Source organism: Triticum urartu, chromosome 3 (genome assembly GCF_003073215.2).
Source record: "Triticum urartu cultivar G1812 chromosome 3, Tu2.1, whole genome shotgun sequence".
In the NCBI taxonomy this organism is placed as follows: Eukaryota; Viridiplantae; Streptophyta; class Magnoliopsida; order Poales; family Poaceae; genus Triticum; species Triticum urartu.
The window spans coordinates 670,553,181-670,625,269 of record NC_053024.1 but is presented as its reverse complement, the minus strand read 5'-3'; the positions used below and the strand labels follow the sequence as shown (position 1 = coordinate 670,625,269).

Genomic DNA, 72,089 nt, shown 5'->3' with positions numbered 1-72,089 from the left:
ACTTGTTTGAGATTTGACCCTTGCAAAAAATTCGGGATCTAACCATTTTTTTACCATCAAGGTCCATGGCGATAGGGTATAATAGCTTACCGCCAAGGTCCCTGGCGGTAGGGTTGCACGCCCTACCAGACAAATTTCCTAAGTATGAAACCTAGTGCATGCTCGCACCTACCGCCACGCACCTTGGCGGTAGGGGTGCACAGGCTACCGTCAGCCTATTTGGCGGTAGGGGTGTTTCCTACCGCCAAGGTCCCTGGCCGTCATGGATCCTGGCGGTAGCAAAAGGGTCAGATCCCGAAATTTTCACAAACTAGGGTCAGATCTCGATTAACTTTTAGAAAAGGGTCAAAACATGAAATTGAGCCTGGGCAAGCCCAATAGGCTGACGCAGATGCACACAATGTCCGTACATATTCTCTCACACACACACTGATACGTCTCCAACGTATCTATAATTTTTGATTGTTCCATGCTATTATATTATCAATCTTGGATGTTTTATAACCATTTTATTGCCATTTATATCATATTTTGGTACTAACCTATTGACATAGTGTCAAGTGCCAGTTGTTGTTTTTTTCATGTTTTTTACATTGCAGAAAATCAATATCGAACGGAGTCCAAATGCCACGAAACTTTATGGGGAATTTTTATGGGTCAAAAGGAACACAACGGCCGGTCATGCCAGCGGCCATGTCTCACCATGCCGGCACCATGCCAGCGCGGGCATGAACTTGATGACACAAAAGAGGACGGCTTGCTAGCATACCATGTCTTGCATGCCGATGCTGCTCACGGGGCGGGCCTTGATGCTCTGAAGAATGGCGCAAAACTTGTTGCACTCTTGTTGGATCGCCCTCCATCGCTTGGAAATGGACAGCCACCCGCGCGTGCTCACAAGTTGGTAAGGCGGAAACTTCTTGCGCTCACGAAACTCTCGGTGGACATGAATCCAAAAGGTTGAATGCTTTTGTTCGGCGCCCGTCTTGGGGTCTTATCCAATGTCTCGCCAACACTCGCAAAGAAGCTTGTCCTCGGCCGCCGTGTATTCCTTCGTGCGCTTGCTCTTGCGCTTTGGCTTAGGACCAGCGGCTTGGTTGGCGAGATCGTCCTCGAACAAGGGCTCCACTTCAATGTCACACTCGTCCTCTTCCTCTAGTCCGTAGTCGTCCAGAAACTCGTGGTCGAGTGGGAAGCCGTCCAGGTCGATGCCGACCTGATCATGCATGAAGGCCGCCTGATCGGGATCATAGCCAGCGGCCGGCGTGAACGGCGCACGGCCGTCCTGGCTTTTGTGTATCGTCGGGATCGTAGCCAGCGGCCGGCACACCACCCTCGAAGATGAGGTTCTGCATGTAGTCCTCGTCGACGGCGGACGACATTTCCTCGAACAGGTTGCGGGCCTCCGGGAGCACGCCGGCCGGCGTCTGCCGCGCGCGTTTCCTCGCCCCACCAGATGACGAGCCACCGGCCACCGGGGTGGCGTTGAGGTCGATGGGCGCGGGCACTGGCGTGGAAGGCATGACCACGCTCACGTCGGGCGAGCACTCCCCGGAGAGGCGGGAGGCCTGCGGGTACATGTGGAAGCCGGGCACCGGGTTGCAAGCCGACGCGCGGGGCGAGTCTGGCAGCACCATCCGAGGAAACACCGATGAGCCGGTGTTGGCCGCGGCAACATCGGCCTTGAGGAGGCCGTGCTGGCCAGGGTTTAACCCTAGCATGTAGAGCGCCTTCTGTCGGTGTCAAAACCGGCGGATCTCGGGTAGGGGGTCCCGAACTGTGCGTCTAGGATCGATGGTAACAGGAGACAGGGGACACGATGTTTACCCAGGTTTGGGCCCTCTCTATGGAGGTAATATCCTACGTCCTGCTTGATTGATATTGATGAATATGAGTGTTACAAGAGTTGATCTACCACGAGATCGAGATGGCTAAACCCTAGAAGCCTAGCCTATATGACTATGGTAATGAATATATCCTTTCCGGACCAACCCCTCTGATTTATATAAACACCGGGGGGATCTAGGGTTTACATAGAGTCGGTTACATGAGAAGAAATCTCCATAGTCGGTTACCAAGCTTGCCTTCCACACCAAGGAGAGTCCAATCCGGACACAGGAATGGTCTTCGGTCTTCATATCATCATAGCCCAACAGTCCGGCCCATGGATAACAGGCTGGACGCCCGAGGACCCCTTAGTCCAGGACTCCCTCAGTAGCCCCTGAACCTAGCTTCAATGACGAGGAGTCCGGCGCGTAGATTGTTTTCGGCATTGCAAGGCGGGTTCCCCCTTCCGAACTCCTAGTTGATCTTCAGATGTAATGGTTGTATCCGGGCTTGTATGCACAACCATAGAGGATATAATATTTCATGGGTTCAACCCACCGACCAATTTTTGGTAATATGACACCACGCCTGCCCGGCCTTTGCTTGCGAACCGTTTTAGCCGGCCCGTCGCCCACGGCCCAGTACGTGACCATATGGGCGCATCTTATCTAAACGGAGATCGTTCCTCCCTTTTTAAGGGATTCCTGTCGACCCGCACGTGGGTAACCCAACCGTCGCTTGGGTACAACTCCTTGGAGCAAGTTTTTGAGGCCTGAGAGGAGACGTTTGATATTTTCAGCCTTTATATAGGGGTACATACCTGTCTTTTTCTTCCACACTTGCCTCTTCCTCAACCCCTGCTACCCCAAGTTCCAACACCCGGGTTCCGGTCGCCACCAGCCGCAATCATGTCCGGATCTAGCCGTCAAGGTCGGTGGGTAGCTTCTTCTGTTACGGAGGAAGATATCGCAATGCTTCGGGCGGCGAGGTACCTGACCGCTGAACTCCATCATGGGCTTCCTGCTGAGGGGCAGGTTATTCCCACCCCTAGATCCGGCGAGAGGGTCGTGTTCGTGTCCCACTTCCTCCGCGGGTTGGGTTTGCACTTAACCCCTTCGTCCGAGGGCTCATGTTCTATTACGGGCTAGACTTCCATGATTTGGCCCCGGACTCTATTCTTCTTATCTCGACGTTTATCGTTACGTGTGAAGCCCTCCTCCGAACTCCTCTGCACTTCGGCTTGTGGCTCAAGACCTTTGATGTAAAGCCGCGAGTGGTAGAGGGGGAGCAGGCCGAGTGCGGCGGCGCTACAGTGAGCAAGCTTGCTAGCGCCGTTTGGCTAAAAGGATCCTTGGCCAAATCTTCCGATCTGTGGCAGCAGGGGTGGTTCTATATCACCGAGCCCCGCAGCTCCAAGTGGGCGACCGCGCCCGCATTTTGACCCAGCCCTCCAACTCAACTTGCATCGTGGATTAATAAGGGGCTAGATTGGGGATCAATGAATGATGTGTGAACTCTGCAAAGTCGCATCCGAAGCCTCATTGAGAGGGACATCGACATAGCCAGCGTTGTTCATATAATGCTAGTTCGTCGGACCCTATCGTGCCAGCGACGGCCTCTCCGCCTATGGGAGTTCAATCCAGAAGGGCCACGGACTCTTCAGAACTTCTTTGGCACAATGCACGAAGGAATGTGGAGATTAGTCTTCGGGAAACGAAGGCAATGGCCGGACACCACCGAAGATGTTGGCCTTAACTGCAACCATCCGGACACCCCAATAAGTACTCGTTTACTGAATACTTCATAATCAGATACCCAGTGGCAAGATACAAACAGTATCAACCTTTTCAGGGCTGGATAAAGAAGGTGGAATTGATTAGGTGTCCGGCTCCCCTTCCCGAGGACTCAGCTACTCCTGTGTTGACAAGGATGCTGGCCTCGGTGCCACACCAGGCACCAGTAGGGGAGGGCGAAAAGATCCAAGATGACCTTGGTTCCGGAGGTAAGTCGGACACTGAATCCGGCGAAATCGACCTTTCCTCGCCCGAAGACGGAGGCGGAAAAGGACCCAGTATCCCTTCTTCGAACAGGAGGAAAAGGGCCGCCTCCGAAGATGGGGAGGGGCGGTCTCCCAAGAAGGGCAAGATGCCACTGTCGACGAGCTTGGGTTTGGAAAGTGATGCCGTTGAGCAGCTCCAACAAGGGGACAAGCCCTCGGCCGAACCATAAGAGAATCCGGAGTACTTTGATAGCGTTCCGCTCCCTTATTGTTACCGAAGATACATGTAACGCATTTATGAATTTTTACAGGTCGGCACATGATTTTTCGGGGCGATCCTCTTCTTCGGGGAGTCTCCTCCCAGAGATGATGGAGAGCGAGGCGCCTCCTCCGGCCTCCTCGCCCAATAAGGCGGATGACTCTGAAGTGTCATCGCGGAGGGCCCCTTTAAAACGGGGGCAGAAGAGGTAGTGCCCAAAGGTGGATCTCCGACCATCCGGGATTCCGGGGCTGATGATAACCGAAGCCCCGACCTGTCTGGTTCACAGCCGCCAGCGATTTTGAAGACGGGTGAGCCGATTCCTTCAAAGGATGATTGTGCTTTTGGGGCAGCCTCGGGGAACTCGGAGACTCCGGATATATTGCGGGACATGTTGCGGAAAGCATCTGTCTCGGGGGAATAGCGTACCTTGATGGGTACAGTGATTGAGAAGATTTCGTCCACGAAGAGCAGATTAAATGAAGCCTTCATGAGCCTACTGAAGGGCTTCGAGGTTGCAACCTAATGTTTCCAGCTATGTTTCATTTGCAAAGATGCGCCTGTGTATAGGTAGTAGCCCCTGATACTCGGGTTGGCTTCCGCTGGGAAGCAAAATGGAGGATCGAAAAGGACCGTCTGAGGACTAACCTGATCAACTCTTAACACAGGCTTCTTCTCCCTTGGCCGCTTCCCAGACTATGGAAATTGCCGATTTGCAGCGGAAGCTTGATGTAGCAGGGGATGTTCTTGCTTTAATCAATATGCGTCTTGACGAGTCGCAAGGTATGTATTCGGGGCAATCCTCATACATTTTTTTGGGTATAAGCATGATGCTGACATTTTGGCTGCAGATGGTGCTGCCGCTGTTGAAGTTCTGCGAGCGGAGCTGGCCCGGGCCAAGGAGCAGGCCCGGCGTACCAATGCTGCTGTCAGAAAGGCATCAGCTGAATTAAAAGCTGAACGAGCTACACGGCACCAAGATGAGGAGAAGATATCCACGATGACGCTCGAGCTGGAGAATGCTACCGGCCGCTGTGAATTTCTGGAGAAGGAGAGTGAAGCCTTAACGGCTGATCTGGAGAAGTCCTTACAAGAGGCGAGAGGAGTGCGGTCGGAATGCAGAGCGGCCCGTGAGGAGGTTCGACATGCGAGGGAGTTTGCGGCCGGAAAGCCCTTTCTGCTGCAAACTAAGTTCGGCGACCCGAACTATGCCGGCTCAACCAAGTATGGAGTTCTCCGGACGAGTTCTTGGACTTGCCGAAGAGTTCTGCCGATGCGGCGCAATATTACCAAGCGCGAGATGGATATGCAACGGAGAATCTTTTTTGGTCGCAGTTTGGCGCATCCAAGCACCCTTTGTTGCTCAATGAACAGATGTCCCAATGGGACGAACTTCATAGGATGTCCGGCGCCGCCATGAAGGACGTTATAGTCCGGTTGTGGCCAACCGAGCCTGTTCCGAATAGCTATTTCGGTTTAGTGCAAAGGCTTGTTGACGCCGTGCCGCGTATCGACGCTGTGAAGCGGTCAACGTACATTGAGGGTGCACGGATGGCTTTTGCCCGAGTCAAGACATTCTGGGGGAAGATGAAGGCCATCGATGTTACGACAAAGGGTCCATCCAAAGGCAAGGGCCGTCCGGAACCGGAGCATTATTTTGAAGACATCCTAGAGGCCGCCCGCTTTGTAGAGGGTCAGTGCTCAAAAGACATAATGTTCGAGTGAGGTGTATGAAAATTGTAACAAACAATTTTATAGTTAATCTATTTATGTTTTGCTTGAAAGCTTGAATTCCTCCTGTGCGGCCGTTTTGATATAATCTGAAAGTTTTCCAGTCGTCGGCTTCAGCCCCCTCGTAGGAAGTACGGGGGTGTTCGGAAAAGCATTTAATCACTCTTTATCCAACTTCTTGGTCAATTAAGGAGGTGATAATGCGGCGAACCAGGCAATCGGACTATAAGGCGTTAACACTTTCACCTAGCCATAGGAGTTTTATGATGGGGCTACGACATAGCCGCTGGTATGTATGCGGCGTATGGTGCCTTACATTTTTGATCTGAAAAAGATCCCTCGTGTGACATGGAGAATCACGAAAGATTCCAATAAGTCGTCAAGTGGTTGACCAGCTCACGCCGCATCATGACAGTCAGTTTTCGGCTTTCTCTACTGAGGTGCTCGTCCGGTTCAGACCAGGGCACAATCGCAGTAGTTCTCCCTTTACTACCCTAGCCGATAGAGCGGAACGTAGGGTAGCAAGCACAGGAGCTGGGCAACCCAACTATTGACCCAAGACAATGATTCGGAGCTGATGCATATAAGGCCAAACTTGAGACGCCAAAGTATGCTATGGAGCTGTTCGGACTTTTACTAGCAACTCATTTGTTCCCACACCGAGCCCCTGGCAGGTTAGGCCAAGGTATTTCTTCGAAATAACTGTAGGAGCCATATTTGTCAGGAAAACCATACAAATGATTAGTTCGGATATTGTTTACTGGTAACTGAGCGATATGCCGATGATTATTTATGATATATGTATATAAAAGCCATCCCCCCCGGCGATTTGACATGCTCGGGGTTGGAGGCGGAGGAACAGGCATAGTACAGACTCGAAAAATAGAGAGTGCGGTCTACAAAAATTTATTTTGGACCTCCTGTCGCACATCTGCGTCGCCAGTCCTCGGTGGGGGGAATCCTTGATGGACATAGCCCCTTAGGTGAGTGTACGGATCCGGACTCCGATGGAGCCAGTTTCCGATTTTTATCCTGTTCGTCACCTATTTTTTAAAGGGTATCAAAAGAAGAAATAAAAAGAAAATAAATAATTATATGTAGAAAAAAGTTATTGGAGTGCTCGCAGGCTTGTCTGTATTGTGCTTCCGCCAATGCCCATGGTATCTTGAGTGTGTAATGATGCACGCGCGACACAAACTTTGTAGGTGTACGGAGTGGGCGACAGAGGCCGGTTTGCTATTTCCGTTCTAGGGGTAGTTGATCCGTGGGTGGAGGCTGCTTCAGATCCCCGGTTTTTCATTGGTGAACCTTTCCGTCATCCATGTCGCTTGGCGTCTTCCTTCCCCTGTATTCGGCGTTGAGCTTGCCGACCTATTTAAAGACCCAACAGTTTCTGTTGGTATGATTAGCTGGTTTATCAGGGTGGCCATGAATCTGGCAGGGTCGGTCCAATATCCTGTCCAGGTTGGATGGTTCATCTCGATTCGCCTTGGATGGCTTCTTCCGCTGACCGGGCTTGGGGTTACTGAATCCGGTGTTGACCACTGTGTCGCCTGATCTTTCATTGTCATTGTGACTGTTGTTTTTGCTTTCTTGTGGCTTGTTGTTGGCGTCTCGGATTTCGGAGGTGCCCTGGTTGCTGGCGCTATTGCTTCTACAAGCGAACCAGCTGTCTTCTCCCGCGCAAAAGCGAGTCATCAGAGCAATGAGAGCTGTCATGGATTTAGGTCCTTCTTGGCCGAGGTGGCGTGCAATTGCTAACATGATTCGGACAGACTTAAGCATAGATACGCGTGAGAAACTCTCATCGTAGTCAACACCTTGAATTGTCGAAAACCTTTTGCGACAATTCTAGCTTTGTAGATAGTAACACTACTATCAGCATCCGTCTTCCTCTTGAAGATCAATTTAATCTCAATGGCTCGCCGATCTTTGGGCAAGTAAATCAAAGTCCATACTTTGTTCTTATACATGGACATGGCCTCAAGCCATTTCGCGGAATCTGGGCTCATCATCGCTTCCTCATAGTTCGTAGGTTTGTCATGGTCAAGTAACATGACCTCCAGAATAGGATTACCGTACCACTCTGGCGCGGATCTCACTCTGGTTTACCTACGAGGTTCGGTAGTAACTTGACCTGAAGTTACATGATCATCATCATTAACTTCCTCACTAATTGGTGTAGTAGTCACAGGAACAGATTTCTGTGATGAACTACTTTCCAATAAGGGAGCAGGTATAATTACCTCATCAAGTTCAACTTTCCTCCCACTCACTTCTTTCGAGAGAAACTCCTTCTCTAAAAAGGATCCATTCTCAGCAATGAATATCTTGCCTTCGGATCTGTGATAGAAGGTGTACCCAACATTTTCTTTTTGGGTATCCTATGAAGACGCACTTCTCCGATTTGGGTTTGAGCTTATCAGGTTGAAGCTTTTTCACATAAGCATTGCAACCTCAAACTTTAAGAAACGACAGCTTAGGTTTCTTGCCAAACCATAGTTCATACGGTGTCGTCTCAACGGATTTAGATGGTGCCCTATTTAACGTGAATGTAGTTGTCTCTAATGCATAACCCCAAAACGATAGTGGTAAATTGGTAAGAGAAATCATAGATCGCACCATATCTAATAAAGTACGGTTACGACGTTCGGACACACCATTAAATTGTGGTGTTCCAGGTGGCGTGAGTAGCGAAACTATTTCACATTGTTTTAACTGAAGGCCAAACTCGTAACTCAAATATTTTACTTCTGCGATCATATCGTAGAAACTTTTATTTTTGTTACAATGATTCTCCACTTCACTCTGAAATTCTTTGAACTTTTCAAATATTTCAGACTTGTGTTTCATCAAGTAGATATAATCATATCTGCTCAAATCATCTGTGAAGATCAGAAAATAATGATACCTGCCGCGAGCCTCAATATTCATCGGACCACATACATCAGTATGTATGATTTCCACAGTCATCTTGCCCATGAGGCATGGTTCGCAAGCATCAACTGATTCATAATCAAGTGATTCCAAAAGCCCATCAGCATGGATTTTCTTCATGCGCTTTACACCAATATAACCTAAACGGCAGTGCAACAAATAAGTTGCACTATCATTATTAACTTTGCATCTTTTGGATTCAATATTATGAAAATGTGTATCACCACGATCGAGATCCAACAAACCATTTTCATTGGGTGTATGGCCATAGAAGGTTTTATTCATGTAAGCAGAACAACAATTACTCTCTAACTTACATGAATAACTGTATTGCAATAAACATGATCCAATCATATTCATGCTCAACGCAAACACTAAATAACATTTATTTTAGGTTTAACACTAATCCCGAAAGTATAGGGAGTGTGCGATGATGATCATATCAATCTTGGAACCATTTCCAATACACATCGTCACTTTACCCTTAACTAGTCCCTGTTCATTTTGCAACTCCCGTTTCAAGCTACTATTCTTAGCAACTGAACTAGTATCAAATACTGAGGGGTTGCTATAAACACTAGTAAAGTACACATCAATAACATGTATATCAAATATACATATGTTCACTTTGCCATCCTTCTTATCCGCCAATTACTTGGGGTAGTTCCACTTCCAGCGACCAATCCCTTTGCAGTAGAAGCACTCAGTTTCAGGCTTAGGTCCAGACTTGGTTTTTTTTCACTTGAGCAGCAACTTGCTTGCCGTTCTTCTTGAAGTTCCCCTTTCTTCCCTTTGTCCCTTTACTTGAAACTAGTAGTTTTGTTTACCATCAACACTTGATGCTTTTCTTGATTTCTACCTTCGTCGATTTCAGCATCACGAAGAGCTTGGGAATCGTTTCCGTTATCCCTTGCATATTATAGTTCATCACGAAGTTCTACTAACTTGGTGATGGTGACTAGAGAATTCTGTCAATCACTATTTTATCTGGAAGATTAACTCCCACTTGATTCAAGCGATTGTAGTACCCAGACAATCTGAGCACATGCTCACTGCTTGAGCTATTCTCCTCCATCTTTTAGCTATAGAACTTGTTGGAGACTTCATATCTCTCAACTTGGGTATTTGCTTGAAATATTAGCTTCAACTCCTGGAACATCTCATATGGTCCATGACGTTCAAAGCGTCTTTGAAGTCCCGATTCTAAGCCGTTTAAGCATGGTGCACTAAACTATCAAGTAGTCATCATATTGAGCTAGTCAAACGTTCATAACAATCCCTCTAATCCTCTAAGTGGTCACATGATCCATATCAACTAAACCATGTCCGATCATCACATGAGATGGAGTAGTTTCAATGGTGAACATCACTATGTTGATCATATCTACTATATGATTCACGCTCGACCTTTCGGTCTCAGTGTTCCGAGGCCATATCTGTTATATGCTAGGCTCGTCAAGTTTAACCTGAGTATTCCGCGTGTGCAACTGTTTTGCACCCGTTGTATTTGAACATAGAGCCTATCACACCTGATCATCACATGGTGTCTCAGCACAAAGAACTTTTGCAACGACGCATACTCAGGGAGAACACTTGTACCTTGATAATTAGTGAGAGATCATCTTATAAAGCTACCATCGAACTAAGCAAAATAAGATGTATAAAATATAAACATCACATGCAATCAAAATATGTGACATGATATGGCCATCATCATCTTGTGCCTTTGATCTCCATCTCCGAAGCATCGTCATGATTTCCATCGTCACCGGCATGACACCATGATCTCCATCATCTTGATCTATATCAATGTGTCGTCACATGGTCGTCTCGCCAACTATTGCTCTTGCAACTATTGCTATCACATAGTGATAAATTAAGGAATTATTTGGCGCTTGCATCTTATGCAATAAAGAGACAACCATAAGGCTTCTGCCAGTTGCCGATAACTTCAACAAAACATGATCAACTTATACAACAACTTATATCTCATCACGTCTTGACCATATCACATCACAACATGCCCTACAAAAACAAGTTAAACGTCATCTACTTTGTTGTTGCAAGTTTTACGTGGCTGCTACGGGCTGAGCAAGAACCGTTCTTACCTACGCATCAAAACCACAACGATAGTTTGTCAAGTTAGTGTTGTTTTAACCTTCTCAAGGACGGGGCATAGCCACACTCGGTTCAACTAAAATTGGAGAAACTGACACCCGCTAGTCACCTGTGTGCATAGCACGACGGTAAAACCAGTCTCGCGTAAGCGTACGCGTAATGTCGGTCCGGGCCGCTTCATCCAACAATACCGCCGAACCAAAGTGTGACATGCTGGTAAGCAGTATGACTTATATTGCCCACAACTCACTTGTGTTCTACTCGTGCATATTACATCAACGCATAAAACCTGGCTCGGATGCCACTGTTGGGGAACGTAGTAATTTCAAAAAAATTCCTACGCATATGCAAGATCATGGTGATGCATAGCAACGAGAGGGGAGAGTGCGTCCACGTACCCTTGTAGACCGAAAGCGAAAGCGTTAGCACAACGCGGTTGATGTAGTGGTACGTCTTCACGATCCGACCGATCAAGTACCGAACGCACGACACCTCCGAGTTCTGCACACGTTCAACTCGATGACGTCCCTCGAACTCCGATCTAGCCGAGTGTTGAGGGAGAGTTTCGTCAGCACGATAGCGTGGTGACGATGATGATGTTCTACTGACGCAGGGCTTCGCCTAAGCACCGCTACGATATGATCGAGGTGGATTATGGTGGAGGGGGGCACCGCACATGGCTAAGAGATCAAGAGATCAATTGTTGTCTCTATGGGGTGCCCCCTGGCCACGTATATAAAGGAGTGGAGGAGGGGAGGGGCCGGCCCTCTCTATGGCGCGCCCTAGGGGAGTCCTACTCCCACCGGGAGTAGGATTCCCCCTTTCCTAGTAGAACTAGGAGCCCTTCCAAGTAGTAGGAGTAGGAGAGAAGGAAAGGGAAAAGAGAAGAGAAGGAAGGAGGGGGCGCAGCCCTTCCCCCTAGTCCAATTCGGACTAGGCCTGGGGGGGGGGTGCCTCTCTCTCTTTCCCCTAAAGCCCAATAAGGCCCATATACTCCCCGGCGAATTCCCGTAACTCCCTGGTACTCTGATAAATATCCGAATCACTCGGAACCTTTCTGATGTCTGAATATAGTCGTCCAATATATCGATCTTTACGTCTCGACCATTTCGAGACTCCTCGTCATGTCCTCGATCTCATCTGGGACTCCGAACTACCTTCGGTATATCAAAACACATAAACTCACAATATAACCGTCATCGAACTTTAAGCGTGCGAACCCTACGGGTTCGAGAACTATGTAGACATGACCGAGACACGTCTCCGGTCAATAACCAATAGCGGAACCTGGATGCTCATATTGGCTCCTACATATTCTACGAAGATCTTTATCGGTCAAACCGCATAACAACATACGTTGTTCCCTTTGTCATCGGTATGTTACTTGCCCGAGATTCGATCATCGGTATCTCAATACCTAGTTCAATCTCATTACCGGCAAGTCTCTTTACTCGTTCCGTAATACATCATCCCGCAACTAACTCATTAGTTGCAATGCTTGCAAGGCTTATAGTGATGTGCATTACCGAGTGGGCCCAGAGATACCTCTCTGACAATCGGAGTGACAAATCCTAATCTCGAAATATGCTAACCCAACAAGTACCTTCGGAGACACCTGTAGAGCACCTTTATAATCACCCAATTACGTTATGACGTTTGGTGGCACACAAAGTGTTCCTCCGGTAAACGGGAGTTGCATAATCTCATAGTCATTGGAACATGTATAAGTCATGAAGAAAGCAATAGCAACAAACTAAACGATCAAGTGCTAAGCTAACGGAATGGGTCAAGTCAATCATATCATTCTCCTAATGATGTGATCCCGTTAATCAAATGACAACTCATGTCTATGGTTAGGAAACATAACCATCTTTGATCGACGAGCCAGTCAAGTAGAGGCATACTAGTGACACTCTGTTTGTCTATATATTCACACATGTATTATGTTTCCGGTTAATACAATTTTAGCATGAATAATAAACATTTATCATGATATAAGGAAATAAATAATAACTTTATTATTGCCTCTAGGGCATATTTCCTTCACGAATAGGTAGCCATCGTCGCGTGTCGAAGCATGTTTTCGTGATCCGTAGATCGGTCTTGCGTTTCCTACTTTATTGTCCCAGTCCCTCTGCAAGTTGTCTGGGTAATCGTGGTCTGTGTTGTTCTTGCCTTTACGGCGAGGTGGGGCGATCTGGTGTTTGGCTTGAGTTGCCTCTTTATCCGGACATAGTTGCCGGCGACCTGCCGCGTTGTGTGAGGATGGTATGGGCTCCAACGCCCCGTCATCAGACTGGTAGAGCGATCTGTGCTTTGGGTAGCTTTTGGATGGGCCACTGAGGCCGTATTCTTCGGCGACCAGTACTTCGGTCCATCTGTCATTGAGTAGGTCTTGGTCAGCTTGAAGCTCCTGCTGCTTCTTTTTCAGGCTCCTTCCCGTAGCTATCAGCCTGCGCTTGAAGGGCTCCTGTTCGAGGGGCTCTTTGGTACGATGAAGTCTTCGTCGCCGAGGCTTACCTCATCTTCGAAGAGCGGAAGGTAGTTGTCGTCCTCCGAACCGTCGCTGGGCAGGGCCTTTTCGTCGGGGCTGGCTTGCCCGTTTTCCTGTTCCTCCTGCTTGAATGTTGCTCCCTCAGGGTCTTCATTGCTTTCGGTGCCATCCGGAGTACTATTTTCTCCAGTGCCATTGTTGCTGCGGTGTGACTGGGTCAGCGTTTGGGGCGCCGGAACTTGGACTGTGACTCGGGAGTTTTAACTGGATCTCCCTTGTCTTTGCCGCGAGGCTTTTTAAGTGTATCGATCATGTACACGTCATGTGAAGGGGTGGCCGTCTTGCGCCTGATGACTAGCGGGTCTTGGCCTTGCTCCTTATCTGCATCGTCGTCTGTACCGTCAATGTCCGCGGAGCCAGGAGTGGGCATGTTGGTTAAGTCCTCGATAGTGGCTATGAAGTGGGTGGCGGGTGGGAAACAAAATTCTCCGTCGTCAGCCCCTAGTTCGAACCGGACATAGTTCGGCTGCGAGTCTCCCGTGAATGGCAGGTTCTTTAAAACGTTTAGCACATCGCCCAAAGGGGAGTGCTAAAAAAGTCTGCGGCACTGAATTCGTAGATCGATAACCGATCTAGCTCGGTGTCCGCAAGCGTATATGGTCCAGAATTTATAGCCGGAGACGAATCCAGAGTTCCATTGACGCAGATATTGCGAGGTGCCGAGTCCGTGTGCGGCTCCAACGCCGCAGACTCTGTGGCTTCGGATGGCACGATCTGCTCCGGTTCTAAGGCCGTTGCAACAGCAGGGACCATCTCTTGGATGTGATCCGATGACAGATTTAAGTCATGTTCCTCGGAGTGAGGGGGAGCGATCGCTGCGGTCTCAAATCCATTGAAGATCAATTCTCCACGAATATCCGCGACGTAGTTCAAGCTTCCAAATCTGACCTGGTGGCCAGGGGCGTAGCTATCGACCTGCTCCAGATGGCCAAGCGAGTTGGCCCGCAGTACGAAGCCACCGAACACGAAAATCTGTCCGGGGAGGAAGGTTTCTCCTTGGACAGCGTCGCTATAGACGATTGAAGGGGCCATCGAACCTTTCGTCGACGGCATAGTGGAACTCTCAATGAAAGCACCAATGTCGCTGTCAAAACTGGTGGATCTCGGGTAGGGGTCCCGAACTGTGCGTCTAGGATCGATGGCAACAGGAGACATGGGACACGATGTTTACCCAGGTTCGGGCCCTCTCTATGGAGATAATACCCTACGTCCTGCTTGATTGATATTGATGAATATGAGTGTTACAAGAGTTGATCTACCATGAGATCGAGATGGCTAAACCCTAGAAGCCTAGCCTATATGACTATGGTAATGAATATATCCTTTCCGGACTAACCCCTCCGGTTTATATAGACATCGGGGGGGGGGGGGATCTAGGGTTTACATAGAGTCGGTTACATGAGAAGAAATCTCCATAGTCGGTCACCAAGCTTGCCTTCCACGCCAAGGAGAGTCCAATCCGGACACAGATACGGTCTTCGGTCTTCATATGTTCATAGCCCAATAGTCCGGCCCATGGACAACAGGCCGGACGCCCGAGGACCCCTTAATCCAGAACTCCCTCACCTTCCTCGTTGCCGCCGTGACGCGGGCGTTGGTGACCACGGCGGCCTGAGCGGCGGCCTCATCCCTCGCGTCTGCGTCGTGCCTTCGATCCTTCCTCTTGGCCGACTCCCTTGCCCGATGTGCGGGCGTCAGCGGCTTCTTTGGCTTCGCCGCGGCAGCGGTCTTGCACGGGGCACGAGGCTTGCCTTTCCCGGTGGGGGCAAGGGCGCCAGAAGAGGCGAGGGAGGCGAGGTCGGCGGCGGCGTCGAGGTCGATGGCGTCCTCCATGGCGAGGTGTGGGGCGGGAGCGCGCGGGCGGGAAGGTTTTTGGGGGAAATGGGGGGAAATAGTGGTGGCTGCCACCGACCGGTAGGCCCGGGAGAGGAGTAGGCGCGCACGCGTGTCCATCTCGTGTCCGCGCCGACGCAAATCCAGCTAAAAAATGGGCCGGGAATGGGTCGGCAGGCGGACGCCAAGCGGACGCGCGTCTGTTTGGGTCGGCGCGTTGGGCCGACTTTTGTGTCCGCGCCGACCCAAACGGACGCCAGCGGACGAAATGGGTCGCCCCATTGGAGTTGCTCTAACTTCTCTTCTTTCTATCCATATGATTAAGACTAAAATGACTTAAATTAATTTACAAATTGATGATCTACTGTGTACATTTACAGTAATTACATACAAACAAATTGATGATGAAATAAAATTAATTTTGAAATATAAATTTCTACTAGACAATCTGCTAACTATCTACTAATAGTTTCTAATTTGTCTTTTTCATTTTACACTAGGCTAGCACTGTAGCATCCTGACTTTCTTTTTCTATGTTAGTGGATCTGGTTCCAGCTTGTACCTGAAAAATCCGGACCAAACCGACATTTGGATCCCGATGAACTACATTGATACACCAACCCGCGGTTCATAGGCCGTGTTTGGTTGCCCGCATAGAGCCCAACCAGGCCCACATGGGAAGCAAGAGGCATGTTTGTTTGCCTGATTTCACTGTTGGGTCTGCATCACACGCTTAAAGCAGCCCAGAGCCTGGCTTGCTGGAAACACTTGAATCGACAGTTTCTCGCGGGTCAGGCCGAGCCGATTGCAAGCGAGTGGACCCTTGCACGAGTGGAGACGGGAGGGATGCGAGGTGATTATGTGAGGTCTTCTTAAACCTCTAGTAAGTTCCTATCTAATCTCGTCCCTCTGATCTACACAAGATACTTCGATTCGAGGTAAGCTCTGCACAAAAAAGATGCACCTCGATGCTATGGTTCCATTCAGGCGATCGGTTTGTAGTTTCGTCGGTCGTAAGTTCTTAATTTCGTCTTCCCGTTTGGAGCTATTCTTGACGATTTTTGTCAGATTCGTCGCGCACGATTGATCATTTGAAATTTCCTTTTACCAGCAGGCTAATCTCGCAGTTCCTCACAATGTTTGTGTTGTAAGTTTTTGATTTCGACGATCGTAGCTTCATCTCTCTTTGAACAGCAGTCTAGTGCACTGACGCCGCCATGTCGAGCTCCTCTGTCCTCTGCTCAAAGCTCTCCTATTCGTCCCTCTCGACGCCGACGCCCTTCCCCTTGATCTCCTTGCTCGCATCCTACTACACTAGAGTCGTTTCCGGCGTCGCTCATCTCGGGCTACTCTCTGTCGTCCTCCTACTGCACTGATGCTGCAATGGCGCGAACAATGTAGTTCGCCGCGCCGCCGACGGGGTCAATCATCTTGGCCTCCTCCCTCGTCCCACTATACTAGAGTCGTTTCCGGTGTCGACCATCTCGGCCTCCTCTCTCGTCCTACCGCACGGACGATACCATGGTGTGAGCACTGCATTCTCCTCTCCTGTCCACTGTCTTTGCGCAAGCACCGCAACTAGTTCGCTGATGGTGTCGCTCGCCCACGACTCCATGCTCGTCATGTCGGACACGGTGCCACGCCACTATCCACCGCAGTCGCCATGGTCCGGCGCACACTGCATTTCTTCTCCCCTTCCTCTGCTAACTCTTAACCCTGTGTGCAAAGTGCAAGTGCTATCTCTTAATCATACCCCATACAGGCAACCAAACAACATGTAGTTGTATGCGCCGAGACAATGCAGGCAACCAAACAATGTGCCAAAGTTGATCCCCTAATGCAGGAAGTCCATATGCAGGCAACCAAACAACTTGCAGATGTTGCTTATAAGACTGTTTTTTCAGAGCCAGGCTGAGTTCAGATGTGTATGCAACGCAGGTACTATTCACTACTGCAACCAAACACACGCATAGAGAATGAATATGAGTAACAATTCTCAACACCAAGAACAACGCGAGTTCATGCATACAACATATACTATGCATAAAGTACCAATTTCACCAACATGTACTATACGGAAGCATATGAATTATGCTTATGTATGATCATATACTTTTGCGTGATCATATACAACTTAAGCATATGAATTATGTCTGATCATATACTTATCGATTACGTACAGCTTGCCCTGCTTCTCAAGGAATCTTCAGCCGTTCGCCCCCCGCCCCTCCCCAAGGCTCTACAATATCGCCTCCTAGGGACTAACGGGCAATATTTTCACAGTGGGGCGGTCGGGTTCCCAACCGCCGCCCTATGTTGGCACCCAGACACCATTTTTCAAATGCAATTTTGGCTCATATTCGAAGAACATGACACGATTTTGGACGGAATTTAGGCGGTTTCATTCATATTTGTACAAACTTAAAAACATACATAAAAACTTAAAAAAAACTACGCCGCCACCGCCGCCCCGAGCCTAGTTCATGCCGAGGAGCTTGTAGAAGGCGGTGTAGTCGCCGCCGCCATCCTTGCTGCAGCCCTGCCCTGGATCGCCGCTGCGGACGGGGTTGGTCGGCGCCGGCGCCTCGTTGTGACGCCCGGATATTTAAGCTACAGTGAACCTCTGCTAATGATGCGACGTCCCCTCGGTTACTGTTGTTAATCTCCCGTTAGTTCAAAACCGATTCAGAATTCAATTTGAATTAAAGTCAAACGGTAAAACTTTTCAAATATAAAAATCTAAAATGTTACAGGCGTGACAAATAATCCCTAGATAATAATGGTGGAGAAACCAACATCTTTAAAAGTGTTTGAATGTCCTAAAATAATTAAAACAGTAGGCAAAACAATTAAATAAATGCCTTTTGTATTTTATAAATAACAAACTATTCATTTAGTTGCCCAAAAGTTAATGGGGCAGTAGCATAATTATTAGTACTAAATTGTGAACTATTTTTATACTTTATAAAACAAAAACAAATTAAAACTAAAAGAAAGCAAAAATAGCAAATAAAAATAAGAAAAGAGAAAGACAAAACAAAATAAAAAGAGAAAGAAAAGGACAACCCGGCCAACTGGGCCAACAGGCCCAGCTGGCCACCCACGCGGCCCAGCTGGCCCACTCCGGCTGTATAACCCCTCCCCGGAAACCCTAGCTACCCACCCGATCCCCCACTCCCCCGCACGATCCCCTGTTCCCCATCCCACGACCCGATGTGGATCGGGGGCGCTCGCCCCCCCCCCCGACCCTGGTGACTGCGCCGCCCCGCGCCCCGACGCCGGCGCCTTCCCCGGCGCCGCCCCACCACCGACGCCTCGCCTCCTCCCGGAGCCCCCTTCGCCAGCGCCTTGCCGCCTCGCCGCCCCGTCCACGACCGCGCCGTCGGTGGACCCCGCCCGGAGCTACCTCGCCCCCGCCTCCCCAACGCCGCATCGCCGAACTGCCCCGTCCTCGGCTCCTCCCCGAGCCCGCTGCCAATCCCTACAGCCGCATAGTGAGCCATCCCCGCGTTTCCCTCCCCTTTCCCCTGCTTTCATCGTCGTGCCCCTCGCCGCGCGTACGCGCGCTACCGTGTCAGCCCCGCTCTGCGCCGCAGCGCCGCGCTGTCCCGTTCACCGCCGACCGCCCCTGCTGCTCGGCTTCTCCTGCACTGCCGCGTTCCCTGCGCTGGCGCTGCCCACTCGTCGCCGCATGCGGCGCCAGGCGCATCCGCCTCTCCGCCGGTCGCCACCACTTCCCCCTGGTCGGTGCCTCGCCGCGCCCCGGCGGCCATCGTCCGCCGCACCCCCTCGCCAGTCCGGTTTGGGCGAACGGCCGAAGCCTGGCGCCCTTTGCACCCGATCCACTTTGGCATATGGGCCACCGGCAGCTGGGCCCGCCCTTGTGCCTATGACAGTGGTCCCAGCGCCCCAGAACGATAAAAAAGGAATAAAAAATATATAAAATAAATAAGTAATAATAAAATTAATTAATTAACTAAATAATTAACTTAATTAATCATGTTTAGTTAAATTAATTAAACGTGATTAACCTAAAGTATATAATTAACCTAACTAATCTATTAGTTAGGGTGATGTGTCTATGACAGACGGGACCCACACGTCAGTTTGACCCAGTCAACCCCCTGTTGACTACTGACGTCATGCTGACATCAGCAAACACTATTCTGGATAATGTTGATTTAATTAATTAAATAAATCCTAAAATTGATTTAATTCTTTTAAAATTAATATAAAATAAACCGTAGCTCGGATGGAAAAACTTTGTACATGAAAGTTGCTCAGAACGACAAGACGAATCCGGATACGCAGCCCGTTCGTCCGCCACGGATCCCTAGCATAGCAAACACGCAACTTTCCCCCTCCGGTTCATCTGTCCGAAAACGTGAAATACCGGGAATACTTTCCCGGATGTTTTCCCCCTTCACCGGTACCACCTCGTACCGCATTAGGGCACACCTAGCATCACGCTTTGTCATGTCATGCATCGTCATGCATTTGTTTGCATTATATTTATTGTTTCTTCCCCCTCTTCTCTCGCTAGACACCAAGACCGACGCCGCTGCTACCCAGGACGACTACGGTGTTGCCGACCCTCTCTCTTGCCAAAGCAACCAGGCAAGTCCCCCCTTGATCACCATATATCGCCTACTCTCCTCTATACTGCTTGCATTAGAGTAGTGTAGCATGTTACTGCTTTCCGTTAATCCTATCCTGATGCATAGCCTGTCCTTGCTACTACTGTTGTTACCTTTACCTGCAATCCTAATGCTTAGTATAGGATGCTAATTTATCATCAGTGGCCCTACATTCTTGTCCGTCTGCCATGCTATACTATCGGGCCGTGGTGATCACAAGTATATACTACATACTTTATACATGATACAGGTGGTGACTAAAGTCGGGTCGGCTCGTGGAGCACCCGCGAGTGATTCACGGATTGGGGGCTGAAAGGACCTTTGTCCCAACGGCCCTCTGTGTGGATCTTTGTGGCGAAGCGACAGGGTAGGTTGAGACCACCTAGGAGAGAGGTCGGCCTGGCCCTGGTCGGCGTTCGCGGTTATTTCAAGATAACACGTTTAACAAGATCTTGGTATTTGATCTGAGTCTGGCCACTGGCCTATACGCACTAACCATCTACACGGGGACAGTTATGGGCACTCGACGTCGTGGTATCAGCCGAAGCCTTCGTGACGTCGTGGTATCAGCGACTGAGCGGCGCGCGCCGGGTTAGACCGCGTAACGCAACTTCCTTTGTAATGGAGGTTGCTAGGTCTGCTCTTCGGCCGCCCTCGCAACGTGCAGGTGTGCAATGGACGATGGGCCCAAACCCCTGTGCCATAGGATTTAGACCGGTGTGCTGACCTCTCTGTTGTGCCTAGGTAGGGCTGCAACGTGTTGATCTTTTGAGGCCGGGCATGACCCAGGAAAGTGTGTCCGGCCAAATGGGATCGAGCGTGTTGGGTTATGTGGTGCACCCCTGCAGGGAAGTTAATCTATTCGAATAGCCGTGATCTTCGGTAACAGGACGACTTGGAGTTGTACCTTGACCTTATGACAACTAGAACCGGATACTTAATAAAACACACCCTTCCAAGTGCCAGATACAACCGGTGATCGCTCTCTCACAGGGCGACGAAGGGAGGATCATCGGTTAGGATTATGCTACACGATGCTACTTAGTGAACTTACCATCTACTCTCTTCTCCTGCTGCAAGATGGAGGTTACCAGAAGCGTAGTCTTCGATAGGACTAGCTATCCCCCTCTTATTCCGGCATTCTGCATTTCAGTCCACATATGATACCCTTATTCCATTTGATACCAATGTTGGGGAACGTAGTAATTTCAAAAAATTTCCTATGCACACGCAAGATCATGGTGATGCATAGCAACGAGAGGGGAGAGTGTGATCTACGTACCCTTGTAGATCGACAACGGAAGCGTTTGGTTGATGTAGTCGTACGTCTCCATGGCCTGACCGATCAAGCACCGAAACTACGGCACCTCCGAGTTCTAGCACACGTTCAGCTCGATGACGATCCCCGGACTCCGATCCAGCAAAGTGTCGGGGAAGAGTTCCGTTAGCACGATGGCGTGGTGACGATCTTGATGTACTACTGTCGCCGGGCTTCGCCTAAGCACCGCTACAATATTATCGAGGACTATGGTGGCAGGGGGCGCCGCACACGGCTAAGAATATGATCACGTGGATCAACTTGTGTTCCTCTGGGGTGCCCCTACCTCCGTATATAAAAGTTCAAGGGGGGAAGGCCGGCCGGCCATCATAGGGCGCGCCAGGAGGAGTCCTACTCCCTCCGGGAGTAGGACTTCTCCCCCAATCCTAGTTGGAATAGGATTCGCGAGGTGGAAAAAAGAGAGAGAGAAAGGAGGGGGGGCGCCGGCCCCCTCTCTCCTTGTCCTATTCGGACTAGGGGGGAGGGGCGCGCGGCCCAGCCCTGGCCGCCTCTCCTCTTCTTCCACTAAGGCCCATATAGCTCCCGGGGAGTTTCGGTAACCTCCCGGTACTCCGGTAAAATCCCGATTTCACCCGGAACACTTCCGATATCCAAACATAGGCTTCCAATATATCAATCTTTATGTCTCGACCATTTCGAGACTCCTCGTCATGTCCGTGATCACATCCGGGACTCCGAACAACCTTCGGTACATCAAAACGTATAAACTCATAATATAACTGTCATCGAAACCTTAAGCGTGCGGACCCTACGGGTTCGAGAACAATGTAGACATGACCGAGACATGTCTTTGGTCAATAACCAATAGTGGGACCTCGATGCCCATATTGGCTCCTACATATTCTTTGAAGATCTTTATCGGTCAGACCGCATAACAACATACGTTGTTCCATTTGTCATCGGTATGTTACTTGCCCGAGATTCGATCGTCGGTATCCAATACCTAGTTCAATCTCGTTACCGGCAAGTCTCTTTACTCGTTCCGTAATACATCATCTCGCAACTAACTCATTAGTTGCATTGCTTGCAAGGCTTAAGTGATGTGCATTACCGAGAGGGCCCAGAGATACCTCTCCGACGATCGGAGTGACAAATCCTAATCTCGAAATACGTCAACCCAACATGTACCTTTGGAGACCTGTAGAGCACCTTTATAATCACCCAGTTACGTTGTGACGTTTGGTAGCACAAAAAGTGTTCCTCCGGCACACGGGAGTTACATAATCTCATAGTCATAGGAACATGTATAAGTCATGAAGAAAGCAATAGCAACATACTAAACGATCGGGTGCTAAGCTAATGGAATGGGTCATGTCAATCAGATCATTCACCTAATGATGTGATCCCGTTAATCAAATAACAACTCTTTGTCTATGGCTAGGAAACATAACCATCTTTGATTAATGAGCTAGTCAAGTAGAGGCATACTAGTGACACTCTGTTTGTCTATGTATTCACACATGCGTTATGTTTCCGGTTAATACAATTCTAGCATGAATAATAAACATTTATCATGAAATAAGGAAATAAATAATAACTTTATTATTGCCTCTAGGGCATATTTCCTTCAGTCTCCCACTTGCACTAGAGTCAATAATCTAGTTCACATCGCCATGTGATTTAACAGCAATAGTTCACATCACCATGTGATTAACACTCATAGTTCACATCGTCATGTGACCAACACTCAAAGGGTTTACTAGAGGCGGTAATCTAGTTCACATATCTATGTGATTAACACCCAAAGAGTACTAAGGTGTGATCATGTTTTGCTTGTGAGATAATTTTAGTCAACGGTCACACTCAGATCCGTAAGTATTTTGCAAGTTCTATGTCTACAATGCTCTACACGGAGCTACTCTAGCTAATTGCTCCCACTTTCAATATGTATCTAGATTGAGACTTAGAGTCATCTAGATTAGTGTCAAAACTTGCATCGACGTAACCTTTTACGACGAACCTTTTGTCACCTCCATAATCGAGAAACATATCCTTATTCCACTAAGGATAATTTTTACCGCCGTCCAGTGATCTGCTCTTAGATCACTATTGTATTCCCTTGCCAAAATCAGTGTAGGGTATACAATAGATCTGGTACACAGCATGGCATACTTTATAGAACCTATGGCCAAGGCATAGGGAATGACTTTCATTCTCTTTCTATCTTCTGCCGTGGTTGGGTTTTGAGTCTTACTCAACTTCACACCTTGTAACACAAGCAAGAACTCTTTCTTTGACTGTTCCATTTTGAACTACTTCAAAATCTTGTCAAGGTATGTACTTATTGAAAAATCTTATCAAGCGTCTTGATCTATCTCTATAGATCTTGATGCTTAATATGTAAGCAGCTTCACCGAGGTCTTTCATCGAAAAACTCTTATTCAAGTATCCTTTTATGCTATCCAGAAATTCTATATCATTTCCAATCAGTAATATGTCATCCACATATAATATCAGAAATGCTACAGAGCTCCCACTCACTTTCTTGTAAATACAGGCTTCTCCAAAAGTCTGTATAAAACCAAATGCTTTGATCACACTATCAAAGCGTTTATTCCAACTCCGAGAGGCTTGCACCAGTCCATAAATGGATCGCTGGAGCTTATACACTTTATTAGCTCCCTTCGGATCGACAAAACCTTCCGGTTGCATCATATACAACTCTTCTTTCAGAAATCCATTCAGGAATGCAGTTTTGACATCCATCTGCCAAATTTCATAATCATAAAATGCGGCAATTGCTAACATGATTCGGACAGACTTAAGCATCGCTACGGGTGAGAAGGTCTCATCGTAGTCAACCCCTTGAACTTGTCGAAAACCTTTTGCGACTAGTCGAGCTTTGTAGACAGTAATATTACCGTCAGCGTCAGTCTTCTTCTTGAAGATCCATTTATTCTCAATTGCTTGCCGATCATCGGGCAAGTCAACCAAAGTCCATACTTTGTTCTCATACATGGATCACATCTCAGATTTCATGGCTTCAAGCCATTTTGCGGAATCTGGGCTCACCATCGCTTCTTCATAGTTCGTAGGTTCATCATGATCTAGCAGCATGATTTCCAGAACAGGATTACCGTACCACTCTGGCGCGGATCTCACTCTGGTTGATCTACGAGGTTCAGTAGTATCTTGTCCTGAAGTTTCATGATCATTATCATTAGCTTCCTCACTAATTGGTGTAGGTGTCGCAGAAACAGTTTTCTGTGATGTACTACTTTCCAATAAGGGAGCAGGTACAGTTACCTCATCAAGTTCTACTTTCCTCCCACTCACATCTTTCGAGAGAAACTCCTTCTCCAGAAAGTTTCCGAATTTAGCAACAAAAGTCTTGCCTTCGGATCTATGATAGAAGGTGTATCAAATAGTTTCCTTTGGATATCCTATGAAGACACATTTCTCCGATTTGGGTTTGAGCTTATCAGGTTGAAGCTTTTTCACATAAGCATCGCAGCCCCAAACTTTCAGAAACGACAACTTTGGTTTCTTGCCAAACCATAGTTCATAAGGCGTCGTCTCAACGGATTTTGATGGTGCCCTATTTAACGTGAATGCGGCCGTCTCTAAAGCATAACCCCAAAACGATAGCGGTAAATCAGTAAGAGACATCATAGATCGCACCATATCTAGTAAAGTACGATTACGACGTTCGGACACACCATTACGCTGTGGTGTTCCTGGTGGCGTGAGTTGCGAAACTATTCCGCATTGTTTCAAATGTACACCAAACTCATAACTCAAATATTCTCCTCCACGACCAGATCGTAGAAACTTTATTTTCTTGTTACGATGATTTTCAACTTCACTCTGAAATTCTTTGAACTTTTCAAATGTTTCAGACTTATGTTTCATTAAGTAGATATACCCATATCTGCTTAAGTCATCTGTGAAGGTGAGAAAATAGCGATATCCGCCATGAGCCTCAATATTCATCGGACCACATACATCTGTATGTATGATTTCCAACAAATCTGTTGCTCTCTCCATAGTACCGGAGAACGGTGTTTTAGTCATCTTGCCCATGAGGCACGGTTCGCAAGTACCAAGTGATTCATAATCAAGTGGTTCCAAAAGTCCATCACTATGGAGTTTCTTCATGCGCTTTACACCGATATGACCTAAACGGCAGTGCCACAAATAAGTTGCACTATCATTATCAACTCTGCATCTTTTGGCTTTAACATTATGAATATGTGTGTCTCTACTATCGAGATTCAATAAGAATAGACCACTCTTCAAGGGTGCATGACCATAAAAGATATTACTCATATAAATAGAACAACCATTATTCTCTGATTTAAATGAATAATCGTCTCGCATCAAACAAGATCCAGATATAATGTTCATGCTTAACGCTGGCACCAAATAACAATTATTTAGGTCTAATATTAATCCCGAAGGTAGATGTAGGGGTAGTGTGCCGACTGCGATCACATCGACTTTGGAACCGTTTCCCACGCGCATCGTCACCTCGTCCTTAGCCAATCTTCGCTTAATCCGTAGTCCCTGTTTCGAGTTGCAAATATTAGCAACAGAACCAGTATCAAATACCCAGGTGCTACTGCGAGCATTAGTAAGGTACACATCAATAACATGTATATCACATATACCTTTGTTCACCTTGCCATCCTTCTTATCCGCCAAATACTTGGGGCAGTTCCGCTTCCAGTGACCAGTCTGCTTGTAGTAAAAGCACTCAGTTTCAGGCTTAGGTCCAGACTTGGGTTTCTTCTCTTGAGCGGCAACTTGCTTGCTGTTCTTCTTGAAGTTCCCCTTCTTCCCTTTGCCCTTTTATTGAAACTAGTGGTCTTGTCTACCATCAACACTTGATGTTCTTTCTTGCTTTCTACCTTCATCGATTTCATCATCATGAAAAGCTCAGGAGTCGTTTTCGTCATCCCTTGCATACTATAGTTCATCACGAAGTTCTACTAACTTGGTGATGGTGACTAGAGAATTCTGTCAATCACTATCTTATCTGGAAGATTAACTCCCACTTGATTCAAGTGATTGTAGTACCCAGACAATCTGAGCACATGCTCACTAGTTGAGCGATTCTCCTCCATCTTTTAGCTATAGAACTTGTTGGAGACTTTATATCTCTCAACTCGGGTATTTGCTTTGAAATATTAACTTCAACTCCTGGAACATCTCATATGGTCCATGACGTTCAAAACGTCTTTGAAGTCCCGATTCTAAGCCGTTAAGCATGGTGCACTAAACTATCAAGTAGTCATCATATTGAGCTAGCCAAACGTTCATAACGTCTGCATCTGCTCCTGCAATAGGTCTGTCACCTAGCGGTGCATCAAGGACATAATTCTTCTGTGCAGCAATGAGGATAAACCTCAGATCACGGATCCAGTTCGCATCATTGCTACTAACATCTTTCAACACAATTTTCTCTAGGAACATATCAAAATAAACACAGGGAAGCAACAATGCGAGCTATTGATCTACAACATGATTTGCAAAATACTACCAGAACTAAGTTCATGATAAATTGAAGTTCAATTAATCATATTACTAAAAGAACTCGCACTTAGATAGACATCCCTCTAATCCTCTAAGTGATTGCGTGATCCAAATCAACTAAACCATGTCCGATCATCACGTGAGATGGAGTAGTTTCATTGGTGAACATCACTATGTTGATCATATCTACTATATGATTCACGCTCGACCTTTCGGTCTCCGTGTTCCGAGGCCATATCTGTATATGCTTGGCTCGTCAAGTATAACCTGAGTATTCCGCGTGTGCAACTGTTTTGCACCCGTTGTATTTGAACGTAGAGCCTATCACACCCGATCATCACGTGGTGTCTCAGCACGAAGAACTTTCGCAATGGTGCATACTCAGGGAGAACACTTCTTGATAATTAGTGAGAGATCATCTTATAATGCTACCATCAATCAAAGCAAGATAAGATGCATAAAAGATAAACATCACATGCAATCAATATAAGTGATATGATATTGCCATCATCATCTTGTGCTTGTGATCTCCATCTTCGAAGCACCGTCGTGATCACCATCATCACCAGCGCGACACCTTGATCTCCATCGTAGCATCGTTGTCGTCTCGCCAATCTTATGCTTCCACAACTATCGCTACCGCTTAGTGATAAAGTAAAGCATTACAGCGCGATTGCATTGCATACAATAAAGCGACAACCATATGGCTCCTGCCAGTTGCCGATAACTCGGTTACAAAACATGATCATCTCATACAATAAAATTCAGCATCATGTCTTGACCATATCACATCACAACATGCCCTGCAAAAACAAGTTAGACGTCCTCTACTTTGTTGTTGCAAATTTTACGTGGCTGCTACGGGCTTTAAGCAAGAACCAATCTTACCTACGCATCAAAACCACAACGATAGTTTGTCAAGTTGGTGCTGTTTTAACCTTCGCAAGGACCGGGCGTAGCCACACTCAGTTCAACTAAAGTTGGAGAAACTGTCACCCCAAGCCACCTATGTGCAAAGCACGTCGGGAGAACCGGTCTCGCGTAAGCGTACGCGTAATGTCGGTCCGGGCCGCTTCATCCAACAATACCGCCGAACCAAAGTATGACATGCTGGTAAGCAGTATGACTTATATCGCCCACAACTCACTTGTGTTCTACTCGTGCATATAACATCAACACATAAAACCTAGGCTCTGATACCACTGTTGGGGAACGTAGTAATTTCAAAAAAATTCCTACGCACATGCAAGATCATGGTGATGCATAGCAACGAGAGGGGAGAGTGTGATCTACGTACCCTTGTAGATCGACAACGAAAGCGTTTGGTTGATGTAGTCGTACGTCTCCACGGCCTGACCGATCAAGCACCGAAACTACGGCACCTCCGAGTTCTAGCACATGTTCAGCTCGATGACGATCCCCGGACTCCGATCCAGCAAAGTGTTGGGGAAGAGTTCCGTCAGCACGACAGCGTGGTGACGATCTTATTGTACTACTGTCGCAGGGCTTCGCCTATGCACCGCTACAATATTATCGAGGACTATGGTGGCAGGGGGCGCCGCACACGGCTAAGAATATGATCACGTGGATCAACTTGTGTTCCTCTGGGGTGCCCCTGCCTCCGTATATAAAGGTTCAAGGGGGGAGGCCGGCCGGCCATCATAGGGCGCGCCAGGAGGAGTCCTACTCCCTCCGGGAGTAGGACTTCTCCCCCAATCCTAGTTGGAATAGGATTTGCGAGGTGGAAAAAAGAGAAAGAAAGGAGGGGGGCGCCGGCCCCCTCTCTCCTTGTCCTATTCGGACTAGGGGGAGGGGCGCGCGGCCCAGCCCTGGCCGCCTCTCCTCTTCTTCCACTAAGGCCCACTAAGGCCCATATAGCTCCCGGGGGGTTTCGGTAACCTCCCGGTACTCCGGTAAAATCCCGATTTCACCCGGAACACTTCCGATATCCAAACATAGGCTTCCAATATATCAATCTTTATGTCTCGACCATTTCGAGACTCCTCATCATGTCCGTGATCACATCCGGGACTCCGAACAACCTTCGGTACATCAAAACGTATAAACTCATAATATAACTGTCATCAAAACCTTAAGCGTGCGGACCCTACGGGTTCGAGAACAATGTAGACATGACCGAGACATGTCTCCGGTCAATAACCAATAGCGGTACCTGGATGCCCATATTGTCTCCTACATAGTCTACGAAGATCTTTATCAGTCAGACCGCATAACAACATACGTTGTTCCCTTTGTCATCGGTATGTTACTTGCCCGAGATTCGATCGTCGGTATCCAATACCTAGTTCAATATCGTTACCGGTAAGTCTCTTTACTCGTTCCGTAATACATCATCTCGCAACTAACTCTTTATTTGCATTGCTTGCAAGGCTTAAGTGATGTGCATTACCGAGAGGGCCCAGAGATACCTCTCCGACGATCGGAGTGACAAATCCTAATCTCGAAATACGTCAACCCAACATGTACCTTTGGAGACACCTGTAGAGCACCTTTATAATCACCCAGTTATGTTGTGATGTTTGGTAGCACACAAAGTGTTCCTCCGGCACACGGGAGTTACATAATCTCATAGTCATAGGAACATGTATAAGTCATGAAGAAAGCAATAGCAACATACTAAACGATCGGGTGCTAAGCTAATGGAATGGGTCATGTCAATCAGATCATTCACCTAATGATGTGATCCCGTTAATCAAATAACAACTCTTTGTCTATGGTTAGGAAACATAACCATCTTTGATTAATGAGCTAGTCAAGTAGAGGCATACTAGTGACACTCTGTTTGTCTATGTATTCACACATGTATTATGTTTCCGGTTAATACAATTCTAGCATGAATAATAAACATTTATCATGAAATAAGGAAATAAATAATAACTTTATTATTGCCTCTAGGGCATATTTCCTTCAACCAATGCATACATATGTAGTGTAGCTCCTTGCTTGCGAGTACTTTGGATGAGTACTCACGGTTGCTTTGCTCCCTCTTTTCCCCCTTTCCATACCCGATTGCTGCGACCAGACGTTGGAGCCCAGGAGCCAGACGCCACCGTCGACAATGACTACTACTACTACTCGGGAGGTGCCTACTACTACGTGTAGCCCGCTGACGCCGACCAGGAGTAGCTTAGGAGGATCCCAGGCAGGAGGCCTGCGCCTCTTTCGATCTGTATCCCAGTTTATGCTAGCCTTCTTAAGGCAAACTTGTTTAACTTATGTCTGTACTCAGATATTGTTGCTTCCGCTGACTCATCTATGATCGAGCTCTAGTATTCGAGCCCTCGAGGCCCATGGCTTGTAATATGATGCTTGTATGACTTATTTTATTTGTAATGTTGAGTTGTGAAATCTTCCCGTGAGTACCATATCTTGATCGTACACATTTGCGTGTATGATTAGTGTATGATTGAATCGGGGGTGTCACAAGTTGGTATCAGAGCCGACTACCTGTAGGAATCCCCCTTCAACACTCCTTGGCCGAAGTTGAGTCTAGACATTACAAAAACTTTTACTAACATGTTTGTGTGCCTTACGGGCCCACGTCGCCATCTGGGTGGTATTAGGATCTTTTATTCCTCGACCTATACTCTGGGACTCTAACATCTCTTCTGTTCGGGTTAAATGAATTTACTAAAACTCTAACATTAGGTTCTCGTAAATACTTTCTCCCGGAGATCCCCTTCAGTCCAGATGATTGCTGGCTGCACCAGAATATTTTGAAGATACTCTCCGATGTTTCCCCGAGACCCTTGTGCCCTTCGCCGTTGCACTTCCATACCACCGATAAATCCCTATGGAAAGCTACATACACTTGTCGTCCATAAGTTCATTTCCAATTGTTGTTGTTATTACAAGATACCCTGAAATACTTTGGATATTCTGAGGATTCTTTGTGTTGTCTTGCGGCTCCTTTTCCTCATGAATACATGTATGAATAATTCCTCGCATTTACCGGGGATTCGTTCATCCCCAGTTGTTCAGGTGTTTCGCAAAATTCTTCGAAATGCCATTCGATCTTCCGAAATCCTCAGTAGCCTATTGCTCTTGATCTTCTTTACCTGCTGGCATAATGGTTAATTCCATATGTCAAGCAATATTCGTTAAAATCCTTGAGATGAACATTCTGACCATATTGATTCAGCATGTGTGCGAATGCACGCAATCATCAGTTGATCCTTATAAATTATCTTTTCGGCTCGGATGTCTTCCCGAACATGAGCTGGTTCTCGACCATTCAAATACTTGTCGATTTTACCCCTAAGGCTATTCAACTTATCCAACCCTAATCAGAATGTTGCTTCTGATCCCTTGATTTGAAAATCATAATTCCGTTGCATTTGAGCTTAAATTGGTCAGTTGTTTCTATGTTCTAATCTTCTTACCTTTTTCCTTCTTCTGGTTGAGTATCGATGCTCGCATCAGACCCCTTGTGAACCACCAGATCCTTTGTTGGATTTTATTCGACCCCGTCCTTCATATTCATTAAACATTGTGAGCTTTTCTTCGGTTATATAATGCCTTTCGTAAATTGTATCCTCTGCTTTGTGAACCATGCTCTACTTTCGAGCTTGTATTATTTACTCCAAAGATTGTGATATATGTTCCTAAGATGCCCTAATGGGTTGAACCTATGCCTTCCCTAATCCGTGTGAACCTGAAAGATTTCACGGGTCATACTTATCTGGTATTGCACCAGGTAAAACTTTCAACAACTAATGTCAATTTCGAAAAGCGAGAGGTGAATGGAAGGTTATACATTGAAGAAGTGGGAGTCGACCTTGAACCTTGTGTTCATGCCCATGGACACGATGTAGATCCTATCATGGGTGCTTCTTGTAACTATTTCCTTGATATAATATCCATTGGTATCAGTGAATTGATCCTTTGCAATCGTGGTTCCGACCATATGTTTCTTCTTAGATCACATTTCTCGGGCAAGTTTAAGCACTTGTCGTCTGTGGATCAATACACCAGACCAATCTTTACTTTGATCTTTCGTCGAGTATTACCCCTGGTATATCGAGGATATCAACCCATTGCACCTCATCTTACGAATTTTTGATGAAGTAGTACCTTTCCCCGTCATAGTCACTCCATGGGTTCTGGGTTGTCGTCAACCGAGAACATCGATTTGTGAATTGAATCAACACTGAGATTTACTCCCAGTACTTTGTTTTTGAGGAGTTTAATACTCCATCACGTCACTCCTAGCCTGATCGGCTATATCATTACCATGTTAAATTTTAACTGTGCTACATGGTCCTTCCTCCCGGAGCACAATTATTTGACGATGAGCTAAGCTTGCGTTGATCTTCCTCATCATATCATTTCGCTTTGCGAAGCAAGCTTGATTCCGAGTTGGTGTCGTATCCATAGACCCAATAATGTTTCACTTCATCAGTCCTTTTGCTTGATGCAGTCGTTGTTCGATTGCTTCTTCATGGAGCCTCTCGACAAAATTTGTCATGATCATTATCAACATCTTAACTCCTTCCTGGATATCAATTGAATTCATTATGAGAAATAACATCCTTGCCCTCGATGATTGGTGCTATCATCGACAACTTTATCGCCTTTCGTTCAACACAAACTTGTTCGTGTTTTGTGTATACCTTGAGATCCTTGCTATCCAGCATTTGTTCACCTTTACCTTGGAGTATTACCATCTTTTGTGTCAAGAATGTCGTGAGAATTTCATCACCTCTTAAGAATTCTTGATACAGGTGATACTTCTTGCCATATCACCATTTCTTCTTGGTCCCCGCATTGTTTCTAACCGGAATACCGGCAAATGGATTGAGAGGTGTAAATTTCAAAACTTATAGCAACCCTATTGCTTGAAGTTAATGGTCGATAGTTTCATTCTAAGTCTATTGCTTATTGGGTCATCATTCAAACATTGATCGTGCTACCTAGTCCAGATTTCCGGGTGCACCCTTCTATCATTGTTAAATTGTGTATGTTTTCCTCGAGCATACCTCATTATATCATTTGATATGACTATTGTTATCGCCTTGTTCACATAATTGTGGAAATCCATCTTTTTGGAAATCCCAATGAATTGTCGCTGAGACCATAGCCACCCCTCATTCTCTCGGTTTAATGATGAACTATTGTTTTGGAACTCGCTTCCATAGTACATTTCCCGAGAATCTTACAATGTCGTCTCGTCAATTGTGATGCACCTTTTCTTCTCAGGCATCCTGAGTCTGAGGCATCCTGGCACCAATCAGATACGAATCTCGGTCAACTATGATGGTTGGAACATATTTCCAAGAGTTATTACATTGGACCTTATATATCGGTAAGGTGAGGTCATGCCTATCACACCTGGCCGAAGGACTTGTTGTTATAGATTCCTTTTCAGCAAGGTTATCCCTTCTTCCATGAGGGAATTGTAAGACCTATTCTTCAAGTTATTCCTGATGGATCCTTTGTGTCTCCAGAGTCTGATCTTCACCTGTTGGCCATGTCAATGCTATCTCGAAGCATGTCTGTGGTACTCCAATTTTCAACAAGAACACTTATCCCAATGCTAATTGTTTCTTGCTCACTTATCCAAACACCGTTGTAGGGGTAATGTCATGAAAATTCTCTCCCCTACCTAAAGAGTTTTCTACATTATATCCTCTCATGGATATCACGCTCTGCTTGTCCTTGGGGAGGATATACCCTTGAAATATGTGTTTAAACACATTTTCCTTTCCATTGTTCTGTTTAATCTGATAATCATATTTTCCTTTCCATTGGTTGGTTTAACGTTTCTTGTGATCTATATGTTCTAAGCAGTAATATTCTCCTGCTTATGTAAACACCTCGGTGTACAATTCTGTCAGCAAGACCCTGTTACTGTTATTGATGACATTCCAGTAGCCACTGATGGACGAGAACCTTGCCTATTGGTCCGCCTCGTTCAACGAGTAGGAAAAATGGTTCTCATCGTCCCTCGCCCTTGGTACCGACATTGTTGACAACATAACTGACAGGCTATCCTCTAACGTACCTTGCTATCTTGACCGTGTAAGACGTCAACGCCCCTTATCTACTTTTAACCCACATGGTGGCCCATAACCCACAGTTCCACAGGATCGAAACCTGACTCTCCTGTACACCCCTGTTTCTAAAGTCATTACTCACGCTTGGCTTCGTATGAAAGATCACGAGCCACCTTCCTAGTGATCTATTCTGGTATCAGACACAATACTTATTCTCGTTGCTCTGGACCCCTTTTATACTTTGTTTCAGGCATCGAACGATTGCCTACTCGCTCGAAACTTCTTATGGTACCTACTTACCTTGCTATCGATATTGTCTTAAGTTTCCATTTGAGAGTTACTTTCCGCCCCATCCCCGATGTTATCAACCGGATAGTCAACCTTTCAGAGGCCCGTTCTTTTGAAGTTACCCCTTGTCATTTTCGTAAGTACGATGGAGTTCCTGAAGAAAGGACGACAACCTCATCATGATGCATCGATGCATAGGAATGAAGTCATCACCGCTATGGATCGACCACTTTGAGAAGAGCAACCAAGCCCGAAAAGATCCGTTAGAATTTCATAACCAAATCCCTTCCCCCTTACTCTACCTCTTAAATCTCGGGACGAGGTTTCTTGTAGTGGAGGAGAATTGTGACGCCCGGATATTTAAGCTACAGTGAACCTCTCCTAATGATGCCACGTCACCTCGGTTACTGTTGTTAATCTCCCGTTAGTTCAAAACCGATTCAGAATTAAATTTGAATTAAAGTCAAATGGTAAAACTTTTCAAATATCAAAAACTAAAATGGTACAGGCGTGACAAATAATCCCTATATAATAATGGTGGAGAAACCAACATCTTTAAAAGTGTTTGAATGTCCTAAAATAATTAAAATAGTAGGCAAAACAATTAAATAAATGCCTTTTGTATTTTATAAATAACAAACTATTCATTTAGTTGTCCAAAAGTTAATGGGGCAGTAGCATAATTATTAGTACTAAATTGTGAACTATTTTTTATACTTTATAAAACTAAAACAAATTAAAACTAAAAGAAAGCAAAAATAGCAAATAAAAATAAGAAAAGACAAAGACAAAACAAAATAAAAAGAGAAAGGAAAGGACATCCCGGCCAACTGGGCCAACAGGCCCAGCTGGCCACCCACGTGGCCCAGCTGGCCCACTCCGGCTGTATAACCCCTCCCCGGAAACCCTAGCTACCCACCCGATCCCCCACTCCCCCCGCACGATCCCATGTTCCCCACCCCACGACCCGATGTGGATCGGGGGCGCTCGCCCCCCCGACCCTGGTGACTGGGCCGCCCCGCGCCCCGATGTCGGCGCCTTCCCCAGCGCCGCCCCACCACCGACGCCTCACCTCCTCCTGGAGCCCCCTTCGCCGGCGCCCTGCCACCTCGCCGTCGCTGGACCCCGCCCGGAGCTACCTCGCCCCCGCCTCCCCAACGCCGCGTCGGCAAACTGCCCCGTCCTCGGCTCCTCCCCAAGCCCGCTGCCAATCCCTATAGCCGCATAGTGAGCCGCCCCTCCCCCCCGTTTCCCACCCCTTTCCCCTGCTTTCATCGCGTCGCCCGTCGTGCCCCTCGCCGCGCGCACGCGCGCCATCGTGCCAGCCCCGCTCTGTGCCGTCGCGCCGCGCTGTCCCGTTCACCGCTGCACGCTGCTGCTGCTCGGCTTCGCCTGCACCGCCGCGTTCCCTGCGCTGCCGCTGCCCACTCGTCGCCGCGTGCGACGCCAGCCGCATCCGCCTCTCTGCCGGCCGCCACCACTTCCCCCTGGCCGGTGCCTCGCCGCGCCCTGGCGGCCTTCGTCTGCCGCACCCCCTCGCCAGTCCGGTTTGGGCGAACGGCCGAAGCCTGGCGCCCGTTGCGCCCGATCCACTTTGGCATATGGGCCACCGGCAGCTGGGCCCGCCCCTGTGCCTATGATAGTGGTCCCAGCGCCCCAGAACGATAAAAAAGGAATAATAAATAATTAATAATAAAATTAATTAAGTAAGTAAGTAAATAATTAACTTAATTAATCATGTTTAGTTAAACTAATTAAACGTGATTAACCTAAAGTGTATAATTAACCTAACTAATCTGTTAGTTAAGGTGATGTGTCTATGACATACGGGACCCACACGTCAGTTTGACCCAGTCAACCCCCTGTTGACTGCTGACGTCATGCTGACGTCAACAAACACTATTCTGGATAATGTTGATTTAATTAATTAAATAAATCCTAAAATTGATTTAATTCTTTTAAAATTAATATAAAATAAACCGTAGCTCGGATGGAAAAACTTTGTACATGAAAGTTGCTCAGAACGACGAGACGAATCCGGATCCGCAGCCCGTTCGTCCGCCACGCATCCCTAGCATAGCAAACACGCAACTTTTCCCCTCCGGTTCATCTGTCTGAAAACGTGAAATACCGGGAATACTTTCCCGGATGTTTTCCCCCTTCACCGGTACCACCTCGTACCGCGTTAGGGCACACTTAGCATCACGCTTTGTCATGTCATGCATCGTCATGCATTTGTTTGCATTATATTTATTGTTTCTTCCCCCTCTTCTCCCGCTAGACACCGAGACCGACGTTGCTGCTACCCAGGACGACTACGGTGTTGACGACCCCTCTCTCTTGCCAGAGCAACCAGGCAAGCCCCCCCCCCTTGATCACCAGATATCGCCTACTCTCCTCTATACTGCTTGCATTAGAGTAGTGTAGCATGTTACTGCTTTCCGTTAATCCTATCCTGATGCATAGCCTGTCCTTGCTACTACTGTTGTTACCTTTACCTGCAATCCTAATGCTTAGTATAGGATGCTAGTTTATCATCAGTGGCCCTACATTCTTGTCCGTCTGCCATGCTATACTATCGGGCCGTGATCACTCGGGAGGTGATCACGGGTATATACTACATACTTTATACATGATACAGGTGGTGACTAAAGTCGGGTCGGCTCGTGGAGCACCCGCGAGTGATTCACGGATTGGGGGCTGAAAGGACCTTTGTCCCAATGGCCCTCTGTGTGGATCCTTGTGGCGAAGCGACAGGGCAGGTTGAGACCACCTAGGAGAGAGGTGGGCCTGGCCCTGTTCGGTGTTCGCGGTTATTTCAAGATAACACGTTTAACGAGATCTTGGTATTTGATCTGAGTCTAGCCACTGGCCTATATGCACTAACCATGTACGCGGGGACAGTTATGGGCACTCGACGTCGTGGTATCAGCCGAAGCCTTTGTGACGTCAGCGACTGAGTGGCGCGCGCCGGGTTGGACCACGTAACGCAACTTCCTTTGTAATGGAGGTTGCTAGGTGTGCTCTCTGGCCGCCCTCGCAACATGCAGGTGTGCAATGGGCGATGGGCCCAGACCCCTGCGCCATAGGATTTAGACCGGCGTGTTGACCTCTCTGTTGTGCCTAGGTAGGGCTGCGACGTGTTGATCTTCCGAGGCCGGACATGACCCAGGAAAGTGTGTCCGGCCAAATGGGATCGAGCGTGTTGGGTTATGTGGTGCACCCCTGCAGGGAAGTTAATCTATTCGAATAGCTGTGATCTTCGGTAACAGGACGACTTGGAGTTGTACCTGGACCTTATGACAACTAGAACCGGATACTTAATAAAACACACCCTTCCAAGTGCCAGATACAACCGGTGATCGCTCTCTCACAGGGCGACGAAGGGAGGATCATCGGTTAGGATTATGCTACACGATGCTACTTAGTGAACTTACCATCTACTCTCTTCTCCTGCTGCAAGATGGAGGTTACCAGAAGCGTAGTCTTCGATAGGACTAGCTATCCCCCTCTTATTCCGGCATTCTGCAGTTCAGTCCACATATGATACCCTTATTTTATTTGATACCAATGCATACATATGTAGTGTAGCTCCTTGCTTGCGAGTACTTTCGATGAGTACTCACGGTTGCTTTGCTCCCTCTTTTCCCCCTTTCTATACCCGATTGCTGCGACCAGACGTTGGAGTCCAGGAGCCAGACGCCACCGTCGACGACGACTACTACTACTCGGGAGGTGCCTACTACTACGTGCAGCCCGCTGACGACGACCAGGAGTAGCTTAGGAGGATCCCAGGCAGGAGGCCCGCGCCTCTTTCGATCTGTATCCTAGTTTGTGCTAGCCTTCTTAAGGCAAACTTGTTTAACTTATGTCTGTACTCAGATATTGTTGCTTCCGCTGACTCGTCTATGATCGAGCTCTTGTATTCGAGCCCTCGAGGCCCCTGGCTTGTAATATGATGCTTGTATGACTTATTTTATTTGTAGTGTTGAGTTGTGATATCTTCCCGTGAGTCCCTGATCTTGATCGTACACGTTTGCGTGTATGATTAATGTACGATTGAATCGGGGGCGTCACACTCGTGCTCGTCGCTGTCGAGGACGGTGATGCCATCCTCCTCGCGGTCGCGGCATCGCTCGGCGATCTCCTCTAGAGCATGGCGCTGGCGCTGGCGCTCCATCTCCTCTCGCATGTAGTCGTCACGTGCCCATTTTAGGTCGGTTCCAAGGTCGGTGACCATCTCCACGTGCTCCTGCTTGACGACCACGGGTGTCACCTGCTCCTTCTTCAGCCTGACCAGGCGAAGATGGCCACGGGGAGGGGAAGGTTGGCGGTGGCTCTCGTTTATGATGAGGTTGTCGGCGCTCCGGCGTCTCCTGGGACTCGGCCTTGATGCGGGCGAGCGGCCTCGCCTTCACAGCGCTGCCCGTGATCAATGGAAGGTTGACTGGCGGCAGCCTTGACATTGATTCGCGCAGGAGCCGAGGCGCTGAGATGAGGACGAGGATGCTAGTCGCTGACTCGGCGGGCCCACGATGTGGGAATCTGGCGCGGGAAGTTTTGGCACAATTTTCCTTTCCCTCGGCGCCCCCGGTCGGCACCCAGCGCGCTGGGTTTGGCCTGGGTCCGCTGACGCCAATTTTGGTCCTAATCGGCGAAATTTGGGCTCGTAGAGGCGCGACTGAACCATTTTTTTGAGCTGACAATAAAAAAGGGGCCCGGGGGCCTGTTGGGGGGGGGGGAGGGGGCGAGCGGAGATGCTCTCAGTCTCCAAGGAGGGCCAGGAAACTATTGATGTCGCCCGCCACGAAGAAGACGAGGGCCACGGTGCACGAAGAGGTCTCCTGGGTCGTCGACGACGAAGAGAAGGGCAGCGGCGGCGGCGGCGACGACGTACATGCAGTGGATGACGATGGTGACCACGACGGACCCAACGGCAGTGGCACGGGAGCCGCAACGCGAGCACCGTCGCGGCCGCGTGGAGTGTTGGTGTGGTGAGCACAGCATCCCGATCCATAGGGTGGTCTTCTCGGCTTCCTCCGCCTGGAGGGCTCAGCGGAAAGGATCAACACCAGAGCAGGGGAAATCGGAAGGCAGGAAGAAGGGCACCAGCCGCCAACATGGTTACCTACCTGGGGCCGACCATGGTGGCCAACACCCTGCATGCCTGCGCCGTGCTCCTCCGCTGCAGCCGTGACGGGACGGGTTCATCAACCTCTCAGCCTCCGACTACCCGCTTATGACCGATGTTTTAAATATCGGACTATGCTAAATAGTGGCGGACCTACAAATGAGCTATAACGGGCTATTTATACATGAGACCATTTAGCGGCACCCCGCGGAAAAAGGTATAACGGGATTGTAGCAGGCTATTTAAAACTATGCTCATGACCCAGGACGGTAGTGCCTTACTTTTTTTTACGCGGCGTCCGGTCAATTAATCCCTTCAGGTTTTCTTATAGCTTACTTAGCTTGACGCGATATGTCCTATGTCTATTTGTCCATAATCGAATCCGCTGGCTGACTAACCAACTGCGGCGACACAGATGTCATGCACATATTCTCGACGCTGCCGCGCAACGTCAAGTTCATCGAGCACACCAGCCGCCTCGGCTGGAAGGAGTGAGCACTCTTCCTTCTTCCCCACCTCCGGCGATCGATATTTATGTACGAGCTGGAACTGACGGCGATGAGTGATTGTGGCATGATGCAGGGGGCAGCCGCTGATCGTGGACCCGAGGCTGTACGCGTCGCGGAAGCAGGACATCTTCTACGCGTCCACGGTCCACCCGGCGGGAGCTGCCCACGGGGTCGCTGACGCGGGACTTGGCCGAGTACGTGGTGAGGTGTACTATGCTCATGTACTACGCCAACTTGGTGTCGTCGCCGGAGGGCTACTTACGGTGCGCAGCGACGCGCGACGACCCGGCGGTGCTCGACGCCATCGACGCCCAGCTGTTGGGCGAGCGCGGCACGGCAGCGGCAAGTAGACAAATCATGTTAGAGCATCTTTAGCCACGTCTTCAAAAAGGCCCCTCAGGCGATTTTTCGGGCGTCGGCGTCAAAAAATCGGCAGCCGCGCTCTCAAAGGTTCAGTTTTCGCCGGCTCGAGTTGAAATTAGCGTCAGCGGACCCAACCCAAATCCTGCGCGCGGGGGGTCGCTCGGGGGCGCCGGGCGAATCGTTTTTAGCGCGAAGAGCCGCGGGCCAGCCGCGTCAGCGAGTCGACTCTCTTCTCACCGCTGCATCGTCCTTATCGCCTCGTTTCCCGCGGCGAATCAATGCCAAAGTTGCGCGTGCTGCCGCGCCGGTGAGCCTCCATTGATGCCTCACGAGCGACGCAGTGAAGGCCGGGCGACGCGCGTCCCCTCGCCCGCCACGCCACCACGCCACGCGTAACGCGCCGGCCAAGCCTACCACGCGTGCTGCCGCGCCGGAGACACACACAGATACTCCACCACCGACGCGCCCATTTCTTCCCCCTTCCTCCTCTCGCCGTCTCCAGTTCAGAAGAATGGCCGAGCGCTTCCCAGGCGACAGCGCGGCGGCGAATGGCTTCGGGCGCCGCCATCTTCACGAGGACGAGACTCGCCTCCGTTTCGAGGCCGAATACCCGGTCCTGCCGGACATGCGGGTGCCCGGGGCTTGGAGGATCAGCGCTAGCGGCGTGCCGGTGCCACCACCACCCACCGGGGCGGCGCGGCGTGCGGAGATCGCACGTATCCGCGCGTCTCTACCACGGGCGGCGAGGGAGGGGCCACGCTACGTCCCCGACAGCCCGCTCTGGGAGCCCTACTTCCGCCGCCATCACGCCGAGCAGCTCGAGGCCACCAACGGCGTCGTGCCTTCTGGCAGGCTCAACTCCAAGGGTCGGCGCCGGTGGTGGGGCATGCCCGGCCGCACGTTGGAGGCTGTCCTCGAGTACATCGAGGGCGGCAACACGCCGCGCCTCGAGTACCCCGCTCCCCCGTCCTTCTCACGCCGCCGTGGGAGCTCCTGGACGCTGAGGTGCATGGAGCGGCCCAGGGCGTCCTCCTCCTTGTCCGGCCGCTCGTCAGGCTCTCCCTGCCTCCGCCCCGTCAAGTCGGAGCCCCAGGACACGCATGTCAGCGCGCCCACCCGCAGCTCCGCCGTCCGCATCGGCGACTCCACCCCCCCCCTCCGGCCGCTTCGTCCTCGTCGAGCCCAAGCCGGAGCTCGGCCTCCCCGCGGAGTACGAGGAGATAGCCCGGCGCGGCTTCTCCGACGAGGACGCCCTGAAGTGGACGCGGGACGACTACCTCCGCGACGAGATGGTCCGGCAACGCCGGGCCCTTGAGGAGATCGCCGCCCGCAAGCGTGGGCGCGAGGACGAGCACGGCATCGTGATCCTCGACAGCGACGACGACGAGGACGTCCCCGGACCGTCCAACCCGCCGCGCCAACCGGGGGAGGGATGCAGCAGGGACGGCGGTGGCGGCGACTACACGCGGTTCTACCACCTCCTCGTCATGTAGAACTGCAAAGGCGGGCGGTGGGCGGCGGGGAGCGGCGAGGAGCGGTGATGGAGACGACGGGGGCAGCCCGTAGTAGTTTTTTCTTTTTTTGTAAAATATGTTTAAATTTAAACGAACTCGTCGATGTTTGCGTTAAATTTGAGCCGTAGTTGCGCCGTATTTAATTTTTTTTTTAAAAAATATGGGCGCCACGACTGATGGGTATCACGTCCCCAGTGCACGGTTTAGCGCCGGTACGCTCGGATTTTTTGCCCCTCGTAAGAGGCCGAGGACTGGAGATGCTTTTATTCTTCTGAAAATACAAAGATGTGACATCGACGGGATTATACAGCCACACGTCGACGTGACAAGTATAATTACCGCCAGCGAGTTAATCTTCTGGAAATTCAGAGATGCAGAGTCGGAGTATAATTACCGCGTGGGGAAAATCTCGCTTCGGTCAAACCATGTTACTCTTCTGAATCTGAAAATACGTACAAAGATGTGACATCGAGAAGATTATACGACCACATCGACGGGACAAGTCGCCGCCAGTATGAAAATTCAAAGATGTACTCCGCGAGGTGAACATCTCCAATTGCCTTCCCATCCCAGTTCCCGCCGCCGCCAACGACGACGCTTTGCCTCATCGGCTCATTTGCTCGGTTCGATATGACCAGCAGTAGCACGCCCACCGTTACCAAGTCGCCGCCGGCGCTCATCCCGCCGGCGGGGCCCACTCCCCGGGGCACACTCGCGCTCTCCTCCATCGACAAGACCGTCGCCGGCTCCGGCTTCGTGTGCCTTATCCAGGTGTTTTCCCCGCCCTCGCCCTCCGCCGCCCGCAGAGACCTGGGCGCCGCCGCGGCCGTGGCCGCAATGCGCGAAGGGTTCGCGAGGGCGCTTGTACCGTACTACCCAGTGGCCGGACGGGTCGCCCCAAGCGGCCTCGCGGTCGATTGCACCGGCGAGGGCATCTGGTTCGTGGAGGCCGCCGCGAGCTGCGCGCTCGCCGACGTCGACGGCCTCGAGTGCTGCCCGCTTCCCATCCCACAGAAGCTCCTCCTCCCGCGCCCTCCCCCCGGCGAGAAGCTCGACGGCCTCATCTTCATGGTCCAGGCGACGAGGTTCACCTGCGGTGGCTTCGCCGTCGGGATCATCTTCAGGCACGCGGTGTTCGACGGGCAGGGGGCGGCGCAGTTTCTCACGGCGGCAGGGGAGCTAGCGCGGGGGCTCAAGGCGCCGTCGGTGGCTCCGGTGTGGGACCGCGACGCGATCCCAGACCCTCCAGGCCCGCTGCCGGGGCAGGTCACGGAGTTCAGGCTCGTGACCCAGGTGGCCGACATCTCGGCGGAGAGCATCGCGCGCGTCAAGGACGAGTTCAAGCAAGCTTCCGCGGCATCGGCGGGGGAGGTCTGCTCCACCTTCGACGCGGTGACGGCCATCGTGTTCAAGTGCCGCACGCTGGCGCTGGCGTCGGCGCTCCCAGACGACGACGCCGAGGTCCGGGTGGCCTTCGCCGTCAGCACCCGTCGCCTTCTCCGCGGCGTGCTGCCGATACCGACGGTGGAGGGATACTACGGCAACTGCGTATTCCTGGCGTGCGTCGCTAGGGCAGGCAAGGCCGTCCGGGAGGCGGCGCTGGCGGAGGTGGTCGGCGCGGTACGGGAGGCCAAGGAGGCGGTCCCCGCTCGGTTCGCGGGCTGGATGCGCGGCGTCGAGCAGTACGACGTGCCGCCGCTGGACTACAGCACGGTGACGCTGTCGGACTGGACTCGTCTCGGCTTGGACGAGGTGGACTACGGCTTCGGCGTGCCCGGGTACGTGTCCCCGCTCAACGACCACGACAACTTCATCGTGCAGCTCCACTACGTCAGGCCGCCAGCGCCCAGGCGTGGAGGCGTCCGGGTGGTGCTCCGCTGCGTCGAGGAGCCTCATGCCGCCGCTCTCGCCGTCGAGCTCGCCAAGTTCGCCTAGATGATCATATGCTTCCCGTTTCTTGTACATGTCCGTCCATTAATGTGGCACTGCGCAGTTGCATTCACGGTGTTTTTATAAAATGTAAAAATAAAGGATTTTAAACACGGCCCATTGAACGCTTTTTTAGGGTAAATTACGCAAATTCGGGCATGTTTAGGTTTTTACCAGGATTTGCCGCTACTCGTAAATCGTAATTTGCCATCTGAAAATGTTCGGTTTGCTATCCTTAAAAAATCTGACGTCGGATTTTGAGCATTGAGTACATATATATCTAGTGGAAACCATACATTCATTCAGTGAAAACATGAAAACTTCATCTTGATCCGTTTGATAGAGAATGTGGGTTGCCTGATGAAAACCTGTACAAATTGCAAATAGAACCCCACAACCATCCTGTACTTCGGTACAGAATAATCCCGATGGAGGCTGAGGCGCTGAGCCATCCCGTTCAGCTAATTGGGCTAGTAGAGACTGCAAAGTCCTGTTCAAACGTGCCTACATATTTGGGCGAACAAGACTTTGTCTTTTGATGATCCATTTTGCTGCCTTTGAACTCGAACATGGCTACATATTTCGATGCCCAAGATTTTAATACTCCCTCCGGTCTTTTTTAGTTTGCATATAAGATTTGACTGAAGTCAAGCCTCATAAAGTTTGACCAACTTTGTAGAAAAAAGTGCCAACATTCACAATCTGAAATCAATACCACTAGATGTGCCATGACTTAAAGTTTCATATTATATAATTTTAGCATGGCAGATGTTGATATTTTTTTCATATAAATACGGTCAAACTTTGTGAAGTTTGACTGCAGAGAATTCTAATATGCAAAGTAAAAAGGACCGGAAGGAGTAGAATTGCAACTGTTCTGTTTGCAGTATCCTGTATTTGGACGCCCAAGATTTTAATAGACTTGCAACTGTTCTGTTTGCGGTATCCTGTATTTATTCCTGTGCATAGTTCTCTTTTTTGGGCAGAGTACTGTTGGGCAGGCTTCTAATTCTGCTAGCATTGAGCGGCTATGTGCAAAATATAAATGCTGCCAGCAGGCGTTTTTAATGCAAATAGCACATAGCGGGTTTCCAAGCTTTCACTGAAGATGTGATTTTTAGAGGGTGTTTGTTTCGAGGGATTTGTTGGTTTAGGGACTTAAAAAAGTTTTAAAAAGTCCTTATAAGTCCATCTAAACCAAACAGGAGGGACTTATAGAGACTTAAAGTGGGCATTTGAGACTTATGAAATAAGACTCTCAAGGAGAGTCTTATAGGGACGTATAATTATAATATGGTCTTATAAGGACTTATAAGTGTCAGAAACCAAACAGACAGGGACTTAGGACTTATAAGTTGGGACTAAAAAAAATCCTAAGACTTAGGTCCTGTTTGGTTCATAAGTCCTAGGACTTTTTTTAGTCCCAACTTATAAGTCACAAATCCCTAAAAAGTCCCTACCTGTTTGGTTCCTGGGACTTATAAGTCTCTATAAGACCATATTACAACTATAAGTCCCTATAAGTCCCTCCTTGAGAGTCTTATTTCATAAGTCCCAAATGACCACTTTAAGTCCCTATAATTCCCTTCTGTTTGGTTTAGATGGGACTTATAGAGACTTTTTTAAGTTCCTAGACCAATAAGTCCCTGGAAACAAACACCCTCTTATGGACCAAACAGGGCCTTATTTAGACCCTGTTTAGAGATCCGCCACTCCACGAGTCCGCTCCCGGAGCTGGAGTCAAAAGGCATAGAGCTGGGAAACATATGCTCCAGCTCTTCGTATTTTTAGGAGCTGGGGTGACTCCGAACAGGGCCTTAGTATTGTCTCTTTGGCTTTTCGATAATAAATGAGAAATAGATGTGCGTGGATGAGACACGTGACCACATTCAATGTCGATGTGTTCTGGCTCAATTTCTACGAGAAGCAATTGGGGTATCATAGAAACCAACCGGCTTTCTGAATTTTCATTCTCTCTTTGTTTGGCGAGGTAAAACGGGTCTCATTTATATCATAAAAATCAAAGTATAAGTCATGTAAAGATCGACCTGACAAAACTAAAAAGATAGCAGAACATCTCTAAGCTTAACACCAATGTTCGTCACTTGCATCCGGCACCACCACAACATCCACCAAAGAAAAGAAAAAACGAATCACCTCCTCACCCGACCTCGACGCGGCTGCATCGCTATTATGCAGCTTTACGGACCTCCAAAGCGGCAAGAGTACTATCTGACCGCCTCCAATGTGGCTGCCTCCTCCCTTGCCCGTTGCCTCTTGCGGCGGGCAGCGTGCGCCTGCAATTCAGGTGTGCGCGTCCTCAGAGCCGATGGAGCGGCTACTAAAACCCATCGATGCCTTGCCAGAGCAGCGGCCGGAAGGGGGAGAGTCGATGGACGGGCGACGCGGAGTGAGCTGCCCACGGGGCAGGAAGGTCCAGCGCCGGCGCCAGCACTGCGGCAGCGGGCGACAGGCGACGCAACATATCCGGAACTGCCATCCTTGTGCACCTGCATTTGGAACTGCCGCCCTTGTTTCCAATATGTTCCATAAGAGATTCATTTGACAGACTTCTTCATCATGCCTCAAACTAGAGAACAATGTCGTTTCATGTTCTAAAACTCAATTTTTTAGATCTTCTTGAGTTTGCGGGAGTTTTTTTTTGCGAGTAAGTTTGAGGGAGTATTAGGAGTGTTACTCTTGTGTATCATGTAGGAATATATGTTAGTTTAGACCGATACTCTTGTATATCTCACCGCAAATAGAGAAAATTTATTTGCCTATTTCTCATTTTATCTAACAATATGTTTCTACTAGAAATAAATTTAACAATACGTATCAAGTAACTGATCTATCTTGATCGATCCCCTGAACCGAGTTCCTAGTTGTCAGACATCCTGCAAGGAATTCATCAAGACAACAAACATTATTCTATCACCATATCACGGATGAAGATCAACTGAATCCGGCCAATTCACCATTCACCCATAGTCGAGTCGCAAACTCTAATTTGGCACGCCAAAATTATTCGTGATAGATTTGATGGTCATAGTGAAAGCAGCATTCTTAATTTTGATCTAACTTAGTATCTGAAGTTCTGAAACGGCTTAGTATCTGAAACTCTAATTCACCATTCACCCATAGGGAAAGCAGCATTCTTATTTTTTTGTTTTTTAAATCCATGAACTTTTTTCCAAATCCTCAAACCTTTTTGTCAAAATCCGCAAAAAAAATTCAAATCCATGATTTGTTTTCAAAATCCGTGAACTTTCTCAAATTCATATTTTTTATTTGCAAATTATTTTTTAAACCTGTGAACTTTTTTGAATTCACGAACTTTATTTCAAATCTTTGCGATTTCTTTTTTTGCAAATCAACGGTTGGCCAATCAACCAGGTGGGCGAGCGATTGCTCGCGCGCCTTATGGGCCGGCGCATATTTGCTTGCGAGTGGGCGCGAGACCGAGGCATAAGGCGCCGATTATGTGGTCTCCATGCACGCTAGCTAGGGTTTCTCGTGCCGCCGTCGTCGCCTTCATCTGAGAAAATTTGTTCCCCTCGCCTCCAGTTGTCATCTTGGCGCTGAGAGGTGGGGGACCACGGATCTTCAAGACCTCTATGTTCTTTGTCAACACCTAATGATCTTTATAGTTTTGTGAGAATAAACTTTCTCTCATTCTTTTGGTAGTGCCATGAGGATAGAGAGTATTTTGTCCTCGCAGATTCGATTATTCTGATCTGATGAGTTTATATTGTTGTGTCAAGCTTTTTTTATTGGTTTGATTCTTTGCGGAGGTGAAATTTTTCATCGACATCATGGTGAAGATATAGTGATTCGAGGGCCTGAACTTCTAGGGGATCATCCCTGGCCCAAGTAGACCAAGGCTTCCCATCTATTTAGATGGGCAACTCAAGGGGCTTTCAAAAATCATTATTGGTAACGTTCATGCGGGTGAAAAAATAACAACATCGTTGCTCCAGTCTAATTGCAGCCTCTTTACCGAAGTCTTTGCAGAGATTGTTACCGCGAAGAAGGTGTTACAAGAGATTTCATTGTAATTCTTAGTCATAGGAGTTACTTTCTATTTTCTTGGATCTTAGGTCCAAATCAGTGTTACCTATAATTGTTATGATCAATAAAGTTACATGTGTTTCTAAAAAAAAAGTGGTCTCCATGCGCCCCTCAAAAAAAAGGGGGGGGGGGGGGGGGGGGCTCTCCATGCTCTTGCCACAAATCACGAAAAAGTATCCTCTCAACACAAAGAGAGAAAATTGATTTGTCCATTTCTCACTTTATCTAACAATATGTTTCTCCCAAAATAAATAACACTAGTAACTGATCCAGCCTGAGCGATTACCTGGATGGATTCCTAGTTGTACATCCTCCAAGGAATTAATCTAGACAACAAACATTATTCCGTCATCATATCAGGCCAATCCACCATTCACATCAGGAACAACTAGAGAAGAATACTCAACATTATCTATGATAGATTTGATAGTCATACGGAAAGCATCATTCTTAATTTTGGTCTAACTTAGTAGTATCTGAAACTCTGAATCGGCCTCATCTCCTATCTCTGCTATCGATCGGTGTCGACGACGAGAATTCATCCGGTCGAGACGTCAGAGCCTCTCGGCGATCCTGGCGGCGGCGTCGGCGAGCTTGTTGACGGCGGCGAGGAGCGCCCTCCGGTGCTCCCTGTCCGCCTCCCAGTTCGCCCTCTGCGCCTCCAGCTGCTCCGCCAGCAAACGGTTGCCCCTCTCCAGCGCCTCCGACATCTGCCTCCCCATGCTCGTCGTCCCCGCCCCTGCCGTTGGCGTCGCCGTCGCCGTGTCCGTGTCCTCCGCCCCGACTCCGGCGCCGAACGTCGCCTCGCTGTCCTGCTGCGACGTCGAGTTCTTGTCCGACGCCGGCTTCTTGGCGCTCTCCGTCGCCGGATCGGAGCACTCGCGCTGGGACTGGGAGGAGGCCGGCGGCACGTACATTCTCGCTGCGCAGCGGCAAAAAAACGTGCGATACATATGAGTACGTGGCAAGTGGCAAGTAAGTTCGCGATCGAATGTAGTGGCGGCCCTTACCTTGGATGGGCATGACCATCATCGGCGATGGCGGGTGCTCGTCGGCGTCGTCGGCGAGCTCCATCTCCTCGGCGGAGTCCGGCTTCAGCTGGTTGGCGGCACCGCCGGCGCCGACGATGGCGTCGTAGACCTCCCGGTCGAACGACGACGGCAGCTGCCTGGCGCGCCGCTCCTCCCCGCGCATGTCCCAGAACGACTCGCGCTCCGGCGCCGCCGAGTCCGCGTCGCCCGCGACGGCGGCGACGGCGGCGGCGTGCTTCTTCTCCCAGGCGACGATCTTCTTGAGGTCCCAGGAGAGGTTGCCCCAGCGCTTGCGGCACTGCATGGGCCCGCGCTCCACGCCGTGCCGCCGGCAGTAGGCCGACACCACCGCCCACTTGAGCCGCACCGGCTGCGCCGCCCGCTGCTCCGTCACGCGCTTCGCCTGGATCAGCACCAGCGTCTCGTGCCGCGTCCACCGCGGCAGCCGCGACCTCGGCGTCGTCACGGCGGCGCCGGCCGGAGAGTCGCCGTTGGCAGACATCATTTCTTCCTTAGGCTCGAATCAGGAGAGGATGGGCACGCGTCGAGATCGAGAGGCCTCGCCGGGCTGAGATTTATGCACTGCTGTTTCCTTGGCCATTAAAATCGGCAGGGCAGAAATTGGCAAGAACTTAACCCTGCACAGCTAGTGCCATCTATATCTCATTGCACTTATCCAAAAAAGTTAATAGATTTACTGCCATACCACTGCTGGCAGCACAGCCCAAAATCAGCAGGAAATTAAACTTGTAAAGCAACAAATATGCCACCCCAAACATTACCTGTACCCAAGAGGAGATACAAATCAATGCTGATATATGAATTTGCCGAGGACTAATTTGTTCGACAGCAGTATGGGTATGGCAGCACTATCAATTCGCATCCACAGCCACAGAGAGCACAGGCTGGCATTTCTCGAGCAATGAGACAGACAGAAGTAGAAATTACTCCCTCCGATTCGTAAATAATAAGTCCTTTTTGACATTGCAATATGGAATACGTACAGAGCAAAATGAGTGAATCTACACTCTAAACTACATGTATACACATCCGTATGTAGTCCATAGTGAAATCTCTAGAAAAAACTTATACTCCCTCCATCACAGTTTAGAAGGCATAGTTAAATTTACATGCGTTTTCATAATAGACAAGATTTAGGGCGCATTGCATAAACCGTGACGGAGGGAGTATTTAGGAACAGAGGGGGTATATGGCAATAAATTATATCTCATCTTCTGTCATAATTTTGACAGCAGAACACAGCACTCACACCGAATTATGTGTAATATGCTGAAATATGAAGAGGGATTTCAGAAGCATGATGCAAGGAACACATAAAAATGTCAAAAGATCGGTTAATCCTTCGGTTGCTTATATGGATCAGTTGTTCACAAAATATCATGCCATCATGACCAACATGTCACCACCTAGACAAACTTTGTTTGCTAAATATAATTAGCATGTCCAGCATGTCATCTATCCTACACAAAATGAGAACGCGCTTCTTTCGCTAATAATCATAGGATGTCCTGCTTGTCATATACACAGCAGGCATGGCCACGCTCATGCTCCCAATACTACTACATATACTTCTGCTTTCTCCAAAATCCAGAACAGAAGAGCCCAACTAGTAGAGTCGCTTGCGGCAGTCTGGGGCACCACAGCAGCATGGCAGCTTGACAATTTCGCCATCCGCAGAAACGACGCTGTTCAGGACATAGCCATAGTCGTAGCAGAGCTCCTGCAAAGCACATACCAGTTATTAGAACTCGAGAGAAGTTATAGGGCTGTAACTGGAAAAATTACAGAGACGCAACAGAAATCAACTCACCTGAAGTGGAAGTATCGTGTCAGCAGCAAAAAGCATCACCTTGGCTAGCTTGACGTCGTGGTGATTGGTTAGGACACACTGGACGAAGAGGTTAGGGTTACAGCTGTGGTTTATGAACCTCGCGAAACTTCCAATAGAGCCAGCATCTATGCAGTACTCCGGTGCCGGTGGTGCCTCTGAATCATTCTCAGCGTGAAGTGATGGCATATTCATATCAGACCCTGCCCTTTTCTGTGCAAGAGCAGAAACAAATAATTTAAAACCCTCCATTTTTCAGAAACAAGCTACGAAACCGAGCAATGAGACAAATGATGTAATGTAAGCAAAATGAAAGCTTTAAGTGAAGCAATTAGTACCTCCCGTCCATCTAAACCCTTCATTGTTTGAAGACAATCAATGTCAAATATGTAGTTGTTATGTAGCAAACCATCCACTTCCTCAGTCCTCTTCAACACCCCAACATACTCACAGATTGGAGCCCCCGGGAGGATTGTGTCCCAGGTCCTAACGCCCCATCCTTTGGAAGCCGTCTTGAACACCTACATTGGGGTTCAGTTTGTTGAGCAACTACAGCATATAAAAGATAGGAAACGTAACAAGAGATAGGACAGCAGTTAAATTAACAGATACGGTTGCTTCCAGGCATTGGGCATGCTAATATCAAACTTTGGAATCACTAAAATGTGTAGTGTCTTCCTTGAATGAAAATAGCAAACGTAACAAGATATAGGACAGCAGTTAAATTAACAGATACGGTTGCTTCCAGGCATTGGGCATGCTAATATCAAACTTTGGAATCACTAAAATGTGTAGTGTCTCCCTTGAATGAAAATAGCAAACGTAACAAGATATAGGACAACAGTTAAATTAACAGATACGGTTGCTTCCAGGCATTGGGCATGCTAATATCAAATTTTGGAATCACTAAAATGTGTAGTGTCTTCCTTGAATGAAAATAGCAAACGTAACAAGATATAGGACAGCAGTTAAATTAACAGATACGGTTGCTTCCAGGCATTGGGCAGGCTAATATCAAAATTTGGAATCACTAAAATGTGTAGTGTCTTCCTTGAATGAAAATAGGGAATACGCGGGATAAACGATGGCAGTGGCGTACATAAACCTAGAGGGACGAAAACTGAAGAATGGACAGAGAATGAGTGATGTTTGGTTAAAACAAACTATTTAAGTTGAGCCCGCATATATAACATGTGATTTATCTATGGAATTTTACTACCACAAATACAAATACAAAAAAATATACCAAAGCCATCATTATCAACTACAGTTACATCTATATAATATTGCACAATTATCAGATTAGCACATGTGAAAGTTCCTGGCAAGGTAGAAAAGTGGAAACTGGAAACATTAAAAGATTAGAGGAAGAGCAAAATACAAACCTCTAGGCGATGTTGCAGCCCTTGTTGAGATGTTCTATTGACACAGTTTCGATTGCAGCTGCAGTTAGCACCACACTCGAATACGACTGCTTTGGGCTCCACCAACCTAAAGAAAAACCATTAGCTCACAAAGCAAGAGATGGTCTTGCTTAACTAAGGAATTTGGACCGTTACACTTTACCTGCCAATATTCTTAAATGATACATAAGGCAAATCCGAGCCGTTAAGTTGAGCACATGAACAATTTTTGTTATTAGCACAGTCTCCTTCACAGTCACAGCCAGCACAATCAGATGGAATCTTTATGCCTTTTGAGATTTTTAGTGATTTGGAGTACACAAAACCTACAGAATTGCCAAAGGTAAGGGAACCAAAAGCAGACAACAACTTAGCCACTAAAGAGTACTGCATATTTTGAAGACAAAAGGAGGACATGGAGACAAACAAAATAGAAAGAACATGGTAGTTAAGCTGATAGAAGAACACTTCAAAGAAATGTAATCTGTATATGATAAAAACTGATGACTATTAATTACAGCGGTTGATGAACCCGGCAATCCGGCCCATGGGCTTGGCCGCCCATGGCCACCCGACCTGAATGGGTAGGGTATGGGTCGCCATCTTCACCCATGGGTCTTGCCTAGGGTATGGGCGCAAGTTTGTGCCCATGGGTCACCCGATTCATATTAATAATCATATTTATTTGTTTTACTTGCCAATTGCTATTTGAAAAGGTCACTTTATATAGACATTTTTCTCTAAAATAGCATCCAGTAGACTGCGCTATGCAGTTCAGAACTAGCTGCCAGCTTTCCCAGCAAAATAGAGTAATCATTGGTCAGCCCACAACATGCAGCCTAAGTGCTTAACCATACTAAAGTTAGTACTAAGCATGAGACACTTATTTTGGGACGGAGGGAGTACTATATTATTACTATCGACTGGTACACAGGCCACAGTGCACATGCAGTAAAGGAGTCCAAGACGAACTCAGACCAAAATTCGTCATTCAACCAACAATCTGACACATGAGAAGGCTTTGATCCTTTTATCATTCACACAGGTCTGAAGCATTGCAGGTCCAAAATTCGTTTTGAGATCGGCCCATGCAGATACCAGCCACACGACACTACTACCTCAAAACTGCAGGTAGATACCAGCCAGGAAGAATGAAAGCATATCACTATAAAGCTAGCAGGAGGCTGACTACCTAGTTACTGGTTGTGGCATATGGCATATAAAAGCTTTGTTATAAAAAATTGGGTTGAAAAGACCCCACCTACCTTGAAATTTTAGGCAAGCAAAATTGATAAACACAAAAAATATTTAAATGGCCTGTGCTGCCATACCCGATGGGTGCCCGACTGGGTCGGGTTACCCGGTGGGTTCGGGAATGGGTATCTTTCTAGACCCATGGGTAGGGTCGTGGGTTGATGATTGACCCGATAGTGTAGTTGTGCATGGGTCTGGTAGAGGTCAACCCGACCAAACCCGACCCGATTGCCAGGTTGAGTTGCTGCTGAGATATACTAGAACATGCATGGAGAAATATCTGGTCTTGAATTTAAATAAATCTTAACCTGAGAGTGCTGCATCAACAAACGTTTTGTTGATGTTGATGCTGCAAAAAGATGGTGATATCAATGAAGATGTGAGTCATCGAATCAAAGTTGGGTGGATGAAGTGGCACGAAGCTTCTGGTATACTAGAGATGCACATGCTAAGGTGGATAGGTGGCCAAACAACGAAGGATCGGATCCGGAATTTTTATATATGTGATAGAGTTGGGCTAACTAGTTCCAGGGAAGCTGGATTGCCCAGTTGCTTTTGAGTTCGATTTGGACTAGTTTCCAATTGAAGAGAAGCATGTCCAACATCATCTGAGATGGTTTGGGCATATACAATGTAGGCCTACAGAAGCACAAATGCATAGCAAAAGGATAAAGCGTGATGATAATGAGATGTCAAGGTAGACCAAACGACAAACGTGACATGGGAGGAGTCTCTAAAGAGAAACCTGACGGACTGGTATCACCAACGAACTAGCCATGGGCAAAGGTGCGTGGAAGTTAGCCATCCATGTGCCAGAACCATGACTAGGTTTTGAGATCTTATGGATTTCAACTCTAGCCTACCCCAACTAGTTTGGGACTAAGAGTCTTTGTGTGTTTATTGTTGTTTTTACTTGAAGGTATATGCTGTCTGCTGAAACTTAAGCACACAAAAAACGTAAATCATGAATTAGTAATACCAGATGGAGGAACAGGTGGGTCGTCAACCACATTAGTAGCAGGAATTGGAATGTTCTCCTGTCCTCCAGAGATGTCATCACAAACCAACCTATCAAATAAAAGGCAGCACATGATTCCTATTAGGATAGGTAGCAGGGTGAGGAACAAACATTAATAGTTCAGCAGTTTGAGATTCCTCGATTGAAAAATCAAAACTCCATCATAAACATATTAAATCACGAAAGGTAAAACAGGAAAGCTATCATGTACCCAGGTAATTCAGAAATCTTTCTGGGAGCTTCCGCACGAGTGAATCGCACCTGCAGAAATAAACATTTTATGTGGAAAAAGTAAGGCAAAGAACAAAATGCAGATAAATGTGTGTTAAGGTGTTAAATATATCCAGCATCAAGATATAAAAAACAGAGACCAATCATCTTTAGATTACTTCAACCTGCAGTGAGCATACTGGAGATAAATCTGCCTTGTGACAGATTTTTTTTTCTATTCAGACCCATCTATAGCGCCAAAACAAGCATCAATTGCGCATTCTTACACCAGCATCAGTCATGTAACTTACTGTAGGCTAAACTTGAGCAAATTTTATACCCTCAAATCATAATGTAATTTGTATCTGTAAATCAGATAGTACACGGTTGCAGAAGAAATCCTGTAGCACCACCACAACGTACAGTGGGAATTAAGTTCGGGTTTCACGCATATATACCTCAGTGGTTGTCAACGACGGTTGACCCTCAAGCCTCTTCAATTTATACTTGTATACCACATGTCCTTGTACTCCCTTCTGCACCCAGTCATCTACAACCTACAGATTGAAAACAGAGGGGAATAATATTAGCCAAAGGAAGATAACAGAAGTACAGAACTAGCAGATGCTAAGAACCATATCTTGTTGTTTCATGAACAACTATATTTCTGGGTAAGGATTTGGCTATTTCGTATCCTGCTTGTGGTTGAGTGCCAAAGGGCAGAGAGAGTTACCCAGCATTCATCAATAACAAGTAACAACTAGTGTGGTAAAGGAAGTAATCAAACAAAATTAATTCATTTAAATGAAACTACCTCCGTTCATAAATACAAGAGTTTCTAGAAAGTACGCAGTCAACTTTTATAATTTAATTTTAATATACAAAAATGGTCATATTGATAAAGGCCAAAACTAGTATCAATGAAACAGTTCATAATTTTCTACTAACATATACATACAAAAGTAACAGTCAAAGATACATATTGTTGACATGACATTGTCTAAATGTGACCGATGTGGGATAAGTGAAGGATAAGACCTTGTACAAGCCATCATATGTGTAGATTTTGCCGGTGTAGCTATTCTTGGCCACATGACCTCTAATAACTCGTATCAGATTGCCATTATCCTTGCTATTCTGCGACATGACAAGAAATGAACATACAATATATCAAAAAATTGCTATTGGTATTGATGCATGAAAAAATCAGCAAATTGCAAATTGCTAGGCATGATTCCAGTGAAATAAAGATAAACAGCTTCCAAGATTGTATGGCAACCAAAACTCTAACATATAAGAAGATTCAAGTTAGAAGATGGACTAAGTTATCACTGACAAACAAGTTGAGAAACTATTACAAACAACATTAGATTTACTATAATGAGATTTACTTTAATGACATGTAACTGATAAGAACCATTAAAACTAACCTTCAATGCCAAATTTCCACGGTTCAGTTGTTGAGAACCAATTTGGCGATGGTTGCCAAGTAAATCATTTCCTCCCTGACCAGTATAAATAATTTCATCAGCCTTGTCCAGATCATCTTCATATATCCCTGACATGACGATGCAAGTTGCCATGGGGAAAGTGAAGTTCTCGTACTCCTTCTGCATAAATGTCAAAAGTGTTAGCTAACTAAAAATACCAACAAAACATATGAAGATGATCTGAACAAATTCTACTCTAGCATGAATCAAATTATGGTTGCTTATCAACTTGGAGATGAAATAGGAGGTAACTAGAGTAGAATTTAGGAAGGGATTACAATTGCACCCAGCAAATCAATTCGACAATTGGGAGATCTAAAGTGGAAATGTTATATAGCTTACTGCTATACAATTTTCAAAAAATGGGAAAGCATAAGCGAAGCGGAGCACTAATCCTAAACCCTAACCCTAAAAACGCTTAAGAGCACTTAAGCATTTTCAAAATGCCAGAATTTGACTGTTTTTAAATAATATGCACAGGAAAATAGGAAACATAGCACACAAGTAACTGAAATAACATCTAAAATTCAGTTCACACCATAGCAAATACACATGAGGTTCACACAGCAAGCAAATTACCAATTAAAATGCAGTTCAGTTCAAATAGACCCTGATATTAAGATAAATAGCAAATTGTCATTATTGCGCAAGCAGCCAAGCAAAAGTTGTCTAAAAACAACCAAATTCTGGTCAATTTAAAAAAACGCTCAATCTACCACTTAGGGCCAAAGCAAAACGTTTTGCCATCACTCAGCGCTTAAGTGTCGCTTAAAAACACTTTCATGAACAGTGCTGCTAAGAGTGGGTCACAACCTGCAGTCACACAATGGCACGTGAAAAGTAGTCGGCTGATGACTGTTATACTCTCTAGATCATGTAGAGTCAACACTAAACACAACTTGTACAGCGGCTTCTGACTTAAGTTTTTGCCTACACGAAGAGTCAATACAAGGAGACAGCAGCGCACAAAGGCACTAAGCTTTGAATTTGCAGTTTCAACATTTAACTAATACAAGAGTCAGACTCCAAATCAAGAGAGAGCTATTTTCTCTCTGATCCTTTTCACTCCTCCACATTGGCAATAATCATGTGTGGTAGGACAGAAAAACTATTGGGACTAACCAAGTTGTCGTCAACCATTAAAGGGATAAAAAAGGAAAAGATGTTGAGTATGACAGTTGCTATGGAAATGTTTATTGATGTTACCTTTTCTTGGTATTTCATACCCATATAGTCAATACCATTCAGCCAATGGCTGTGAATGCCCAAGACAACCATCTCCGCACGAGAATAAAACTGATCCCCGACGTCGATCCCTGAGAAGGAGGATATCAGGGCATCATACATCCAGAGGGTGATAACGTAATATCAAATATGGTGGATACTAAAAACTGAAATCATGTTCACAATAACTCAAATTACAAATTTTCTTCCTGGTATATAGAACTAGAAGGACAGACTGACCTGGTATTGGCCCTAACACCTTCTCCGTATAAAGAAAAGAGTTGTTCTCTTGCATCTAAGATTTCAACAATTATGGCAAGTTCAGCCTAAATAAAGAAGTCAAGTAGGTTTGCACCAATGAAAATAAAAGCAGAGAACAGAACACCTTTGTAATTGCTTTCAAATCAGGCCGCTTGGATGGGCGCTTTTCTTTGGCCTCACCTTCGCCGCCTTTCTTGCCATCCTACATTTACAAGGACAACAGAAGAACTTACAAATCTGACCATTCACCACAATGAACAGGAGTTACAGCACTAAGAGACAGGCGGCATGACACATGTAGAAACATAATTTGAACTGCACGAGAATCCACACCTTATTTTTGGCAGCTCCTTTGGCTGCAATCTCCTGTATGACAGCCTGTGCTCTTTTCTGCTCTTCCTGCACCCATATAAGCAGAGAGTCAGAGTCAGACAAAGCATACAGTAAACTGAAAAGAACCTGAACATTCAGAGTTCAGACAGACGAGGCTACCTGGACAAGGTGGAGGTAGTGGCTGTTGAAGGCACGCAAGGTTTCCTTGACCCGCAGCTTGGCACTCTTCCCGGTGCCCAGGGCGTCGTCCTCCGCGGCAGCTCCGGTGAAATCAGCAGGAACCGGTTCCTGCCCAACCACCGGCATCGGCTTCCTCTCCTTTGGCTCGACCTTGGCGGCCTTCCTGGGCACCTTGGCAGCGACCTGTGGAGCCGGGTCCTGGTTCTCCTCGTCCCTCTTCTTCTTAGGACGGCCCCGGCGGCCGGTGGACTGCTTGGGCTCCTCCGGCTCCGCGTAGACTGGGACGCGTGGCTTGCCGAGGCAGCGGGCGCTGCGGCGCAGCACGAGCTCCGACTCCGGTGGCGCCGGGATCAGGGGAGTGGCGCCGACGAAGAGCGGGTCCGGCACCGGCGCCACCTCCATCACGGCGACCGAATCCATCCCCTCCATCAGCGGGAGCTCCACAAACTCTGCAGCGAAAAAATAGAGCATAGTCAGATACTCTGCTCTCGTCTCCCTTCCTTCCTGAATTCCTTACACATGACACTGCTGACCAAAAATAGAAGATACAGGCATACAGCGCAATCTGCAGCAATGGGGGGCAGAAAATCGCACCCAGAAAACCCCACCAAAACCCTCGCCCTGTTGACCGGAAGCACCAGATTGCAAATTCCCACCCTAATCACAGCCCCGGACGAAGAAACAACCACCGGAGATGGATAATCGGCAGGAAATCGCCCGGAAAACACACACACAAAACCCCCACAAATGGTGACCAAAAAACCCCAGAAATGAACAGCACCATCAGCTTCCAACCTACCACCCCGATAGCACCCACAGACGAAGCGAAGACGTCCGGAGACGAACAATCGGCAGGAAATCGCCCAGAAAACCACAAGCAAAACCCCCCAAAATCGACGGCAAAAAAAACCCGCTCTGCATAACGAAGCGACCAAACCACGCCGACAGGCGCGGCAGCACGAGCACGAGACGGCTGAACGGAGCAGACCGAGCGGAACTCACCTCTACCGGCGCGGAGGAGCGACGCGGCGGCGGGGGAGGTGGAGAGGCGGCGGAAACGGAACAGGGAGAGGAAGGGGAAGGCGATGGGGGAGGGGGGCAGGAAACAGGGGACACAGACCAAGCAAAATAGCGAGGGCCAGCTGCCGCTTCCCCTTTTCCGAGGCGGGATTACCGTGTTGCCCCCGAAGGTACGACGAAATCACCCGCCGCTGCCACCCATCAAAGCGTGTGTGGCACGCGGGGCGTCGCACGGGCGGGGCGGATTTGAAATTCGGGCGGGCGCACCGCGGCGGGCATCGGACGGCCCAGGATTCGCCGCCCGCGCCGCGCGGCCGTCCGATGGGGGTGCGGGCAGTCGGTTTTAGTATTTTATTTCGGAAAGGCAGTCAAATCGGCGCGCGCCAGTGCGGGGAGCCCCCAACGGGCCAGTGCGAGCCCGTGAGACATTTTCTTTCCTTCTTCGTGCCTCCTGCCAGCCTCTATAGGCCCATCATAGGCCACACTGGTTTCCATTCCCGTCTTGCGACACCCCCCCCCCCATTGACCCCTGTAGAAAGCGCGGCTGCTTTTGAAATTTGAACGGTGCCCCTCCTCTCCTCTCCATCTACTCCCTCCGTTCCTAAATACTTGTCTTTTTAGGCATTTCAACAAGTGACTATATACGGAGCAAAATGAGTGAATCTACACTCTAAAATATGTCTACATACATCCGTATGTAGTAGTCATTTGAAATGTTTAGAAAGACAAGTATTTAGGAACGGAGGGAGTAGCAACTAGCATGCCCATCTCTCTTTTTTTTAAATAAACGGGCATACATGCATGTAGTACGCTTTAACTGTCACAAGCTGACGCGAGAGCATTAACTGCAATTACGAGCCCACTGTGCGCTACAAAACAACAATTACAACTGGTCTCGCTGGAATCTAGTCAGACAATCCGCGCGGTCAAGGAAGAGAACAAAAACCATTTTCTGGAACGATAATAGTTGCAGCATGGGCTGTTTTCTTCATTAATTTTATTTTATTTCGGAAAACAGGAGCAATCGGAGTTTCAAAAAGTTTAAACGGTGTTCTAGCTCTCCATCTCTCCTTTGGGTAAGCGGCATGGTTTGAAAAGTTTTGTATACTATTAGTGGTGGTACAGAATATATATTTAAAGTAGCTTTAAGCGCGCGCTTCTAGAATTTACATGCAGACGGTAGCATTGGTTACCCAGCGCAACTAAAAAAACAATACGGACGGTTAGGCGCAGAATAGTCGATGTGTCATGGTGTGGGCATACATGTACGATTTTGCTATCACAAGCTGACGCGGGAGCATTAACTACAATTACGAGACAATATTGTGCTATAAACAATGAATATGTATTGCGCTTGTATTTTACAGGTAGTCTTGCTAAAATCTAGTCTGACAATACAATTGTATCACGAGTTGGCGTGAAACCATTAACTGCGAGTATGAGACATCGGTGCCTTACAAACAATGAATATGTAACAACTGGTCTTGCTGAACTCTTGTCTGACAATATACTGTAGCAGTTGGTAGCACTAACTAGGATTACGAGCCAGCAGTGCATCGATTGAAAAGATGCCCTAGAAGCAATAATAAAGTTGTTATTCTCGTATTCCTTTATTCTTGATAAGTGTTTATTCTCTATCTTATAATTGTACTAACCGAAAACTTAAATACATGTATAGATCATAAACATATATTGTGTCCACAGTAAGCCTCTACTAGACTAGCTCGTTGATTAAAGATGGTTAAGATTTCCTAACCATGGACATGAGTTATCAGTTAATAACAAGGTCATATCATTAGGAGAATAGTGTGATGGACATACCCAATCATAAGCTTAGCATTTAACCGTGTCACTAAGTTTAAATTGCTACAACTTTCTTAATGTCAAGTATTTGTTCCTTAGACTATGAGATCATGCCATTCCATAGTACCGGAAGAATGCTTTGTGGGCATCAACCGTCACTTTGTAACTGGGTGATCATAAAGGTGCTCTTCATGTATCTCGGAAGGCACTAGTTGGGTTGCATGGATCAAGACTAGGATTTCTCACTCCATGTAACGGAGAGATATATTTGGGCCCTCTCGGTAATAAAACATCATAAGTAGCTTGCAAGCATGTGACTAATGTGTTTGGTCACGGGGGTATTGTATTATGGAACGACTAATGAGAACTTGCCGGTAACGAGATTTAACTAGCTGTGGTGATACTAATGATCGAATCTCAGGCTAGCGACATATTGCCAGATAAAGGGAATCGTATACGAGATTATTTGAATCCTTGACATCGTGGTTCAATCGATGAAATGTCTGGGAACCATTATGGGCATCCATGGCCCCACTATTGGTTATGGATCGGAGAGGAGTCTTGATCATATCCTCATATTCACGAACCCATAGGGTCACACACTTAACGTTCAGTGTCGCTAGGATTTTATGAGACAATAAGATGGTGTGTATCGAATTTTGATTCAAAGTCTTAGACAGGATCCCGGGCATCACGAGGAGCTTCGGAATGGTCCAGAGACAAAGAAAACATATATGAAAAGTATTTTCGGGGTTACCAGAAAAGTTTAGGATTTTCAGTATTATACTGGGTAGGTTCTAGAAGGTACCCGAGTCGGACCCACTTGGACATGAGTGGTGGCCAAGGCACCATACCTCTGGTCCATACACACCAAAATACCCCCCCCCCCCTAAAAGGAATAGGATCAAATCCCGAAGGGATAAGATCAAGATCCCTAAAAAGGAGGGGTCATGATTGGTGGGGAAGGAAGGAGGAGATTTCCTTCCCCCCTTTGGTGCGCAGTCCCTAGAGGTTTGGCGGAGGGGCCAAGACTCCTCCCCCACGCCTATAAATAGAGGAGGGATGGGCTGGCCACAGGACCACACACCTCGGTTGTTGGCTGCCTCCCTCTCGTTCCATACGTCACTCATCCGCGCAGTTCTTAATAAAGCTCTATTGGATTTCAACCATACTTCCTCCACCACGCCGTCGTGCTACCAGATCGATCTCATCCACCTCTCCCCCTCACTTGCCGGATCAAGAAGGAGGATACGACATCAAGCTGCACGTGTGTGCAATTCGGAGGCATCATTCGTGCGGTGCTACATCGAATTGATTCGACGAAAGTACGACTACATCGCCCACGATCTTTAGATCATTAAAAACGCATGTTGTACGAGGGTGTGTATACCTTTTCCCACTCATTGCTAGCGTCTAGTAGATTGGATCTTGAGTTTATTAGTTTTCTCGTAGGAAAAAATTGCTTTCCTTGCAACGAATCCCTTCAGCATCGTAGACAATGAATATGTCTTCCAAATGTTTTTTTACAACTAAACGTGTTGAAGCAGGGATGCTATAGGTCCTTTGAACAGTGCTTCATCTCTTCACTCCATCTATGTACCTCTCCTTTTTGTGTAAAAACAGTGTCGTCAAAGTTCTACATGTTATTATAATGGTGTTGCAAAACATATAGACAAAAGGCGTATGCTTCGAAACTCCGTGGGTGGAGGGTAACATAGATATCCGGGCCAACCGGTCATAGATTAACCGACATGTCATGGCATGAGAATATATGTACGACAGAATTGTCATGAGCTATTGTCAGAGCTTGGCTTAATACGAATGATAGACTACTCATATCAACAAAAAAATTCCTTTTTTTTGGGAGCTCATTCGCAAAGAACTCCAAAGTTATGGGTGCTTGTCTTGGAGCGATTTTAGGATGGGTGACCAACCGGGAAGTTGCTCCTGTATGCGCTGCGCACGAGTGAGGACAAAATGCGCAAAAAAGACTAGTGTTGGTCTGTGGGTATAGTCTAGACCCCGCTAGACGTAATAGCCGGGAAATGGTGGTTGTGGCCGAGGCGTTACAATTGGTATCAGAACCGACTGTTGTGGTTACATGGGAATGCGCGGGTCAGGTGTGCGGGCATGTGGCGCATGGCGCATGTGTCCGCTGTGGCACACGGCATGGGAATGCGCGGGTCAGGTGTGCAGGCATGTGGCGCATGGCGCCTGTGCCCGTTGTGACACACGGCATGGCACATGTGCCAGACTAGATGCACATACCTGTATCAAGAGGGAACGTTTGTGATGGGCCGACAAGGATGTCGGTTCCTTTGAGTGAGGGTGTATGTGATATTGATGCGGAACATCCTACGGGCATCACCATGTCAAGAGTCCGTTTGGCAAGTGACACGTAGGACTTCTACTTCACATACACAAAGGTGAATCATATCCTTTACACGTGCTCACTTGACCCCTTCGAGGATGGTATACTACTTGACACTTCTCCCGTGTGCATGCATAGGTATTGTCGGAACGCTGCGGACGACGTGGAGGAGTGCAAGCGCCAAGGAACACCTACACCATCCGCGAGGGAAGCGTGGAAACAAAGACGCAAGAAGAAGAGCTGTCGAAGAAGCTCCAGCCACCGGAAGACCGGTCGGGTCCGGACGTCCGGCGCTTGTAGATCCACCGGACGACTGGTGTCCCTGCACCCGAGCCAAACGAGCGGACGTCCGACGCCACCGGACGACTAGCGACCGGATGACCGGTCCAGACCGGAAATTCACTACACCAGCCTCCGAGCGAGATCGAGCGGACGACCGGCCCCTACCGGACGTCCGGCCGCCCACGAGCCACCGGACGACCAGTCCCCAGCGGACGTCCGGTGCCTGGCTGTGTCCACTTGCGGGCTGAGGCCCATGTACCCCTTCACTTCACCCCCATTTGCACTAAGACTATAAATAGACCTCTCCCTCCTCCTTTCTAGGGTTAGCGTTGTGATAGCTCATTTGAGAGATAGAGCTACGCTCATCCATTACGGATCTACTCCACGAGAGAGACCACGGCCCCTCTACGGAGAATATCCCCTTGGATTCAAGACCCCCTCTTGGGTGGCCCCATCAAGACCTCCTCACGGAGAAGAACCGGTTACCGTGTATCGTTCGTTGTTGACTTTGGATCTTATATCTCTCTTTGTGTTTCGAGGATCTAGCACATGTGTAATCGAATATTGTTGGTTTGAGTGATTCTCTCGTGTTTTCCCTCGTGAATCCCCACGTGTTCTTCGTGTTTCTCTTTGGGATCCGCTCCTTTCGTGAAAGATCGGCTATCTAGGGTTCCACCCTACATCATCTTGGTATCATGAGCCATGTTGATCACGATTTCGGAGCCTCCCCCACCGTTTTCTAGCCTTCTTTTGCTTGATTTCGTCCTAAATTCGAAAATCCCCACCAAAAATAGCCCCAAAGTTTTTTGTGATTTGTTGGTTTGATGATGTTTTGTTGATTTTGATCCATGGATTTGCTTGGTTTTGAGTGGATCTAGCATTTCCCCAAGTTTTCCCATCTTTCATCCATGAAATCCCATCAATTTTGACCCCAAAATCCCCAAATTCCGCCCAAAATCGCGTTCCGAATCTCGGATCTCGAGTTAACCCCGATACATCGGACGACCGGCCCTTTACCGGACGTCCGGAGACCCAGGAAGCACTGGACGTCCGACCTTACCGGACGACCGGAACCCCTAACCCGAGCTGAAATTAGCGGATTTCCGACCCGACCGGACGTCCGGCGACCGGACATCCGTCCATTTCCGGACGTCCGCTACCTGTAGATATCAACTTCGGCTGATTTTTGTTTCGGCCATAACTAATTCATCCGAACTCCGATTTTGACGTTCTTTAGCTCGTTGGAAAGCTCTTGACATCCCCCTTCCCACAAAAATACTACCATCACCATTTGACTCCATCAAAGTTTGAAAATTTTGGCATCTTTTCCTAGGGCTTCCACCACATCATCCGCTACACCACCACCGACTTCCGCAACCTAACCAATTTTGTTCCCCATCGCATTAGTGGTTGCTTAAGGAGTGATTTGAGTCTCCTAAGGTGTCTAGGCTACTTAGGGACGGTTGCTTCTTCTTCAACCACCACCACCACTTCCGCATAGGCTTGACCACTATACACTTCCGCCACCCCAACTTAACCCAATTTTGGTTGTGTTGTGAGTTGTGTCTCCTAAGGTGTTTCGGCTACTTAGGGACCGTGCTTTCAACTCTGACACCGTGTATAGTCCACCACCATAACCTCCACTTCCGCATTGCCTAGTGCAACACCACCACTTCCCGCTACCACCATTTTGACATTTGACGATTGAGATTTTGAGTTCGCGGTTTTTCCGTTTCCTAAGGTGTGTCGGCTACTTAGGGACGAGTCACCATCATCTTGGTATCTCCATCAAGATCACCGCCACTCATCATCACCGTGGACGGTAACCTCCATATCATCTTGGTATCGTGGTATCCCTCCATTGTATATTCCCTTGCCATTGCATTGATAACCCCTAGCCCATTTTGCGTCACTTGCCTATGGAGACTAGCCATTTGAGTATTGCCGGCAACCTTACTTGTGCACATTAGTGATCTACACCATACATTGCATACATACCATACCATATCGGTATCATATCATCTCGTGTGCCTCAAGTTTGTTCCCGCATATACACAATTGCTATCTTGGTTTGTGCATTTCGCAAAGTGGCCATATACAAAAAAAAGAATAAGCTTTTAAGTAGAAGAGAAAGAGCAAAGAAGCTTGTAAGAAATAGCCATAGCATCCACCACATTGCATAAGATTGTCATATCCGATCATCTTGGATCAAACACCGGGAACCATACATACATAGCATACTTGGGATAGAAAGTTATCCATTTTGCATCTTATAGGTTGTGCACAAGTGTCGTATCCGCCTATTAAGCAATCGTGCTAGCGTCTCTCTTGAGTTGTGCAACACGAGCGTTTTCCGTGGATTCCACATTTTGTGCTCATCCTTGGTTGCACGACCCCATTTATCTATCCGTGTGTGTGTGTTTCTGTGTGCCACATATTGCTATTGGTCTACTTGTTACACTTGCGAATTTGTGAATCTCTTTCAACATTATTGACTCTTGCTAACATTTTACACCAAATGTTTGTGCCACTATCCTCACCGAGCTCCACCATAAGCCTTACTTGTGTAGGTGTGAGAAACCGACAAGAATTGGTACCAATTGTGCTATTTCCTTGTCCACATTGGAGTGATCATTGATCCACTTTCAACTTCGGTCAAGGTACATTTGGTATTCGTTATTCTCTTTCTCCACTCATATTCGCTCGAATCTTGTGATGGATAGGCAAGGCATTTCATCTCCGGTCTTCCACAACAACGACGGCGTGTACAACTACATCAACAACAAGTTTTCCGCACAAAAGGAGGAGCAAGATGCAAGGATGGAGGAGATTCGGACCTTGTTGATCAACCGTTCTTCCCCTTCATCATCCTTAAGGCGGCGACGTTCAATTCACAAGTCTTCGGAGCGCAAAAATGATGCAAGTGCAAGTCGTCCTCGTCCACATCTCCATGGCGACCACCATCACGTTTGTGATCCACCTCGTCATGAAGGGCAAGTCACCTCCAAGCAACATGTGCACGACAACGACGAACGACATCTACATCGAGCTCAAGCACGACAACAACAACATCATCATGAAGATGCTCGAGATGCGCCTACCTACAAGTCGCAACAAGCCCTACTTCACGCCAAGTCCAAACTTCATGACCACAAGAGAAGACCACGAGACAAGCACCACCAAGACGGAGCTACGGCTACACCAACCACTTTGGCATCTTCGCCAAGCGACTTCAAGGCATCCTCGCCTTCGGATATATGGCATCTTCGCCAACAAGCACCTCAAGACTACGCTCAAGAGAAGCTCCCCAAGCTCAAGTCCGCGACTTAAACGAGCTACTACGACCTCGACATCGACCACACGATTCCTTTCTATGGGACTCAAGAACCCGAGGAGTATCTCGAGTGGGAGCGTTTGATGGACGACTACCTCAAGGTACATCAAGTCTCTCCCGAAGATCAAGTGAAGTGCGCCACAAGGAACTTCCACGACTACGCGTCCACTTGGTGGCTTCACACACCTTCGGAGAGCTACGACATGAGTTGGCCCAAGACGAAGAGAGCTTTGCGGTGAGAGTTTGTGCCTCCAACCTACACGGAAAACTTCAACGCCAATTGGAGAACACCATCCAAGGATCCAAGTCCATCGACGAGTACTTCAAGGAGATGAAGATTGCCTTGCGACGAGCCGGCGTGGACGACCCCATTTCGATGAAGTTCCACTTCATGATGGGATTGCACAACGATATCTCCAAGACGATCTTCCTCGAGAACTACAAGTCCCTCAACGACAACTACATTGGTGCTCTCAAGGTGGAACAAGAACTCATGAAGGCCAAACTTTCTCCACCCCAAGCTCACTTCGCGACGACCAAGCTCCATGAGAACGAGCATGAGGCTAGTACCACCACGATGTCCAAGCCCGACGAGCTCCAAGACTGTACTCCCAAGTTCGACGCCATCCCTCTTTGTGGCATTGACGATGCCGAGTCCTCCATGACTCTTTTTCAAGACGGTGCGGCGACGAGTACGACTACGGAGACCCTCAAGGACCAAGCTTTGGAGGCGAGCGACACGGTGGTGAGCAAGGATGATGCTTCCATCTTAGGAGGCGAGAGTGATAATGTGCCATCTTCGGCCTTCATCCACGGCGAGAGTGATGTTGTGCCATCTTCGGCCTTCATCCACGACGACGACTACGAGACGGTTGAGCATGGGATTTTCCCTTCGACCACGGCGACATGTGATGACTTGAGTAACTTTAGCCACCATATTGAGAGTGAGAGTGATTTCACCACTAGCCCCATATATGATGTGTTTCCACTATTCCCATGCGAGGAGAGCCACAACCCCCACCTCTTGAGTGAGATGAGTGACTCCACCATATGTGAGTTTGAGTGCACCTATTTTGAGGGAGTGAGTGAACCACCACATAGAGAGAGTGAGATAGTTGATAGGTCATGTGAGGCCACTTTTAACACTAACGACTTGACCTCTACCTCTATTGTGTCTTCTCATTTGGTGCTAGGTCCCTTATACGATGATGCGCCGCTTCTCGACGACTTCGTCCTACCTTTGGACAAGATGATGGCCATGGTGGAATATGATGCACCCCCACATGGTTCCATCACAATGATGATCTTGACCACCATTTGGTCTTTCCCACCTCACCTACACCACTTGAGTGGAATGAACAAGGTAACATAGGTGAAGGTGATGCTCTAGTCCCACTAGTGGACATTCATGACATTGATTGCTTGCATGATGTTGATCCCCCTATTGACATGCTTCATGCTAGTATGATTTCCCCATGCGATGATTTACCCATTTATGATGAGTATGATGATTGCCATGTGGAGTCTTTTAGTTGTGATGCCATGTTACATAGAATTTCTTGTGCTAATTCTCTCGGTCACATCATGTTTGCCAATCCACTTGACTTGTCATATGCTATGCATGAGATCAATCATATGTCATATTTGCATTCTCTTCATAGTGACTATGCATATGCTATTAAAATGAACCCAATTTGCACATATGGCATAGATGACAAGCCTATGGTTATTGGCATTTGTTTCTCTTGTGATGATATTGACATGCTACCTTTGCATCATTTATCTCATATGCCATGCTACCTTTGCATTATTTATCTCATATGCCATGCCATAACCACCTAGCTTCGGATATGCATTGTTTTGGATGTTGTCCATTTTCTCCATGATGTTTCCAACATTGCTCATGAGGAGACCCCCATAGTTTCCTCATACATTTTAGGAGATTTTGATCACTCCCATCCATTGCATGATCCTCATACTTATGTGCACAATATGCTTCCCATGAATAAACATGCTATTGATGTCCCATATACTTGTATGCTCAATTTGCATCCTCATCATGTTATACACAATAACTATTCTTTCATGATGGATGACATGTTCTTATACCATGCATCAAATTTCTTTGACGGATGCTTATCTTGTGCTAACTCACACGTACACATACACATCATGATGGATGATGTGTACATTTACCACGCGCACAATTTCTTTGGTTTGTGTCTCTTTTGTGTAGGTACCCATGAATTCTTGTCAACCTCGCAATCCCACGAGTTGACAAAACGAGCTCTAGAGAGCAATGATGAATTGGGATCCCATGGATTGCATTTCCCGCCGCTCTCTTCACGCGAAGTCTTTGCACATTTCTTCTACATGACCCTCACTTGGCTATGGGTTATTGTCCACTACATATTCTATGCCCATCTTGCCATGTTCACTTTGCATGTTATGCTCATTACTATGGTTTTGCCATGCATTCGTGACCCATGCTTTGCATTACACATGATGATAGATTCTCATACTTGTATGTGTATTTACAAGCTTGGTGGAGACATTGCTTGTTATTGACATGTTTGCTTTGTGCCCCATGCCTATGATGATACTTCCATTTTGCTTTGTGTTCGTGCTTGCGATGTGTCATGTGCATTGTCCATGTCTATTATTTGCTCACATGACATGATTGCCATGATTCCCTCTAGTATGTTGCATCTTCGCACTACTAGCTTGGACGACTTGATTACTATGCTTGACTTGATTGCCTCACACATGATGAACAATTGCTCTTTCTATTGTGTTCAGTGCCACACGATATTCACTACACCCAATGCACATTATGATTGGATTGTCTTGCACTTGACACATGTGTTTAGACACTTCATTTTATTTGGTGTTGTGAATTATTCCTATGCCTACCATAGACCTTTCATTGAGCAATTTGTGGATGCTTGCTATGAACTTGAGGTAGATGCTTCTTCACTTGTCCAACATATTTGCATCAATACCTCACATTTACATGCTTGTTTCCATGATGTCCTTCTTTGTGCTCAATTTATGTGCTTACATGCCATGTCACAATCCTTTGTCACACCATATGCTATGCTTGATGACAACACTTGTTGGGTGAATCACCTCTTGAATGCTTGGTTTTGCACTAACGCTAACCGCATTTGTTTTTCCAAGTGTTTGTTCTCCTTGATCCTTTTGAAGGAATCACGAGACGGTGCGACATTGGAGAGTGCCCATTTCGAGCTTCAAGATGACGAGAACTTGGTGATCGACCACTCCTACACGGCGACGCCATCTCTTTCCCATGGTGATTTGGATTTCGATCCGAGGTCGGATCTTTCCCAAGGGAGGGGAGATGATGCGGAGCATCCTACGGGCATCACCATGTCAAGAGTCCGTTTGGCAAGTGACACGTGGGACTTCTACTTCACATACACAAAGGTGAATCATATCCTTTACACGTGCTCACTTGACCCCTTCGAGGATGGTATACTACTTGACACTTCTCCCGTGTGCATGCATAGGTATTGTCAGAACGATGTGCACAACATGGAGGAGTGCAAGCGCCAAGGAACACCTACACCATCCGCGAGGGAAGCGTGGAAACGAAGACACAAGAAGAAGAGCTGTCGAAGAAGCTCCAGCCACCGGAAGACCGATCGGGTCCGGACGTCCTGCGCCTGAAGATCCACCGGACGACCGGTGTCCCTGCACCCGAGCCAAACGAGCGGACGTCCGACGCCACCGGACAACCAGCGACCGGATGACCGGTCCAGACCATAAATCCGCTACACCAGCATCCGAGCGAGATCGAGCGGACGACCGGCCCCTACCGGACGTTCGGCCGCCCACGAGCCACCGGACGACCAGTCCCCAGCGGACGTCCGGTACCTGGCTGTGTCCAGTTGCGGGCTGAGGCCCATGTACCCCTTCACTTCACCCCCATTTGCACTAATACTATAAATAGACCTCTCCCTCCTCCTTTCTAGGGTTAGCGTTGTGATAGCTCATTTGAGAGATAGAGCTACGCTCATCCATTACGGATCTACTCCACGAGAGAGACCGCGGCCCCTCTACGGAGAAGATCTGCTTGGATTCAAGACCCCCTCTTGGGTGGCCCCATCAAGACCTCCTCACGGAGAAGAACCGGTTACCGTGTATCGTCCGTTGTTGACTTTGGATCTTGTATCTCTCTTTGTGTTTCGAGGATCTAGCACATGTGTAATCGAATCTTGTTGGTTTGAGTGATTCTCTCGTGTTTTCCCTCGTGAATCCCCTCGTGTTCTTCGTGTTTCTCTTTGGGATCCGCTCCTTTCGTGAAAGATCGGCCATCTAGGGTTCCACCCTACGTCAGATATCCTGACTTAATAGGAATGATAGACTATTCATATCAATAAAGAATTCCTTCTTTTCCGGGAGCTCATTCGCAAAGAACTCCAAAATTAAGCATGCTTGGCCTGGATTGATTTGAGGATGGGTGACCGACCGGCAAGTTGCTCCTCGGGTGTGCATGAGTGAAGATAAAGTATGCAGAAAAGACTAGTGTTGGTTTGTGGAGATAGTCTAGATCCCATCAGGCGTAACGTCTGGAAAACGGCGGTTGTGGACGGGGCGTTACAGCTATCGCGAAAGCATGAACTACAATTACCAGCAGCATGCTATAAATAACGAATATGTACCAGCCACATTTCACGGTTGGTCTCGCTGAAATCCAGCCAACAATACACTTAATCAGGAAAGTGCGGCATAAGCATTTTGTGGACATGCTAATGGTTTCAGCGTGGATGGTTTCTACAAAGGCAACTCTTGCCACCCCTTATTGCTTTTGGAGTATTGATGACAAATCCGATTAAGGGACTATTGTGTTTGTCAGTGTACACATGATGCCATAGATAGAAGTCTCTGAAGATTTGACTTAACTAGTCGAAGATGACCCATAAAAATGTCTGGAGACTTTGAAGACAATGGTGGTATGCGAAGACTATCGCTTGAAGACAATGAGATGAAGACTTACTCTTTTGCTGGTTTCATTTTCTTCTTTCTTAAGTCATAGGAACCACCATACTATTAAGTGGGGGCAAGGTGATACGAAGTCATAAACTGGCGTGGTGCTCAACCTAAAATCCCATGCCTTCTAGTGAAGACTTTGAGAGAAAGTCTATTTCACAGTTGGTTGACTCAGCGTTGCTTGTAGCCCAAGTAAGGTTGTCACGTGTGTTTTAAATCTGATCGTCGGTAAACGTGTCGGTTGGCCATTGACCTAGGTTCATTTCAGTTGTATCATGTCGGTTTGCCCCTAAATATAAATAGCAGCCCCCTTCCACCATAAGTTGGTGCCTGCTCCAAGTTATTACACGACTTATGTCATTTTAGAGCAACCCACCTCTGAAACTTTTGAGGGAGATTTACTATGAAGAAAATTTCAAACACCTAGATCTCAAAGATTGAGCATTATCGAATACATTTTTTAGTGAACCGAAGACTTGTTAC

At 47.7% G+C, this 72,089-nt stretch overlaps 3 protein-coding genes across 3 annotated transcripts; 1 reads left to right on the top strand and 2 right to left on the bottom strand.

The window, feature by feature from the left end:
* Nucleotides 1-42,041: 42,041 nt before the first annotated feature.
* On the top strand, nt 42,042-43,605 carry LOC125549046 (acyl transferase 7-like). The gene has a single exon (XM_048712544.1). The coding sequence runs from the start codon at nt 42,161-42,163 to the stop codon at nt 43,463-43,465; it is 1,305 nt and encodes a 434-aa protein (XP_048568501.1). The 5' UTR covers nt 42,042-42,160; the 3' UTR covers nt 43,466-43,605.
* Nucleotides 43,606-47,923: 4,318 nt separating this feature from the next.
* LOC125549045 (trihelix transcription factor ASR3-like) lies at nt 47,924-49,346 on the bottom strand. The gene is made up of 2 exons (XM_048712543.1): nt 48,541-49,346; nt 47,924-48,452 (listed from the first exon to the last, which is right to left on the bottom strand). Exons 1-2 carry the CDS (start codon nt 49,064-49,066, stop codon nt 48,085-48,087), a joined length of 894 nt encoding a protein of 297 aa, XP_048568500.1. The 5' UTR covers nt 49,067-49,346; the 3' UTR covers nt 47,924-48,084.
* A 556-nt stretch (nt 49,347-49,902) lies between these two features.
* LOC125545821 (histone-lysine N-methyltransferase, H3 lysine-9 specific SUVH4-like) lies at nt 49,903-58,940 on the bottom strand. The gene is made up of 16 exons (XM_048709856.1): nt 58,786-58,940; nt 57,763-58,232; nt 57,604-57,669; nt 57,395-57,472; nt 57,250-57,304; nt 56,992-57,101; nt 55,726-55,905; nt 55,334-55,432; nt 54,754-54,852; nt 54,297-54,346; nt 54,047-54,135; nt 51,977-52,139; nt 51,796-51,901; nt 50,749-50,931; nt 50,393-50,623; nt 49,903-50,302 (listed from the first exon to the last, which is right to left on the bottom strand). The coding sequence occupies exons 2-16, from the start codon at nt 58,210-58,212 to the stop codon at nt 50,189-50,191; spliced, it is 2,073 nt and encodes a 690-aa protein (XP_048565813.1). The 5' UTR covers nt 58,213-58,232; nt 58,786-58,940; the 3' UTR covers nt 49,903-50,188.
* Between the last annotated feature and the right edge of the window lie 13,149 nt (nt 58,941-72,089).

Coding starts and splice junctions, on each gene's coding strand:
- LOC125549046 (XM_048712544.1), top strand. CDS start 42,161: ATGACCAGCAGTAGCACGCCCACCGTTACCAAGTCGCCGCCGGCGCTC.
- LOC125549045 (XM_048712543.1), bottom strand. CDS start 49,066: ATGATGTCTGCCAACGGCGACTCTCCGGCCGGCGCCGCCGTGACGACG. Junction 48,453..48,540: donor GATGGTCATGCCCATCCAAG/GTAAGGGCCGCC, acceptor GCCGCTGCGCAG/CGAGAATGTACGTGCCGCCG.
- LOC125545821 (XM_048709856.1), bottom strand. CDS start 58,212: ATGGAGGGGATGGATTCGGTCGCCGTGATGGAGGTGGCGCCGGTGCCG. Junction 57,670..57,762: donor ACTACCTCCACCTTGTCCAG/GTAGCCTCGTCT, acceptor ATATGGGTGCAG/GAAGAGCAGAAAAGAGCACA. Junction 50,624..50,748: donor AGGGTTTAGATGGACGGGAG/GTACTAATTGCT, acceptor GCTCTTGCACAG/AAAAGGGCAGGGTCTGATAT.